Here is a 72,089-nt window from a genome sequence, read left to right on the forward strand (position 1 = left end):
ATACAATGAATCATTGTAACTCTTTTTACGTTAAGATTGATCACAAAACTTGTTAAATGAGACAATCACTCATCTTAGCTAATTGATTTTTAGCTAAGACCCTAGCCTATAATCGTTAATCCTAAATGAGCGGGAGAGTTATGCATAGATCTATACGTGGTTGACACCCCCACCTACGATTGCTAGCTACTACCCTGGCATGCATAACTGTCTAAACTTACGACGTATGGTGAAGCATCATGCGGGGCAAATATCTAGTCAGAAGCTCGATTATGGGAACTCATTGAACTTGTTATTCATATCTTAAGTAAACAGTTATATAGTTTAAGATTGGACGGTATCCAGTTAACCTACATTAAGTATGGAAGTTCACTTTTGGTCAGTCTGTTCTTAAAGATTAGAAGTACCCCTTTTCTTAAGCACACTCTTGAGATAAAATACGCTACTATTTTAATAGTATATACGATGGATGCTAAAAGAAATACGAAAGCTATAGTACCTATGAATAGTAGAATACTATTTTCAAGTTAACGGTACCCTATCTTGTAACAACTCAAAAATCACAATGAATTTAAACTTTTAAAAACAACCCATAGTCATAAAATGTTTACAAAATCATTGTTTCCAAATTATTTATCTACATCAGAGCATCACAAAATCATAAAGACTTAAACAGAGGATGTGTACAGTCACACATTCACCTTCCTGCAATCATCAGAAGTACCTGAAACAATAAACTAAAAACCGTAAGCCAAAGCTTAGTGAGTTCCCCCAAAGTACCACCACATAGCACGAATAACATCAACGAACAAGCATGTTGGGTCCACTCAATCATCGGACTGGAATGCCCATGGGTTTACAACCATCAGTCTGGATTACCCCTTGCTCAATCAGTTATTGTACTGGAATGCCAATATACATTGGGTCCACTCAATCATCGTATATGGAATGCTCTCGAGCCCTCAGTATGATTCTGGCATGTCAAGCGGCCCTCAAATCATATATGTAATGCTATTGGGTTTGTTGGCTACAACACAAAGCAGTACAGCCTCAACCCAACACAATATGTAAACATATAACAAATAACAAACATAATCAATAGACAGATAATCATGCAGTCAAAAATTATGGGTAGTCCTACAGATCTACCGGTATACGCATATCAACAACTAGAATATAATCATACAGATCTATCCCATACTCAACATATCAATGTATAACAGGGTATCAATCCAATGGGCCAACCTTGGTGTCTTCGACCCATAAGTACAGTGAGGAAAACTCACCTCACAGCCTGACAAAAAACTGATCAATACTCTGATAATGAAATCCAGCTCCACCTAAGTCCTAAATGCCTAAATATTTCCCATTAATAAAATAATCACAATGTCCTAAATTACCGTTGGTCAAACTTGGTCATAACTAGCAAGTCAACTAAATCAACCCAGCCGAGTAGACACAGAACGCGTACACGGGACGTATTCTAGAGTTACGCAGGGTGTACCCTAGCTTGACTGTGATCGGGATGGTCAGCGGAGTATGCTCGGCGTACACATAGGTACGCACGACATACTCACATAACTTCTCTTTTCACATTCAGAGCTTAATGCATCTACTTAATGCGTCCAATTGCAGATCCAAGGCCAAAGTATCACTAAGAGTCATAAAGTTTCCAACTTTATGACTTTGCATGTCCAATAAGTGCTTAACTCAGCATCTTAATGCATTAAGACCTTCTAAAGAATGCATGGAGCAAAACCAACCATCAAAACTACATTTTTATGACTCGAGACCCTTCCTAAGGTCTAAAATGACGACTTAACGGGTCAAGAACATGCCATGCTCAAGAATCACCATTTTGGGACAAAAAGTGACTTAAAGGAGTGAAATGTCTAGATCTTCAAGATGGAGTGATCAAGATGCAAAATTTATACCTACTAGAGGTTGCCAACAAGAATGGAATCTCAGATCCAAACTTTATGCCTTCTATGGGCTGAAAAATGGACTATCCTCGCTTAGGGTGGCTTAAAGACGTTTTCATAAAGGGAGACTAGTGAGGATATGAAGCACGAAGTTATAATGGTGCTTATATATTTCCAAAACTCTAAAAATTAGGGTTTAGACATCCTGTGCGTACGCCATGCATATGAGATTTACGCCCAGAGTACTAGGGTTTGCCCTAGTACACTCAGCGTACACACCGTACGCCCAGCGTACAAACCTCCTGTCCAAAATTACCACAATGCCATTATGGGCCAATCTTGCAATATTTTCAAATTCAGGGGGGTCAAAATGCAATATTATTCAAATTTAGGGTCAAAAATAGAATTACCTCTTCATTGGGATGTTATAACTCTCCTCTACTTGAACTAGCTAATTTAGAAGTACCCCATCCACTTGGAGCCTCTTCGATGTTGCCAGTGAACATTTACAAAGGTATCTCCTTGTTGCACAAGACCTTCATCTTTTTTTCCAAAATAGCTACTGACCTCTCAATATAATTCAGGCGCTCATCGACTTGAATATCGTCCAAAGGAACCACTGCCTTGCTGTCCAACACACATTTCCACAACAGAGATCCATGGAAAGTGTTGTGGATTTGACTGAGCTCACTCGGAAAATCCAACCGGTAAGCCACCCTGCCTACCCTGGCGATCACACAAAAAGTTCCAATATGTCGAGAACCCAATTTCCCCCCTCTTCCTGAAGCATATCACACCCTTCCAGGGCGAGACCTTCAATAATACCATATCGCAGACCTGATATTCCAACTCTGATCGGCGTCGCTCGGCATAACTCTTCTGATGACTCTGGGTTGTATGCAGTCTCTGCCTGATCTGATGATAAAGATCCATGGTCTGAAGAACCACTTCGATCCTTCCAATGACCCTATGCCCAACCTTTCCCCAACATATTGGGGTACGATATCTCTGACCATACAAGAGCTCAAAAAGTGGGGCACCAATGTTGGAGTGATAGTTGCTGTTGTAGGAAAACTCTGCAAGAGGTTGGTAGGAATCCCAATTCCCACCAAAATCTATGACACAAGCCTACAACATATCCTTAAGGGTCTGGATGGTCAGCTCACTCTGACCGTCGGTCTGTGGATGATAAATAGTGCTGAAATGTAGTAGCGTGCCTAGTTCTCGTGGAAGTTCTTCCAGAAACAGGAAGTAGACTGAACATCTCATTCTGAAACGATGATACTGAAACCCCATGATGAGCAACAATCTCCCGAACATATACATCGGCAAAATTTTCGGCCGAAAAGCTCTCTCGGATGGCCAAAAAGTGGGCACTCTTGGTCAATCGATCCATGATGACCCATATAGCATCAAAACCCTTGGTAGTCTTTGGCAATTTGGTGATGAAATCCATGGTGGTCTGTTCCCACTTCCACATGGGAACCTCCAAAGGCTGCAGCTAGCCACGTGGCCTCTGATGCTCGGCCTTGACCATCCTATAGGTCAAGCACCTCTCAACGTACCAGGCTGTCTTCTTCTTTATACACGACCACCAATAACTCAAACTCAAATCTTGATACATCTTGGTGGCTCCCGGGTGTATAGAAAAGCGAGACTTATGAGCCTCCTCCAGTACTATCTGTCTGATCCCACCGGAAACTGGAACCCAAACCCGACCGAACCGGGTCAACAACCCCCGACTATCGGTGACAACCCTATCGATCTCGGCCCTGATCCTCTCTTGATTCCAGTTCTCCTTCCGAACTCCCTCTTCCCGAGCCTCTCTGATCAAACTCAAGAGCGAAGAATCAACGAATATCCTCATACACATCTCCCAAACTGAAGATCCAACCAACTTGCGGCTCAGTGCATCCGCTACAACATTCCCTTTACATGCATGGTAAAGGATCTCGCACTCATAATCCTTGACCACGTCCAACCACCAACGCTGCCTCATGTTCAGGTTCGGCTGATCCATAAGATATCTCAAACTCTTGTTATATGTGTATAAAGTACAACAAACCCCATAAAGATAATGTCTCCAAATCTTGAGAGCAAACACAACAACCCCCAACTCCATGTCATGAGTAGGATACCGTGCCTCATGTGGCTTCAGCTGATGCGAAGCATAAGCAATCACTCGTCTGTCACAACTAGCACTTTTGGCTAGGAAATTTTATCTATGTATGATCAACTCTTGATGTATCTTGTAACTCTAAGATTGATGTTATACATGTTATTCAGTTCAAAAAACAACTATTCGAATCAAAACTTACTCGCGAGCCCTTAACCTAATTTAATGCGGTGTATTCACTCTACTTTGGGTTGTAACCCGAACTTCCCGGTTCAAACCCTTATTGGGCCAGGAATCATTTATTCGGCCTAATGGACCAATAAACCCACAAAATGATTATTTTGGGTTAAGATACCTCATTTGGGCCTTAGTTGGACCCACATTCACTAAATAATAGCATTTTGGGCCATAAGACTCATCATGGGCCTTATTGGGTCGAAAACCACTTGTTTAATTTTAATGGGCCGAAAATCCATTTCGTTTGTCATGTTTAATTTTAATGGGTCGAAAAAAATTCTTATTGGGTTATGTGTTTTCGATGGCTATCAAGTTCAAGCCCAATGTTTATTCTTTTCTTCCACCCTTTTCTCCATTCTCGGTTTTCATTTAAAAAAAAAGAGAAAACCTAATTAAGTTAAACATTTAACACCTAAATGTTGCATGGTGGTATCCATGCACAATAACCACCATACAACAAGGCAATCCCATACTTATATGCAATACTTTTCTCACTCCCTGTCTTCTCTTTATATTCTCGGCCATAGGACCTCCCCACTACCATCCTCACTTCACCCATTTTTCAAACATTAAATCCTCTCTAAACTCCCAAGAAGTCTCTCACTTTTCCTCCTAAAAATCGTGAATTGTCGTGTGCTTTCAGGGGGTTCTTCAACAAAGATTCATCCTTTTGGTAAGTTCTCATCATACTCAAAATGATTTGTATCCTTTTTATGCTAAGAGCACTCCCTTACATGGCCTCATTTCGTGTTCTAGCTCTCTAGAGCCATCAAGATTCAAAAACCTCTTCAAGAGGTTAGCTAAGGCCAAAATCTCCTTCAAACTTCTCTTCAAAAATCGAATCCATCACCAATGTGAGTTCATACCCCCTTGTTTTTGGTTTTTACTATGTTTTGGGGGAGGATACAAGTTGCTTTGTGTTAGATCTATGTATTTATGCATGTATATGTGTGTTTTCATGTTATATGTTGTGATTATGTTATGAAAACATGATAAATCTTCACCAAACTCGAAATATCTACTAAACTTGGTGATGTTTGTAAACTAAACCATCTTATGTGACTTATTATGAAGTTGAATGGATTAAACATGCTAAGGATGTTTGAAAACTAAATAAAACCGTATAAGGGGCCATTTTTGACAAATAAACAAAAAAGTGAGGTCTTTATGACACTCACGGTTTTGGAGAGGACCAAAAGAGTCATTTTTAGATAAAAAAAAAATGAATCTTTATGATATTCATGGTTTTAAAGGGGCTAAAAGTGTTAATTTTCACAAAATGGGCTTCTATTTGGGCCTTCACAGTTTTAATGGGCTAAATTTGGCAATTTTCACAAAAATGGATCTTATTTAGAAACTCACGGTTTCATGGGCCTAAACAGTTAATAGTTGACTTTTTATGGATTAAATTGTTATTTTAAACAAACATGGGCCAAAAATGTAAATTTTTGGTTAAATGGGCTGAAAATGTCATTTCCATAAAATTTGGGCCAACAATGTTATTTCTATCAAAAGTGGGTTGACAATGTCATTTTATACAAAATAAGCCCTTAAAAGTAAACTTTCAGCTTGATGAGTCAAGATTGTCATTTTTACAAAAAGTGAGCCTTTTATGTCATTTTGGTAAATAATTGAGCTAAAACAAGCAATATAAAACAAATGGGCTAATTACATCGTTCTCACTTTTATTGGGCCTTGCTTTCCCATTTTCATATTATTAGGTCTTTGTTGTCCATTTATATGTTTATTAGGCCTAATACATTGATTACATGTTTATTGGGCCTTAATGACCCATTTACATGTTTATTGGGCCTGATACTTTCATTACATGTTATTGGGCCTTAGTGACCCATTTACATGCTTGATAGGTCCTGTATACTCCTTACATGTTTATTGGGCCTTGTTAACCCATCTACATGCTCGACGGACCTTGTATACTCATTTCATGCTTATTGGGCCTCATTTATTCATGTACATACACAGGTCCTTGTAACCTAAATACATACATGGAAACGTTATTTAAAACATTAGATAGTGTGTTACAATATCCGCGTAAGCATAGTTAAGGTTCTTGTGATACATTCTTTCATTCGTACCTACCTAGTGTACAACCTTCAGTCCTGTAGTTATAACCAGAGTCTCCTGAAGGGAGAGCAAGAGTTTGTATATAGATCCATATGGGGTTAACATCCCCGCACGTGAGTTGTTCGCTACAGCTAGACTAGGTCAATCTAGGGTGACAAATGTCTTACCTTAAGCAAGCGACGCCTGAAAAACGTCATGACGGGCAGATCAGTCATATCAAGCATGGTTATAACAACTCACATAGAAATTAACTCCACTGTAAAATTTACGGAATACATATACATTTCTACAATTACAATACTATAGAAACACCATTTTACGGTCTTAGGGATTAAGACCACAACACTTTTACAAGCAGAAAATATCGGATTTTCTGGGAAACTTACATTGTACATTACCTTCTACTTACAACAGAAAATATAGGATTTTCCTGGAATACTCTCTTTATACATTTTCAAAACATATACACACATGCTTTAATACAAGATTTGACACAAAACTTTCAAACCATTTTTACAGAAAATATCGGATTTTCTGGTGTTTACAAGTGATACAAAACTTTTCATACAAACATGCTTATGAACTCACCAACATTATATATGTTGACCGTTTTCAAAATAACTTGTATTCTCAAGAAATCGTTAAGTGGGTTGGTCACCAAGAACACATGGATTTTGTTGTATTTTTGTTATCATCATACACTTATTATTTTGGAATGTAATTTGTAATCCAAGACACTAATGTAAACAATGACGGTTGTATTATTGTGTGTGTGTGATGATGATGATGATGTTGTCTTGATTCAATTATTTACACTATGATGATATTACAAGATGAAGTCATCCAACCCCCGGACGTTTCCTCCGTTCCGGTTCGGGGGTTTGACATCGTCCCATATGCATAAGGACCACCCCCAAACCAGTGATGGATACATCACAAAATACCATAAAATCCTCGACACCCTCTGACATGGTAAATATTGGTGCCTCACATAACCTCCTCCGTAGAGTCTCAATTGTTGTCTGCTACTTAGGGCCCCATCGGAAATCCACTCCCTTCCTTGTCAGACGAGAGAGGGGTACCACGGTCTTAGAGAAATCCTAAATAGATCTCCGATAGTATCCTGCCAAACCCAAGAAACTCATGATCTATGAGGGAGATTTATTTACCTCCCACTGCATCACAACCTCAATCTTGGCCAGATTGACCAAAATCTCATCTTGGTTAACGAGATGTACCAGGAACTGGACATCTCGTAACCAAAACTCACACTTCGAGAACTTCTCATACAACCGTTCCTGCCTCAACACTCCCAGAATCTCTCGAAGGTGCTATTCATGCTGCTATTTGATCTTGGAATACACCAAGATATCATCAATGAGCATGATAACAGATCGATCGAGCATCGACATGCACACCCGATTCATCAAATCCATAAACACTCCAGGCACATTGATGAGCCCAAATGGCATCACCACAAACTCGTAATGCTCATAACGAGTCTAGAACACAGTCTTATCCACGTCATCCTCTATCACACTCACCCTAAGCAGTTATCGCGGTCCAAATTTCAATAGCGATCACATGCCGCTATTTGAAATCGCGGTTATCGTGGTGGTATAGCAGTGGTATAGCGGTTTTTTAATTTTATGTATAATTTATATTATATATTTATACAAAATTTATATATTAGATTATTATTACTATATGGAACTAATATCATAAAAAATCATATAAAAACATAACATAATCTATATATAATATTCTAATATAGTTATATGGAAACTAAAAAGTGTCAAAATGTCATTACAGCTCAAGTCGTTCGTGGTTTCTAAGTACTGAAACATACGAGAAAGGGAAATTTTCATTTGTTGATTTGTAGTTTGTAATTAATTATATTTATTATTTGGACTTATTAAGACAAAAAGTATAGTGGACAAGTTTAAAAAATAAAGATTTAATACTGAAATAACACACAATCGTTTTTTTCTTTGTCAAAGTAGCCCAATATGTACGAAATTGTAAAAGTGGGTGTAGCGTCGCTATAGCGCTGATGAGTTTCGTGGTAAATAGTGGTCAATAGCGCCGCTAATAGCGCCACCGCTATTTGTAAACGCTATTTCAAAATAGCGGTTCAGTAACACCGCAAAACGCTATAGCAGCGCTATAACTCGCTATTGATAGCATAGCCCTCACCTGATGATACCCTGACCTCAAGTCGATCTTGGAGAACCAAGATGTACCGTGCAACTAGTCAAAGAGATCATCAATCCGCGATAACATATTGCCTTCCGGCCCATAACATATTGCCTTCCGGCCCACATAACATACATAGCACACATATAACAATTAACTTACCTCATATAGCATACATAACACATATCATATCCGACCTTCCGGCCACACAGTCAAACCCTTCCGGGTACAGTATAGTGAGAAGACTCACCTCGCGGACACTGGAAGATAGCAACTCCTGAAATCTCTTGCACTTGATCCTCCGAGCTACAAGCTCCCTGTCTCATCATATATCTCTTTTTAATACTTCTATCTTCCACGTTAACTGACCCTAAAACGTTACACACAGGTCAACTCGGGTCAATGGCCATCTCGACTGGACTCGGCGAGTACCCTGGCGACTCGGCGAGTCTAGTCGTCCTCACCAATTCCTGCATGATCCCTTTCTACTCGTCGAGTATCCCTCTTGACTCGACGAGGTCCTCGTGGAAGAATCGCGGGGCCACCCCGACTCTACTCGCCGAGCCTGAAGAACAAACTCGGCGAGTCCCAGTAAATCTTCAAGCTACTCGCCGAGTCTGATCATCCGACTCGGCGAGTCTACGCCATGCAGTCGATCGAACTGCTTCCTGAGATACATATATTCTCGAATATACAAACATGGGACCTTCTGGACCTCTAAGGGTCCTAATACAAGGTTATAAACGTTGAATAACAACACAACAATCCATCTAGACTCCAAATGGGTTCCATAAACCCTAAATCTATATATATACATCAATCACAGGAGAATGCAATCCGAATTATTACCTGAATGATGTACCTTCCATGTCCCCAAACTTCAGAACTCGAACTCCCTGCAGTTCCTTTAGCTAAAACCCTTCTCCTCCTTGCACAACAATTCCTTCAAGGTCACCAATGGCCTTCAAGCTTGCTCTAGCCGCCCCAGTCGCCTAGGGTTCTTCCCAATCGATCAAAAGTCGTGAAATGACGGCATAATAACCCTTATATACGACCCAATACTGAACGGCTAGGGTTTCCGCTGAACAGCGTCGACTCGCCGAGTCCATATCTGGACTCGTCGAGTCCAGTCGTGAACCCGCGACCAAACCTGCGACCCTACTCGGCGAGTCTGGCTCCAACTCGTCGAGTCTCCCCTTTAAAACACCCCCAAAATGCAATTTAACAATACTTGAGATTTTGGGCTGTTACAATTCTCCCCCACTAGAATTAGACTTCGCCCTCGAAGTCTCACTCTGAAAATAGCTCTGGTTGCTGCTCCCGCATCTCACGTTTCGGCTTCCCTAGACACTACCGGTCTCTTCCGAGGCCGCCACTGAACCAATACCAGAGGTACCTCCTTGTTCCTCAGAACCTTGATCTTCCGATCTCCGACGGCCACTGGCCTCTCGGCGTAACACAGGCTCGCATCCACCTAATCGTTCTCTAGTAGAACCACTGCTGACTCATCTGCTATACACCTCTTCAATTGCGACACATACAAGTGTCATGGATCCGTCCCAATTCCGTTGGCAGCTCCAAACGGTAGGCCACCCTTCCTGCCTTCGCACCCTCACGAAAAGACCCAACATACCGGGGCCCCCCATTTACCCCTCTTCCTAAATCGAAACACCCCGTCAGAAATACGAAGTCGCCGACCTGAATCACATGCTCGTAACGGCGTCTGCCTGCATAACTTTCCTGTTAACTCTAGACGATCACTAACTCTCTTTAACCTGCTGAGTCTGCTCTGCCAACTAAAGCACGAACTCTGAACTGCTCATCACTCTCTGTAATCGGAAATTACCTAAGATGCACTCTGCTCCAAATCTCAACGATCACTCAACCCATAAGGGTTAGGGAACCCTGAACCATCGGATCCCCGATCCAAGGCCCACTTTGCCCATTCCGGACCGACTGAGAGATCCATTCTCCCTCTCAGATCAACTCTCACAAGTTCCCTCTTTCCATCACATACACATACTGAACTAGTCCCAACACTCGCAGGTTGAAAAACCCGATACACTGATGATATCCTCGAACATCTCCCAAGACGAACCACTAATATCCGTCCTATACCCTGATCAGAATCACACTGAGAATTCAAGATTCTCTATTCCCTTGCATCCTTTCTGAGTCTCGTCAGTCATCCCAACCCGGATGGGTTCCTACTTCACTGCCACAAACACGATGCTCGAAACCATACTTGAAATACTCTAACCATAACTCTGCTCTGCAGCTTTCACTTCCGTGAACTTGCACCCCTTCGGAGTTACACACCTTCCTCTTTTCCTTTTTCCAAGGAACCCTCTTGGCCATAATACCACTCCAACCGGTGCCAAGGTGCTCGCCCCAAGTGACACCACCCTTTTTGCGTAACCGCTATCCACATACTCTGGTTCTCATTGCAGGGGCTCTCATTCTCATGCACTCTCTCCACTCATCAAAATCACTGCCTCAGCTAAACAAGATCACCAATCCCGGGGCCCGACCTTCCAATGTAATCACACTGCACATACACCATCCGTAATCTCAAACTGATCCAGCAATACCAACAGAGTCTCCAGCATGTCTGGACCGACTCTCATAACACATACTAGCCACTCGAGGCTATATCTCTGTGGGTCCGTACACCCAACTCTGCGAACCCTCAGGTTCGAACTCTGGGAACCTTCCGGTTCCAACTCTAGAAACATGCACAACATAAATCCCGTGGGATTAACGCAGTACAACCCATCACGTACCTCAACATACCAATACTCTGATCGCATAACCCCGGTTACTTACTCAAGCTGGATCCCGGCCTTCTCTCAGGCCTCCACAGTCAAATGTCCTAGGTCTGTATCCCGCCCCGCATACCCGATACTCGCTCTCGTCGGCCTATACTCCGCGCTGACAAACACTGCTGAATCCCAACAGCTAAGCACCCTCACATACTCATCGATCTCCCGGAGAATTTTCTAATTCTCCCCCACTAAAGCACTGACTAACTGCCACCGATCGTCATTAACGACCTTACAGAACAATCCTGTACAAAGAGAACAATTACACACTGACTGCTTCCCACAAGCACAAGCAACCCTCAGCAAAACACACCTCCTCCCTGATCATCCCACTCACAAGAATCTAGTCCTTCAATCATCCACTCCACGACTGTAGATGCTACCCGACAATCAACCCAGTGCCGCATCTCCCCTAACAACCCCCACGAACGATAACCAAAGGAATCCTCGACAATAACCCATAACCAAACCCACAATCTGCCCAAAGGATGAACACCACATCGAAAACCGCACAAGACTACTGACACGAAAACACCAATTATAACCATACCCAACCATCAGGGAACAACGAATGCCAAAGCGAAAACCTGAAGCACCAATCCATAACCATGCCAGACCCGCGAACAACGAATACCGCACTGAATTCCATACAAGATACCAGCACAAACAATACGCCAAATCAATGCAAGACAATTAAGACATCATGAAAGCATCATACCCGAAGTTGCCTCCGGCACTGCTCCGTCTCCCTCTGTCGCACGCAGATAAACACGACCCTGAGCCCTCTGAGGCTCCGCTCCATCCTGTCCTCCTCAAATCCCGAACTGGCACTGACTGCCAACAATCCCGTGCACAGTGCCCCTCCTTTCCGCACTTGCGGCATGCACCACCGGACCCGCAAGCCCCGATGTAACCCCTTTTTACTCGATCATCGACACCTATGGTCTCATGATTTCCTACTGCATCTCTATACTCCACTTATTACTACTCTTGACAATTCTTGCTTTCTTACATACTGCACCCGGCTCTCCCCCACTAGGGTTCGAACCAACACCAATTAGTATACAAACAACCCACGACTATCTTTCACCAGCGAAATCGTACCTGCCCCAGAAAAGTGCTGTGCAACACCCGATAGTCCCTCCCCATATGAAGTCAATCAATCCCCTATACTCTGAACCTCTAGCTAACTCTCCAAGAACTTCTCATCACGGCTGCCTCTGTTCGTTCCAAATCCCATACTGATCTAATACTAAGCACCTGCACTGCTCGATAACATATCTGGCTCGCAGACTGCACCGCAGCATCATCGTTCCTCTCATCTCAGCTCATCAACCCGTATCCAACGCCGGATTTGTCCCAAGAACAGGGACTTACTCTCAACATAGACGACAACTCTCTGCACTGCAAAACTCGTCTGAACTCTTCACTGTTACCACTATAACCCAACCTGTTATTCTTAATTAGGTGTGGTGTGGTTCTCGACTACCTCAGCCCCAACTGACTGTCTGTTCACGGTAAATCTCTGTCTCGCGGTACACCCGCTACCTAATGCTCTGAGGGAAGTCATTATTGATAACTACCCGCAGGGTGTACTCCCAAATCCAGAACTGAAACACCAGACCTCTCGCGTCTTGCACACGAGCATGAATGACACTATCCACCCAAAAGGTGACCTCTCCTCTGTCGTCTGATTGCTCGACTCAACTGAAATTCTCCCCTGTCTTTGACTCTTACCAAAATACTCTGATAGGCACTTGCCTTTCCCCTCGAGGAACGCCTCTCCGTACTCAATCATGGTCTACAGGCCTGAAACCCATAGCGTCCAATCTCTACCTCATCGGTCATAACCGGATAACAAGATAGCCACAAGCATCATCCACTACGAACCATGGTATTCATCCCATGACATCCCTCCTCCACATGCTTCGGTGTATGGTACCTGAACCATAGCACCACTCCTCAATCTGCTCCAATGTATAGCACTCGGACCACAATATCTATCTCAATCTGTTCCGATGTATGGTGCCCGGACCATAACATCACTCTGTATCCGCTCCGATGTATGGTATCCGAACCATAACATCACCCCTCAATCGGTTCCTTAGGACCTTCAGAATGCCCCCTGTATCAAGTATGGGTCCTCTGCTTTCAGTAGTACGGGCCCATACTACCTGCCACATCTACCCATACTTTCCACACGGACCATCCCAGAGTTCCTAAGTAGCTGATAAACCTGCTCTTTCACCCATCTCATCGCGCGTGCTCGCTTTCCAGCGAAATCTTCTACTCTACCCGCGCACTCATCTGGCTAGGTTTACTCCCTAGTCCCTTCCGCTGTCCTCCCACTTCTTTGCTATCAGCTGCTGAAGAGTTCCTAATGATGCCAGCCCTCTACCTCCTGAGTATCGTCATACTCACTTAGTAGCTGACTCCCATCATCGATAACTCCACAAAGCACAAAGCAAGCAGCATTCGAGCATTGAAGCATACATAGGACTCCCCATCTGTGGTAGCTCCACCTTCTCAGCTCATCCTCGGAAGTACCTCTGTACCCCGTAGCTTTACCCCTTGTGCGTTCTAACTAGATACTCTCACTCATCACATACACACAAAAGCATAACGCACATATAACAGCAAACCCTAGACTAAGGCATCACAAATCAGGCCACTCTAGTCCTAAGATATGAAATACCCAGCCTGTCTCTAGCATGCAATAATATCTCATAAAGTGCATAATAGATATTTCATATTACAAAAGTAAGGGTATTTTGGGAAATCACCGTTTGGCTCTGGCTGATTGTACACACTGCTCTTTCTTGCTTTCTCTTTGAACTCTTATTCACTTTTAGAAAATTATTTATTTGAAAACCTTTTCTTAATTCCTCAGTTTGAGTCCAGACTCACCCGTAGGCGCGTCCGAATCCCTCAAACCAAGGCTCTGATACCAATTGTAACACCGTGATTTTGAAAGCAAAATTTTTCTTTTAAATAAACAATTTAATATTAAAATACTTGTTTAAAATCTTATTCATATTCGAATTACAAAACATAATTCCATTTTCATTTGAATAGACAACCAGGATCCTCCAAAAATACAACTCTTTCCTCGGTGTGTACAATCGAGCCGATGCCATTCCGCGTTACTGAAAGAACCTGAAACAACATAACATAAATACTGTAAGCACGAAGCTTAGTGAGTTCCCCAATATACACTTACGCACATACGCCTTTCCAGGCCCTGACCTTCCGGTCCTCAATACAACGCCTTCCGGCCCATAATATAATTGCCTTCCGGCCCATAACATATTGCCTTCCGGCCCATAACATATTGCCTTCCGGCCCACATAACATACATAGCACACATATAACAATTAACTTACCTCATATAGCATACATAACACATATCATATCCGACCTTCCGGCCACACAGTCAAACCCTTCCGGGTACAGTATAGTGAGAAGACTCACCTCGCGGACACTGGAAGATAGCAACTCCTGAAATCTCTTGCACTTGATCCTCCGAGCTACAAGCTCCCTGTCTCATCATATATCTCTTTTTAATACTTCTATCTTCCACGTTAACTGACCCTAAAACGTTACACACAGGTCAACTCGGGTCAATGGCCATCTCGACTGGACTCGGCGAGTACCCTGGCGACTCGGCGAGTCTAGTCGTCCTCACCAATTCCTGCATGATCCCTTTCTACTCGTCGAGTATCCCTCTTGACTCGACGAGGTCCTCGTGGAAGAATCGCGGGGCCACCCCGACTCTACTCGCCGAGCCTGAAGAACAAACTCGGCGAGTCCCAGTAAATCTTCAAGCTACTCGTCGAGTCTGATCATCCGACTCGGCGAGTCTACGCCATGCAGTCGATCGAACTGCTTCCTGAGATACATATATTCTCGAATATACAAACATGGGACCTTCTGGACCTCTAAGGGTCCTAATACAAGGTTATAAACGTTGAATAACAACACAACAATCCATCTAGACTCCAAATGGGTTCCATAAACCCTAAATCTATATATATACATCAATCACAGGAGAATGCAATCCGAATTATTACCTGAATGATGTACCTTCCATGTCCCCAAACTTCAGAACTCGAACTCCCTGCAGTTCCTTTAGCTAAAACCCTTCTCCTCCTTGCACAACAATTCCTTCAAGGTCACCAATGGCCTTCAAGCTTGCTCTAGCCGCCCCAGTCGCCTAGGGTTCTTCCCAATCGATCAAAAGTCGTGAAATGACGGCATAATAACCCTTATATACGACCCAATACTGAACGGCTAGGGTTTCCGCTGAACAGCGTCGACTCGCCGAGTCCATATCTGGACTCGTCGAGTCCAGTCGTGAACCCGCGACCAAACCTGCGACCCTACTCGGCGAGTCTGGCTCCAACTCGTCGAGTCTCCCCTTTAAAACACCCCCAAAATGCAATTTAACAATACTTGAGATTTTGGGCTGTTACACTACCACTCCCTGGCCCTCACAATCGATCATGGCAACAAAATTGCTCAGCCAATCCATCCCAACTATCACGCATACATCCTCCATAGGAATAGGGATCAAATCAATCAGATAGGGCACCCCGAAGATCTCCAATACGCAACCGTGATATATTCTGGATTGTAACATCCATAAAATCATGAAAAAATTAAACTTTTAGAAACCAACCCAAAACCACAAATGGTTTAAAACATAGTTTTCAAAACATGTTCTATATCATAGTTTCCCAAAAACATAAGTCCAAAACATGAGGATGTATACGGTCACGCCGTCACTTTTCCACGATCCTTTGAAGTAAACATAATCCAAAATTGTAAGACAACGCTTAGTGAGTTCTCCCAAAGTACCAACACATAAACAAATAAGACATATATACATGGTTGAAGAACTCGCTACTCGATACCTGTTCAGATGACTACCGAGTAGCGAGTACTCCGGGAGTACTCGGATTCGGTAATTCATGTATAAATATTTTTAATGAAATTATATATGTCAAAATCATAAGTTAAAACCATAAATTGATTGAAATATATAATGAAATTAGATATATGTCCTAATAATCACATGTATGTGTGCTAAACAATAAATCAATAAGTATATTATACATATTAATCACCGAGTTGACCGAGTTTTACAACACTGCTCACTTCAGTAAGGGGCCGATCGGGGAGTACTCGGATTTTGTAACTCACTTCGGTAAGGGGCTGAGTAGCGAGTACTCGGACGAGTAATCGGCCAACTCATAGAGTTTTACAGCAATGTATATATATAATAACAGCACGCAATGGGTCCACAACTATTAGACCAAATTACCCCTGAGCCCACAACATAAGTCTGGCTTGCCCTTGGGGCACACATCTTTTATCTGGCTTGCTCCCCGACCAGATCGGTCCTTGGAATGAATACCACCAAGCCCTCGATACGAGTCTGACATGCCCTACCCGTCCCTCAACTCGTATCTGGAATGCTCATGAGCCCTTAGTATGAGTCTGGCATGCCTTACCCGATGCTCAACTCGTATCTGGATTGCTCCAAGGTTTGTTGGCTACCACACAGAGCAATACAACCTCAACCCAACCCACACAATATGTCGATATATAACATATACTAACATATACAGATAATCATACAAACAATATCAAAGGTAGTCCTACCGATCTACCAGACTAGCATATCAAAACTAGCATGCATATCTATTTCATACCCAAAATATCAACGAATATCAGGTTATCAAACCAATAAGCCGGCCTTGGTGCCTTCGACCCGTAAATATAGTGAGGAAAACTCACCTCGCAAATCCATAAAAGATAGCATAAAAGAATATCACTCTGCGAGTCCACTCTACATATCACTTATACACAGGGAAAGACCCACCCTTAGGCTTCATAGCAAATACCCAAAATGCCCCTAGGGCCAAACTAGGTCAAAACTCAACGGAAGTCAACGTTCAACGAAAATTCAACCCAACTGAGTACGCCCAACGTACTTAGCCTCTACGCCCCGCGTCCTCCGCCCTTGACCAAAAACGGGCAGTTGACCACCTACGCCCAACGTACGCCATGGTACGCCCAACGTACTAGTGGCCATGCAAAACCACCATTAAGTGCTTAATTCAACAAGTCCAAACGTCCAAATCCATATCCAAGTCTAAAAATGTGCTCCTAACCGTAAGGTTTCCAACTTTATGTTTATACATGCCTTAATAAGTCCCACAACCAAAACCCTATTTTGTCTTAACCACTTAAGACCTCTATATCTTTCATTCAAGTACTAAATGAGCCAAGATAGCATTTTTACGGCTTAATGCATCTTAAATCTTCTGAAAGGACAGCTCCTTTGGTCTTAGAGTAGCTTTTACTCATTAATTCGAAGAAAAGGGACTAAAAACTCATAAAACTTCACATGGCTAGATCTTAAGGAAATACAAGTCAAGATCAAAGCTTTATACCTTCTAGAGCTTCCCAAAGAGACAAAGATCCCAGATCTACAAGGTTACTTCCACACCAAGCCTCCTCAATGAATCTTCTTTCTTCCTTCAACACACCAAGAACACACACTTAAGTTCAAAACACATACAATCAAGGGTTAGGGTTTGCAAAAACATCTCAAGGAGAGAGAGGTTGAATAGGTGAGGTAAATGAGGCTATAAGGATGATTATATAGGGGCTTAACACCAAAATTTAGGGTTTCTACACCTTGCAAGTATACCCCTTGTACGCTGATGTACGCACAACGTACTAGGGCGCGCCCTAGTACGCTAAGCGCACGTACGTACGCATGATGTTCTCCTATTCTTACAAATTTACAATTTTACCACTAGGGCCTCCAATGGACACATTCTTTTGGACTTAGGGACCAAAATGTCATAAACAAAAGTTATAGGAATGAATTTAGAAGTACCTTAACATCGGGATGTTACAATTCTCCCCACTTGATCTAGACTTTGTCCTCGAGGTCTGTTGTGGCGAATAACTCTGGATAATGTTCCCGCATCTCATCCTTCGGCTCTCAGGTCCACTTGGAGCCCCGATGATGCTGCCACTACACCCTAACCAAAGGTATTTCCTTGTTGTGCAAGACCTTCATCTTTCTTTCCACAATAGCCACTAGTCTCTCAACATAGTTCAGGATCTCATCGACTTAAATTTCATCCAAGGAAACCAATGCATCCTCATCTAATATGCACTTTCGCAGCTGCGAAACATGGAAAGTGTTGTGAATTTGACTAAGCTCCTCAAGTAGCTCCAACCTGTAAGCAACCTTGCCAACCCTAACAATCACCCAAAACGGCCCAATATACCGGGGACCCAAACTTCCCCCTGTTCCTGAAGCGTATCACACCTTTCCAAGGTGAGACCTTCAGTAATACCATATCGTCGACCTAAAATTCAAACTTGGGTCGGCGCCGGTCAGCAAAGCTCTTCTGCTGACTCTGAGCGGTCTGTAGTCTTTGCCTGATCTGTTGAATAAACTTCATGGTCTTAAGGACTACTTCGGTCCTTACCATAACCCTGTGACCAACCTAGACCCAACAAATCGGGGTGCGACATCTCCGTCCATACAAGAGCTCAAAAGGCATAACACCAATGCTAGAGTGATAACTGTTGTTGTAGGAGAACTCCGCGAGGTAGGTGTCTCAACTCCCACAAAAGTCGATAAAATTGGCCCGCAACATATCCTCAAGGGTATGTATCATCCGCTCACTCTGGGCATCAGTCTGTGGATGATAAGCAGTACTGAAGTGCAACCTCGTGCCCAGTTCCTCATGGAACTTCTGCGAAAAACAGGAGGTGAACCGAACATCACGGTCTGAAACAATGGAGATCGGAACCCCATGGCGAGAAACGATCTCATGAACATATACATCGACTAACTTCTCGACCGAAGAACTCTTCCGGATAGCCAAAAAGTGAGCACTCTTGGTCAATCGATCCATGATGACCTAGATAACATCAAAACCCTTTGCCGTCCTTGGAAACTTGGTGTTAAAATCCATTGAAATCTACTCTCATTTCTACATGGGAACCTCCAGAGGCTGCAGCTTTCCATGCAGCCTCTGATGCTCATCCTTGACGATCCTGCAGGTCATGCATCTCTTAACATACCATGCTATATCTCTCTACATATACGACCACCAATAGCTCAATCTCAAATCCCGATACATCTTGGCGGCCCCCGGATGAATACAAAAGTGCAAATTATGAGCCTCCTCTAACACAATCTGTTTGACCCCACCAGACATCGAAACTCATGCTCGACCACAGCGGGTCAAAATCCCTTGACTATCCGTGACAAATCTATCAATCTCACCTCTAATCCTCTCCTGCTTCTAGTTCTCCTTTCGAACTCCCTCGGCCCGAGCCTCCCTGATCAATCCCAAAAGCGGTGAAGCAATTGATATGCTTATACATATCTCCCTATCCAAAGATCCACCCGACTCGCAGCTCAAAGCATCCGCCACCACATTCTCTTTACCCGGATGGTAAAGGATCTTGCTATCATAATACTTGACTACATCCATCCACCTTCGCGTCATGTTCAGGTTCGACTGGATCAAGAATTTTAAGGCTATCAAATACTAATTATGTACAATTTTAGAGTATTCATTTAACAAATAGTTAACACTAGCATGAATTTCAAATAACACATAGCAAGCAAACTCTAAGGCAACAAGGCATATTAATTATCAGACAACTCTTGTCATGCAATTCCTGAAATATCCTCATCCTACGTAATATAAAGCATTTCTAACAAATCACATATTAATAGATATAACAAGTATGGGTATAGAGGGAACCACTTTCCTTTCTAAGCATCAACTGACTGTACGCATCATATTTTTCCTTCTTTTTATTAAATTCTTTTTCATGAAGCTTTGTAAAAAAATCAAATCCTATTTTGAGTTTGGAATCACATGAATGTTCATCCAAATCCATCAAGCTAGGGCTTTGATACCAACTTGTAACGTCCCGAATTTTCAAACCAAGATTTCCTTTTGAAAAACATAAGTAAAACATCCAAAACCATTTCCCATAAAACCAAAGTATCCATTTGTTTCAAAGTTATAGATTCAAGTAATGAATTGTACCAGAATAATAAAAACAATGGACGTCGAAATCATAGATAAACAATGATGCACGTGTGGTATAGTCAGGCTAGGCACTTCCCTCTAGCAACATAACCACCTGAAAACATTGAATCAACAACTTTACGTATAAATCTTAGTGAGTTTGCCAATATACCACACACCACAATACACACAATTCATACAAACATGTCTCTTAAATCTCATGTTGATCTACATGCAAACAAGTCTTCCAGCTCTCGTGTTGATCCTTATACAAGCAAGTCTCTCGGATCTCGTACTGATCCACCTAACGACAAATGGCTCTATTGTCATTCTAGTAACCAACTATGGGTATCTAGGCTTACAAATATCACGTTGTTCTACCATCAACCCTAAGTAATTTAGGCTCACAAGTTACACCTCTCATACTATTACACCATCAACCCCTTAACATAACATATAAACATATCATACAATCAAGCAAAGTAACATACATACCAAAGTTACTACTAATATTGAAAGATCGCCTTATGGATGCATAGTCATACGTAGTCGAGAAATAAGATAGACAGTCGAACATATGGTCTTACATGAGAGTAATCAATCAAAAAAGAACCATGTAATAAGGCTATATTAAGAGTTCTCAAGCTATCTAATTTAAACTATGTACAACCCTAAGGCATCCACTCAACGATCTACCAACATTAATAATACCCCAACCCATCAAACCTGTCAGTCATGCTAATACAAGACTATCCTTGTTTAGTATATAATCACATACTAACAAAACACTAGCATCCTACCGTACACTGGACTTATACCGTTATACATAGTATAGTGAGAAAACTCAATTGAATTGGTAGTTAACGAATCATAGCTACACTCATGAACTCATAAGAACCGATCTCATGAATCACCTAGATAACAAATAAAAGGTTAAACCTCTTCCTACAACTTAATCCCATAAAATATAACCGAAAGTTAAACTGGTCAAAAAACCAACAGTCAACCAGTCAAATTTAACGGCCGATTTATCCATTCTAATGGCTAGATCTTAGCAAATCTACATCTCTAACCTGATTACGTCCAATAAAGCTCATAAATTTGTGCATGGTTGAAAGAGGGCACATGCACACTTATCTTTCTTCTTCCTAAAGGTCAAAAATATGTCCATTTGCATGCTATAGCTCTGGAGATGCTCAAACTCCAAGAACATGAGATCAAAATGACCACAAGTGACAAAAAAACTCTCTTAAAACTTAGATCTATGCATGAAATCGAATAAACCAAGGACTTTTTAGACTTACAATGCAACAGAAGTGACAAGAAGGTGGATTCTTCACTGGAAAACTCTCCTCCAAGCTTTACAAACTTCATTTCTTCTTTAAACACCTCACTAACACTTCACAAATATCTTTAAAACATAAAAGGTGTTAGGGTTTCGTCTTAGATGAAGAAAGCTAAATAATAAGGGAACCCCTAAAGGTTAGCACCATTAAATAGAGCCCAAGGCCCGAGACCTAAGGTTTTGGGTCGTGGCAGCTTCGCGGTGTGACCAAACACATTTCGCGTTACTACTTATTGATGTGGCTCGCGTATTGACCCCTTAGAAGTAGTTACACACTAACTCCAAAAACCCTAAATCAACACTTAATCAATTCAACTCAAAACAGCCCGTATCTAGAAAACGGGTGTTACACAAGAATCATTACATAATAAAATTTCATATTGTTTTAGTTCATCAACATCAAATCTACTAAAATAATATCTCTTAAGCCAAGTCATTTGAAAATCTAATGTCAATAGACGTAGTGTCAAAATCATGCTTCGTCTGTAACGGTAGGTTGGCAAATGGATTAACCAAATTCCCTTCTGTTTCAGATCATTTGACTATAATGTCTATTTCTTCCATAACCTTTTGAATGTAATTGTAACATCCCAAGTTCCAAGTCCAAAAATTTCAATTTTGATATAACAATTTAGAAAACATCTCCCCTACTGCTACTAGCATATAACATCATATCATACTGGCACATAACATATCAGGTAGTAGCAAACCTAGATGGATATCATAAAGACAATCATCTAACATACGACTCCAACTGGTGGGCCGACATTGGTGCCTTAGACCCACTTCTACTGGAAGGTAACTCACCTTGTAAGGCTGACTGCTGAAAAGCTGATCGGCAGATGTCTGACTACTACTCCGGTGATCCTCCGACTATAAATCCATAAAACACTTAATCAAACACAGATAACTACTCTTAGGGTAAAATGACTATTTTACCCCTGACCAAGTCAAAGTCAAAGTCAAACTCAAAGTCAACTTCAAGTTGACTCGACTCGCCGAGTTAAGCTGCTAACTCGTCGAGTCCCTATCCCTTCATCTGTCCTTCTCCACACCTCTACTCGTGGAGTTTGGCAACGACTCGACGAGTTCTCCCTCTAAAACAACCCCAAATGAACCTTCATCCGACTTGCCGATTCGTATGAACAACTCGTTGAGTTCATCTCCATCCTATGGACAAGTCCTGCCCTTGACTCGCCGAGTTGTATGAACAACTCGTCGAGTTCATAGTCGAACGTTGGGAGATTGCCTTGGACTCGCTGAGTCTGATCATACACTCGCCGAGTCCTATGATTCCCAGGTCTATGGCTAAGTCCAATACGTTGGGTCATTCCCCCGGACCCCTCTAAGACCACTCTAACACTCACTGGGTTCCTTCGAACCATAACAGAAAAAGGGAAGTCAAGTCATGGACTCGCCGAGTCCCAAGAACGACTCACCGAGTTGAGAATGACCAAGTCTTATTTCTCGATTTCTGATGTACAACACTTGACCAAAAGATAGATCTAGGCTTCTAGGATCGATCTAGCATGTAAAGTTACAAACTTTACGTGCATGCATGGGACTATGAGCTCAAATGGCCCTAAATGAGACTCTTAAGATGCATGGGGCTCTCTAAGGCTCCAAAATCAGTCCTTTTCTGCCTTGTAACCCCTTAAAGACCTTGGATATGAAGTCTTAGCCCCCAACCATGCTTGCACTCATGATTGGTCACCAAGAATGGCTCCAAAAAGCCCTAAATCACCCCAAAAAGGGATCTAAAACATGAAAGATCAAGGTATCAGCTTTTTACCTTTAAAGAACTGCAGAGGGTGCACAAACTCGAACTCTTCTGGCCTCCTCTTGATTCCTCAAGCCTTTCTCTTCCTTCTTGTGTTCCAAAATAACCAAAACCTACCACAAAGGCCTTAGATCTTTACACAAACGATTAGGGTTTGATATTGTAACGACCCAAAAATCATGACTAAAAATTTCTTTTAAAACATTACTAAAAACCATATTTACAAAACTGTATCATAAGTCATAACATCATTTTTTTGAGTATTGATTCAAAACATAATCTCATTATCAGAGTCAAACGTCCCCAGGCTAATTGACCATGGTGTGTGCTCTGCAATCTCCCTGAGCTCCTCTTTTGAAAACCGAGTACCTGAAACCAAAACTGAAAACCGTAAGCACAAAGCTTAGTGAGCTCCCCCAATCTACCACATACCATACAATAACATATAAAGCACATACTGGGCCTTGCCCACTGCATCGGACCGAAGTCCGGACTAACTGGGACCTTGTCCCCTGCATCGGACCGAAGTCCGGCTAACTGGGGCCTTGCCCCCTGCATCGGACCGAAGTCCGGACTAACTAGGACCTTGTCCCCTGCATCGGACCGAAGTCCGGCTAACTGGGGCCTTGCCCCCTGCATCGGACCGAAGTCCGGCTAACTGGGGCCTTGCCCCCTGCATCGGACCGAAGTCCGGACTAACTGGGACCTTGTCCCCTGCATCGGACCGAAGTCCGGCTAACTGAACAGAACATAGCATAAACATATCAACTAGCATGAACACACATATATTGCATACTACATCGGGCCGTGGCCCGGAACACATAACACATACTTCCTGTCTGAGCCATGAAGGCATCAAACATACTAACCACTGCATCAGATCAAAATCCGAAAACTGCTACTAGCTAAACGGGTCGGCATTGTGGCCTTAGACCCGTTCCTACTAGAAGGAAACTCACCTGAACTGCTGAGCTCTGCTGATAAACCTCTGGCTGCTACTCGACAATCTCCTGAACCACTGCTCCTCTAGCTCTCCGAGCTATCAATATCCATATAACACTTAGTCCAATTGACCTCCAAAGGTCAACTAGGTCAACTCTGGTCAAGGTCAAAATCCTGGTCAAAGTCAACCTTCCAGGTCAACCCTACTCGCCGAGTCAGTCTATGACTCGCCGAGTCCAACTAGTTCCAAGTCCTGTCCTAACCAACTCGCTGAGTCACCACCCGACTCACTGATTCGAGTCTCAACTCGAAGGGTTTGGGGTTTCGCGACCTGACTCGCCGAGTCCACTAATAGACTCGCTGAGTCCAAGGCAATCTTCAACCAACTCGTCGAGTTGTTCTTCCAACTCGCCGAGTTCATGCTTAACTTCATCCGACTCGACGAGCTATTTATCCCACTCGTCGAGTTCCTCCTCATATTCAAGCTACTCGCCGAGTCCACTCGAAGGACTCGCCGAGTCCATTCAGATCTACATACATGCAGAGGACTTTTGAGTCATGCATGGGCTCCAAACTGTAGATCCACTCTTCTAAAGCCTATTCCTTACGTAAAGTGGCAAACTTTACGTGTAGCTAACGAGATCTTGGCTCAAATCACTATAAACTAGGGTTTGAGACAAAGGGGCTCAACAATCAACCCATAGACTGATGCTTTATGATTCTCTAGGCCAAGATACACATAGATCTGAAGTAGCAACTTCAGATCTGGGCTTCTAACTCGAAATGGTTCATGAACCTGTCCTAAAAGCCCCAAATCCCATGATAAAGGTTGATCTATATGCAAAAGAGGGAAGGTAACGACTCATTACCTTCAAATGCTCTGGAAGACCTCACAAACTTTGGATCTACTACCAATTCTTGAATCCCCAATGTGTGCCTTCTTCCTTCTTCCTTCAAATCACCCAAGAAGGCAATAAAGCTTGAATGAGCAACAATGGAGGCTTAGGGTTTCTGGTTCTGGACTATAGGGCCGCAACTGAGCCCTAGGAAAGAGAATAAGATGCTTAAATAGGGTACCAAGTCCCGAAATTAGGGTTTCCAAACCCAGACCTGACTCGCCGAGTCCACTTGCCAACTCGCCGAGTCAGTCAATTGCTTTACACCCGGATCCCGCTCCGACTCGTCGAGTTCCTCCCTAGAATCGACGAGTCAACCCTCTTCAACTTAGGGTTTTTCCTTTCCTTTCTTGACCTTTCTGATCTCGGGTGTTACAACTCTCCCCCACTTAAACTAAACTTCGTCCTCGAAGTTTGCTATGGCCAACTGTCCTGCGAATTGCCTCCAACTTTTTTTCTGGAAAAACTAACACCCTTTTGTCCATCACTCCAGCCACTCACAGTGCCGGTCACTACTGTTGGTACATACTGAATCCTTCTTTTTTTCTACAATTTCCTCTACGCTACTTTCTCCGACTGAAAATCCTGTTGCCTCTCATCCGCCTACCGGATGCACTGAGACTACCCATGTCTAACTAATCTACCGATATCTGGGTTACCGGACTCCCACCGGTCACTACATTCCATCGCAATCTCCTAGTCGCCTCCAACGACTTTTGTAGATACTTCGATTATATATAACTGGTCTATCCACTCTTCCGCTCATACTGAAACGAAGCTGCTGGAACCAGCTTGCTTATATCCCATCTGATTACTCAACTCCTAGTAACTCGAGCCTTCCATCCTGAAAGAAAAGCTACTTGCCTAGCTATCCTTACAGATCACTTATACTTGGCAGAAGGCTCGATTGATCCTGCTGAGAGGGACTTGCCATTTCCAAATCAACCAACTATACCGTCAGCACTTGCATTCCAACACAAATACTAATACTATCCAAAACTCTGAAACTTTCCAAACACTGAACTGCCTGCAATACTGAACATGCCTGAAACTCTAAACTGCCTGAAACGCTGAACCGATTGAAACGCTGAACGGCCTGAAACACTGAACTGACTGAAACACTGAGCTGCCTGAAACACTGAACTGACTGAAACACTGAGCTTCCTGAAACACTGATCTGACTGAAACACTGAGCTGCCTGAAACACTAAACTGACTGAAACACTGAGTTCCAACTCAACTGTGGAGTCAAAGGACTCCTCACTTAGTCGCTTCCACGACTTCTGAATGAAATCTTCCTCTGGAACTAGTTTCCACTAGTTATCCTGTCACTGTGGCTCTAACAATCTTCCGATCCAACCGATCGGGTCCATACGTCACATCCTGACATCATCAATTCCACGACTAACAACATGATGGCTCCCAGACTGACGGTAGCCCTTAACATACCTGAACCCCAACGATCCACTTCTACTCTGATCTCATAACTGATGTGACGATCTATAGCCAAAATTGCTGACTTAACCATAACTGAACCATTTGGGAAATCCAAAATCTAACCCGTGGATTCCCATATCCTCACTGCTGCACCCGAACTGGTGGGTACTACTGCTTTCCCGCGTCCAACACGCGCTCATGCTACCTACCAATCTGATAAAGGCTGCGACTACGCTCGCGTACTTACAACTCTCTAATACTATCTGGCTGCTAGTGAATGCTACGGCTACCCCCGCAGACTTACAACAGTACTACTACTATCTGACTGCTAGTGAATGCTACGACTACCCCCGCAGACTTACAACACTACTACTATTATCTGACTGCTAGTGAATGCTACGGCTACCCCTGCAGTCTTACAGCACTACTACTACTATCCCGAGGACATCCTGACTATCCCTAGTCCCGCTAGCGATTCCTCATCCTGATTTCTCAAAAACAGCCCTCAGTCTTTGAATACTGCATCATTCTCGACATCTTATATCCTTGATATACTTAGCGCTTCGTCGAGGAACTCTTCGGCTTGGTTCCCAAACCAACCGTCTACTAATTCGGATACAAGAAGCTATTGTTGGGAAGTTTCCAAACTCCTAACTCCTGAATCCACGCAATCCTGCATGCTGACTCTGCCACTGGCTACTAATACGAAGACATCTCTTGCTAACCGTTATCAGGATCCCCATTCCGACTCACTTGAGCCTCTACAAGTGGTCCTCCAATCCTGGATTCTCAACCAACTTCTAATCATCTCGATTACATGAACTAATTGATGGGAAGGTCCTCAAACTCCCAAATCTGAACTCCTCAATCTATTGATTACTATGCTACAATCCTTTCAGAGGCCGCGCAATCATTCTGAGTCTACGTGGCTCTTGTCCTTGTATACTTGGAAGGGTTCTCCCCCACTTGGATTCGACTAGATCCTTACTTCTCACTGGTCGAAAGGATTTCCAACTTTCCTTCCATTAAAAGGGCGATATGCTGACCGCCGACGTTTACCCTTGCTAGCGCTCCAACTAACTCTTACCAGGTCCGCACCCTTCTTGCTATCTGACTGGGCACCCTTCGATCCTTAACTGAATTGATTTAGGGACTACATCCCGAGAATCTGCGTTTGGGGTGCACATCCCCAACCCACTTCCTTACTGACCGCTAGCTACTCCACTAAAACTCTGGACTATCACTACTGAGAATATCATTGATCATTACCCAACTAACGCCTTCCGCAAGTAGTAAAGCACTACTGCATCTTACACATACATGCTACAGATATTGAATCCGAAGTAACCTGATCTAGAGGGAACGACCTCCAATTCACCATTCGAATTCCAAGGTATGCAGATGGCATAAAACTCAACCACAAGCAGGTAATATAATACCCCAACACTCAAGCTTACTGATAACAATGCAGCAACATAACAATAATATCACAATAATAGATGACAGAAAAGCAAAAGATACATACCTCCATCACTCAGTGCTGCTCGAATCCCTGCTGAAATCTACCGGAAAACTCGGCTCCGAGCCGTAGGTGCCCTTGCCCGACCCTGATGTCCGTTGGGCTCTCGAAGTCCCAAGGGCAGGAGCTAGCACCTGCCCTGCTGTATACAAACTCGGACAGTGGGCCTTCTTGTGGCCTCTCTGACCGCAATGGAAACATATCGGGTCAAGTCCCTGGGCAATGGTAGTAGTACAATCCCTGCTGATATGACCCATTCGACCGCATCTGAAACAGCCCAAATCATCACCACTTCTACGCCTGCACACACCCATGTGCGTCCTTCCGCACTTCCCGCATCGACTACGGTTCTGATAGTTCCTCGTCCTCAAATCCGAACCCTTGGGCCTCTTACCTGAACCTGAGGCTACCTGAGTCTCATCCGCTTTCCTCTTCCTTTCCGACTCCCTGCCCGCCGACTGAACAACAGCTGTCTGATCCTGGAGCCTCTCGATCAATCTATCAGTGATCCTCACGACCATGCGGGGCAGATCCTCGTGAATGGATCGCGAAACTTCCTCAACTATCCAATCATCCAAAGGTCTCTCTTGGAGACAGGATGCCCCACTCACTCCTGTCCCCTGCTGGCAAAAACTAGAAATGGGGTCTCCCTCCCTGATGGATCCCCGAACTCCATAAGAATCGGGATCTAGACGAGCCCCAGCCTGTCCTGAAACTATCCCGGCCTTAAAGTCCTCAAAATGACTGTCCATGAGCTCCACAATGGCCTCCCTAACCGAACTGAAAATCACTGGAGTCTGATCAATGATGTTACGCGTGATCTCTGCGGAAATGAAATCCCTCATCTGATCATCAAGCTGCCCGGCTCTAAAGCCCGAGCCAGATCCCTCCTCGACGCCTGAACTGCTAACTGGTAGCTCGCGCAATGTCACCATGCTGAAAATATAACAATTCCTGATCAATATACACACTACTGTTGAGGGATTTCTCACTCCACCAACTCTGGTTTCGTCTTGGCCCCTCTTGAATCGAGTACGAATCCTCTGCTTTCAGTAGTATGGGCCCCTACTACCTTCCACATCTATCCGTACTTTCCTCAAGAGTTACCTCAACTCCACCAACTCACTTCTACTAATACTGATCTCTGCTACTCTCATCCTAGGCTTGCCCTAGGGAACCTCTGATTCCACCCAAACCAATCCTCAGCTGCTGAAGGCCTCCTCGTAATGCCAATTAGCCACCACCTGAATACCATCACATGCACTGAGGCTCGGATAATCCTTCGAGTAAAAGTCTCGTCCCTACAACGGTTAGACTCAGACGAGAGCTGCGCAGTAGGGCCAAATCCAGCACTCTGAGATTATTCAACCCTGATCACATGTGATGTGACGTATTCACCTAATGGCTAACTCCCATCACTCAGAGTCCCACAAAGCACAAAGCAAGCAGCATTCGGATAAAGGAAACATACTCAGGCAAAACTACTCTCATAACAAGAAACTGTACTAGCATACAATGCTAAGTCATACTATCAAGCATAACCTACACAAGCTATCCTACTACTGGCTACTCATTACTAGCATGAAATTCTTATCAAGCTGAAACACATAAAGCAGGCACATAAGGCATCATCCTAGATCCTTAGTCCTATTCTAGCATGCTGTTCTACTGAAGCTGAAACTGAAACTGATACTGATAATCATAACATAACTTGTATGGGTAAATTGGGAGTACTTACTTGAGCTCAGCTGATTGCATGCACCACACCCTTTTCTCTTTTCAAAACTCTTTTTGCTTTTTCTAAAACTATTTTCCTTACACTTTTCTAAAATTGTTTTCTTTTTCTCAAAATCCTTTTGTAACTATGATTTTTCTTTTGAAAACTCTATACCACTTCCTTAGTTTGAGTTCAGACACACTCAGGAGTGCGCCCGAATCCCTCAAACCAAGGCTCTGGTACCAACTTGTAACGACCTAAAAATCACGACTAAAAATTTCTTTTAAAACATTACTAAAAACCATATTTACAAAACTGTATCATAAGTCATAACATCATTTTTTTGAGTATTGATTCAAAACATAATCTCATTATCAGAGTCAAACGTCCCCAGGCTAATTGACCATGGTGTGTGCTCTGCAATCTCCCCGAGCCCCTCTTTTGAAAACCGAGTACCTGAAACCAAAACTGAAAACCGTAAGCACGAAGCTTAGTGTACTAGGGTTTGAGACAAAGGGGCTCAACAATCAACCCATAGACTGATGCTTTATGATTCTCTAGGCCAAGATACACATAGATCTGAAGTAGCAACTTCAGATCTGGGCTTCTAACTCGAAATGGTTCATGAACTTGTCCTAAAAGCCCCAAATCCCATGATAAAGGTTGATCTATATGCAAAAGAGGGAAGGTAACGACTCATTACCTTCAAATGCTCTGGAAGACCTCACAAACTCTGGATCTACTGCCAATTCTTGAATCCCCAATGTGTGCCTTCTTCCTTCTTCCTTCAAATCACCCAAGAAGGCAAGAAAGCTTGAATGAGCAACAATGGAGGCTTAGGGTTTCTGGTTCTGGACTATAGGGCCGCAACTGAGCCCTAGGAAAGAGAATAAGATGCTTAAATAGGGTACCAAGTCCCGAAATTAGGGTTTCCAAACCCAGACCTGACTCGCCGAGTCCACTTGCCAACTCGCCGAGTCGGTCAATTGCTTTACACCCGGATCCCGCTCCGACTCGCCGAGTTCCTCCCTGGACTCGACGAGTCAACCCTCTTCAACTTAGGGTTTTTCCTTTCCTTTCTTGACCTTTCTGATCTCGGGTGTTACAGATATGGAGAGTTCTTAAGAGCAATAGGGATGAAGGGAGGCTGAATGAGATGCTTAAATAGGGTGCAATCCCTTAAATTAAGGATTTGTCCAGTCATGACCTACTCGTCGAGTATGGCTGCCGACTCGTCGAGTAGGTCATTAAACTCCCGGGTCCAATTCGCTCCTACTCGTCAAGTTGGGCATCAACTTGCCGAGTTCTAGGCCAAAAAATGAATAATACTTGGATGAAATTCATACAAGGAACCGGGTGCTACAGTAATGATATTTCCTGAGTATATGTCATGTGCATTTATATGACATGGGTTCTTTATCTAAAATGACTACACCCTCGTTATCATAGTAGATCTCTATGGGATCTTTAATGCTTGGAACCACACCAAGATCTCCAATGAACTTCTTCATCAACAACCATCCTTTGTGGCTTTGTTAGCAGTAATATACTCGGTCTCCATTGTTGAAAGGCCCGATATACCTGGGGCCTAGCTTGCCTCACTTCCAGAATCAGATGACGCCTTTCCAAGGCGACACCTTCAGGAGAACCATATCCCCGACCTAAAACTCCAGTTCGGAACGACGCTTGTCGGCGTAGCTTTTTTTTTTTTGTCGACTCTGTGCAGTCCGAAGCCTGCTCTTGACCTACTGAATTCTTTATGTCGTCTTGAGCACCACTTCGGTGCTCCCCATGACCCTCTGGCCAACCTCACCCCAACATATCAGGGTCCTGCACTTCGTCCCGTATAACATCTCAAAGGGAGGACGATCGATACTCGCGTGGTAGATGTTGTTGTAGGAGAATTCAACCAATGGGAGGTAAGTATCCCAGCTACCACCAAAATTTAGCACACACGCCCGCAACTTATCTTCCAAAGTCCGGATGGTCCGCTCGCTCTGACCATCCGTCTGCGGGTGAAATACGGTGCTAAAGTGCAGTCAAACAATGACATTGAACTCCGCTCAATGCTAAACCACATGCCACATAGATATAAACCCCTTCTTAGAGTCACACATCTTGAATTTTTTCAAGATATTATATATGTAGGTAGTTTGGCTTAACCCAGTAAGGCATCTAGATATACCTTTATAATTTTTGAAGCCTAGAATGTATGAGGAATACATCATTAACATATAAAACAAGGAATACTAGCACACTCCGACTAGAATAAAACAATGAATATTTGTAAATTTGTATATAGTTTTTTCCGTAAAGTTTATAATTTTAATTATTTTTTCAAAAAAGGAAAAAAAATCTTTTTATATTAGGCTTAACAGATAATTCCAATGATATAGACAAAACATAAAAAAAAGAACAATAATTAATTTTGAAACCATAAAAAGCCGTATGTTGAACCAAGGCTAACTAGAATACATATCACGGACACCTTCGTGGTCCACTTGACAACAACTACTATCTGTGAACGCCACCCCGTTGGTTAGTGGTCGTAGTGTTTTGGGGTGGGGAAGACAAATCATAACGACCAATTAGTTTCTATCTCTATATCTCTTTAACTCTCACTACCTCTTTACATTTTAAATAATTAGAAAATATATTTTTTTATTTGAAGAATCATAATGACATGGAGTGTTGAATATAACAACCTAAGCCTGTCCAGTATGGTGGACTAAAGGACATGTGACGTCCTACGTGGCTAGCCAACCAATTGGTTGTGACGTGGTACGAGAGACAAAGGAAGAGGACCAATTTGATTGGTTCTTTCTTCTTTGACCCACATTTTCTCTCTTTTTGCTTTTTTACTACCTCTCCACTAGTTAATATCATTTCCACAACCTAATGGATTAGTTGTAGAATAGTTAAATAATGATGTGACCTTATCTTCACTCACAAATCGTTGATAAGGATACCCCTCAACCTAATATAATTGTATTTGTGATGAGGCGACAACAATATAAATATATAACATCCATCATATTTATGATTACTGATATATATTCCAAAAAAAACCTACCAACAAGAATACTTTTATACTATGTAAATGAGGTTAGAAGAGATAGATGGTTGTTAGCCTCTCCCATTGAACTGAGACTTTCTATTTTCGTTGAACTATGCAGCAAACAAGTGCCCAAGGTAGGGGCCAAAACTGTAATTTACTCCATATTATGTATGCGAAAAAAGCGATGCGGAAATCGGTAGAGGCGCGTGGGTAAGTATACAGCCTAACAAGAAAAGTAAAAAAAATAGAAAAAGAAAAAGAAAAAGAAAAAGGAAAGGACGATGAAAAGGACGCGTGTCAATTAAAATAACCCGCAGGTGACGCTATCAGACAGCAGCATCAGTGCTTTACTTGTGCTGTATCCAGTGTGTCAGTGTGTATGTAATTCAGAAGACATACCCTCGTGCCTTTTCCTACCTTACCCCTCTCCATTTTCACACCCACAAAACCCCTTCACATTTTTTTTAATCTTTTTCACATACACATCTGTATATCCATCTGTCTGTATTCTCTCTCTCTCTAACCTACATTCATCTTGTATTTCATCTTTCTCTAGACGCTTTTCCGTTTCCTCTTTGAGATTTTGATGAATTGATTATCGAATGTTGAAGCGATCTTAGGGTTTTAGCATCTTTCAAGCTGTATACTGCTCTTCTTTGCTGATTTTGAAGGTAACCACTTAGATTGATGTTCTGATTTATCTTTTTTAATGATTTGAACTGTTCTATTGCTTGATTGCAAAGCTATCTGCTCTGATTTCGATTCTTTCTGCACTTTATTGGCTTGATTTTCGGTGATAACGATGAATTCGTTTGATTTATGCTAATTTAGCATGGGTCTTGAAAAAAACCTGCTTTTTAGGTTTAGTAATTGATGTGGTAAGCATTTTGTTAAATCTTCATCATCATCGCTGTTAAACTGATCAGTAATTTTAAATTTCTGAAACGGAGGAAGCAAACGAGAAGAGATATGGAGTAAAGATTATGTTATTTAGCTATGAAGTGATGATGAACTTATCGATGTCAAAACAGTAATCATACTTTATCAAAACGTTCTCATAGCTTTATCCTAAATCAATGGTTGTGGTGAACATATATTCATCGGCTTTTCTCTATAGATTATCTGATCATGTGTGTGGTCAAATTTTATCTGGCAAATTACTCGGATACAATTTTTTCTTCTGATATATTAAAAATTGCAAGTGATGAACTTTCTTTCTTGCTTCTTGTTTACCTCAGATACTATTAGAAATGGCAGCTGAACTTGTTAATGCAGCAACAAGTGAGAAACTATCAGAAATGGATTGGACCAAAAGCATTGAAATTTGTGAATTAGTTGCAAATGATCATAGGTAAAAACCCAATCTTATCTTTCTTTTTGTGCATATAAATTTACCTTGTTTCTTACTATGTAAAATAGCATTGAAACTTTCCTCTTTAATATTCCCCCAATAATCTTTCCATGTTTGTATCCATAATAATTGAAGAAAAGAATGGTCATAAATGTGTGCTTTCTTTTACTTAGGGAAACTATATATAAAAACCAAAGAAAGAACATTTATCAATACACCATTTACAACTTTCCACCTTATTTTTACTACTATTAATGAATTTAGGTTTTATATACTTTTCATTTTCATTTGTTGTAATTTACAGGCAAGCTAAAGATGTCATTAAAGCCATCAAAAAACGTTTGGGAAGCAAAAGCAAAGATACTCAACTATTTACTGTTATGGTAAGTTTAACTTTAACACATGTTTTTACCTTTTACACAATATAATCAACATTTTCACTTCTTTAGAGCAATTTTTTTATATCTTTATAATATTTTATTCCCAGTTGCTGGAGGTGTTGATGAATAATATTGGAGAACCAATTCATACACAAGTGATTGACACTGGCTTGCTACCTGTACTTGTTAAAATAGTCAAGAAAAAGGTATATCAAGTCTTTATAAATTATAAGTTATGTAACATTTTTCATTTTTCATATTTTAATAATTTTTTTTTCTCTTTTTTCAGTCAAACTCCAATCTACCTGTACGAGAGAAGATATTTCTTCTTCTAGATGCAACACAAACATCTCTTGGTGGAGCTTCCGGAAGGTTCCCTCAGTATTACTCTGCATACTATGATTTAGTGGTAAGTATATATATAAGACTATGTTGACTTTTGTCTTGACTTTTGACTTTTGACTTTTGACTTTTGACTTTTGACTTTTTGAATTTGTCAGAGTGCTGGAGTACAATTCTCTCAAACACCTGAAGTTCTTCCTAAAAACAATTCAACAGCTTCAGACAGCAGTAAAAGTAATTCAAGTAATGGTGAAGTTGTGATCAATGGACATGATAGGAGTGCTCCACCAACTGTCCCACAAGTTGTTCCTGATTCTAGGTATGTGTAGGGGTAAAATAGTAATTTTCTATGTCTGGAGAATTTTGTAGATTGTAATTGGTTTTAAAGGTTTATTTTTGTTATCGTTACTACCAATTTTTTTTTCTTGAAATAGTATTATTCAAAAAGCTGTTCCTGCTTCTAGGTATGTGTAGGGGTAAAATAGTAATTTTCAATGTCTGGAGAATTTTGTAGATTGTAATTGGTTTTAAAGGTTTATTTTTGTTATCGTTACTACCATTTTTTTTTTTCTTGAAATAGTATTATTCAAAAAGCTGTTCCTGATTCTGGGTATGTGTAGGGGTAAAATGGTAATTTTCTATGTATGGAGAATTTTGTAGATTGTAATTGGTTTTAAAGGTTTGTTTTTGTTATCGTTACTACCGTTTTTTTTCTTGAAATAGTATTATTCAAAAAGCTGTTCCTGATTCTAGGTATGTGTAGGGGTAAAATAGTAATTTTCTATGTATGGAGAATCTTTATTACCATTTTTTTTTCTTCTTCTTGAAATAGTATTATTCAAAAAGCTGGATCTGCACTAGAAGTGTTGAGAGATGTTCTTGATGCCATTGATACTAGACATCCAGAGGTATTTAAGTTCAATACTTGAATTATTATTTAATATTTGAATATTTTAATATTTAATTGTTACTTTAAATTTATTTTTTTAGCAAGCTAAGGATGAGTTCACTCTGGATCTTGTGGAACAATGTTCGTTTCATAAACAACGAGTTATGCATCTTGCAGTTACTTCTAGGTAAGATTTATGTTTCAATAAATATTTATATAATATATGTAAAAGAAATAAAATATGATTATGAAGATGCTAATTTATATTTTATTTTTCTTTTTTAGGGATGAAAAGACAATATCTCAAGCAATTGAATTAAATGATCAACTTCAAAAGGCACTTTCAAGACACGATAATCTTATTTCAGATACACCAACACCTGCAGTCAACCAAATTGACCATGAAGATCCAGAAGAAGAAGACCCTGAACAACTCTTCAGAAGGTATATTTGTAGAGTAAATTACTAAAATCGTCCCTATGGTTTGGTCAAAATTGCACGTGTGGTCCCTAACTTTATGTATGTAAGGGACGAAAAAGGCAACAAAATCAAACCACAGGGACGATCCAAGTGCAAAAAAAAAGTTAGGGACCAAATGTGTAATTTTGACCAAACCATAGGGACCATTTCAGTAATTTACTCATATTTATATTTCCAACTTATTTAATTTATACTTTTTAAAAAAGTTTAGGGTTTTTATCATAAAAGACCCTATACATTAGGTTTTTTCACGGATTAAACCTTAACTTTATTTTTTTTCCTGAAAATGTCCTTGCATTTTTTCATTTTTTATGGTTTGGCACTTTTAGAAGGCTTATGAGTAATCTTCCAATTTTATACTCTTTTTTTCTTTTGGAAAACACTTGACTTTTGTTTTTTTATGAAAAAATTGAGGGTTTTTTCTGAAAAAATAAAAAATTGAGGGTTTTTTTTTGGAAAAAAAGGGGTTAATCTCATAAAAGATGTTATATTTTGTGTTTTTTCCTAATTAAACCTCAAATTAATTTTTAGCCTGAAAAAAACCTTGTTTTTTTTTTTTTTTTTTTTTTCACTTTTTCCGATCTGGCCCTTTTAGTTATTTTTTTCCAAAAAAAATTTGTAAAATGTGAAGGTTTTTTCGAGAAAAACTAAAAAAGGTGAGGGCTTATTTGGAAGCAGTTATAGAATTTTGAGGGTTTTTTTTGGAAAAAAATACAAAGTTGAGGGCTTTTTGGAAAAAATGAAAAATACAAGGTGTTTTTCAGGCAAATTTTTTTTTGAGGTTTAATTTGGAAAAGCCACAAAATATAAGGTCTTTTATGAAATTAACCCTTCATTTTATTTGTCCATTTTAGCAAGTTTGCCAGTAATCTTATGGTTTTAGATTTTTTTTCCCGAAAAAACCCTCAACTTTTTTTTTTCGAAAAAAATTGTCAAATGCAAAGGAATTTTTGGAAAAAAATAAAAAATTGAGGTTTTTTTTTTTTTTTTTTTTTTTCTCTTGGAAAAACTGTTTAAAACTGGAAGATTATGGGTAAACCTACTAAAAGGGCCAAATCGGTAAAAATAGAAAAATTCAAGGTCTTTTTTAGGAAAAAGGTAAAGTTGGGATTAATTCGGAAAAAAAAACAATATATAGGTCTTTTATGATATTAACCCAAAGTTTTATAAAAACTAAGAAATTGCAAACTTAACAGGATGAGGAAAGGAAAAGCGCGCGTAAGACCCGAAGCTGAAAACCACCAAACAGATCGCCCATTAGGGGTATTAACGTCTTTTCCACCAGATAGGCTTAACAGACCACTCACTTTGGAGCCAAAACAAGAACCAACCACCACCACCACTACCGCCGCCACAACCCGCCCGTCTGCCGCCGTGACAATCCCACCGCCGCCTGCAAAACATGTTGAAAGGGAGAAATTCTTTCAAGAAAACAAAAATGACGGTTCTGCCCTTGGTGGACACATGAGGGGCCTCTCTTTACACAGCCGAAATGCTAGTAGCTCTCGCAGTGATAGTTTTGACTTGAGTGATTGATGGAAAGCGATGGTTTTTTTATATTATGGTGGGAGTATATATTATGTTGAATTTGGATTTGTTTTGTTTTTTTTTTTTTATTTTTTTTTTATTTTATTATTATTATACAAAATGGTGATATGTGAAAGATAGGAGATGGTGGTGAAGGAAAGAGGAGAGGGGAGGGGAGGGGATAGGACGTGTTTTATAAGTCGAATAGGAGATGTTAGAAGTGGTTAGTTCTTGTTTGTTTAATATGGGATTTGTTAAAATGTTGGATTATTTTATTTTGTGTGTTTTTTGTTTTTGTGTAAAACAGGAGGTGTTGTTTTATTAATTTTTATTTATATCTTGAAAAGATGGTGTTGGGTGATTGGGATGGGGAGTGTATTTGTTATAAGTTATAACCTAGAAATCATTTTTTAACCATTTATAATCAAATTACCTATCTTAAAAACATTGTAACTTAAGAAGAAAAAGTTCTTTGACCAAACTACCACTATTAAATATATTAAAGAAAAGGATTGACCAAATTGTCAGTAACCCTTGAATCCCATCACGTGAGCATATATACATGTTCCTAAACCTCCATTGATGTTTGCAAAAAGCATATAGCTCACTGTCGTTCACTTTCGATCAAACAATGAAGCATTTAATGTCGCACTTTCACTCACGAACAAGGCTCATTCCACCATTTTCCTAACCCACACTTGTTTAATTATAATTGCATGTTCAATTTCAATTTCGAAGAGGAAGAATTTAATTTCCACATTTGCAAATTAAGAAATCAAGAGGAGAGACTTTGATTCAAGGTTTTGTCTTCTACATTTCTGATGTGTGATCTTTTTTCCATCAGAATTTGGGTGTGATATAGTTCTTAAAACATCTCAACATCAAGGATCGCTGGGGCATTTGTACTCCCTGTTTGTTTTTAATGAAGTTCTCATACATAGTGAGCTTACAATCCATGTTACCATTTTCATGTTGCTACGGCTTCTTTACATAAGATTCTTGTCTGTAATCAATATAATAGTTGCAAAAAAAAAAAACATATTTTCACAAAAAAACGATCACTCAAAAGTGCATGTGTTAATGGGTTCACATTCACTAGTGAAGCCGAGGTTATTTGACCAGATGTTATTCTTTGTTGTCACATAAATAGTTAATTATTTCTTGTTTTCATACATAGTGAGCATAGCCATGAATTTCTCAGTGGAATCAAGCTCGATAAATGATTGGGATGTGCATACTTGTCAATATAGCAAATTAAAAAAATATGGCTTGCTCTTTCATGAATAACGCTTTATGACTTCTTCATTTAGTCGTCCGAAAATTGTATGACCATGTTTCTATGTAGATTTTTTTTGAGAGCCAAAGCAATAAATTTTTTTGCATGTCTTCTTTGATAACCGAAAGATACCCCATATTTCACTTTTATCTTGTACTTGGACGATGGTATAGTCGCAAAAATATAATCAAATGTTGGAGACTCAACCATGCTCTCCCATGTAGGTTTTGAGATTTCATCAAGCGTGTCTGCGTGTGACTACACAAAACCTTTAAATCAGTACAAATTCATGGAAGATAGATTGAGAATAAAGTATATGTACATGTTCCATGAAACTCATGATGTTGTTTTTATTAAGTTGTCATTCAAGATTTCGTCTATTAACTTGTTGGTATATCAGTTAGTCTTAACAACTATTTGTTAATAACTTCACGTGTTTATCACGTGATTGATAGTTGGTTAAGCTTCTATATCAAGTTTGTTAGTGATTAACTTGTATTAATGTTCTGCTTTACTTGTAAGATGCAATCAGTTAGTTAACAGAGAAATAATAAGAAAACAGATTCCATCTCTCTTCTTCTTCTTTCTCTCTCTACATTTCATGTTCATGTTCATACCAAAATCAACATGGTATCAGAGCTGAATCTAATTCATGCTCAAAGTTTGATTCAGCTTTTTCATTAAGATCTGTTTAATTCGTCTTCTTCATCTGTTGCTTCAATGGCGCCGACTGGAACAGTACCTGAAAGTTCTAATTCCGCTAGAACTCAAATTACTTCTTTAGATCCACTCTATCTTCATCCCTCAGATCATCCGGGTATGCAATTAGGTACCACACAATTTGATGGATCCAATTTTGGATCGTGGAAGAAGGCGATTACAATTGCACTATCAGCAAAGAACAAATTGGGATTTGTCAATGGTAAAGTAACTAAACCTTCCACTAATCACATCAATTTTGATCTCTGGCAACGATGCAATGACATGGTGATGCCATGGATTCTGAATGTCCTCTCTAGTGACATTGCTGAATCTGTTCTCTATTCATCCACTGCTGAAGAAGTTTGGAAAGATCTTAATGATCGTTTTAGTCAATCGAATGGTGCAAAACTGTATCAACTTCAAAAGGAAATTTCAGATCTCACTCAAGGAACTAGCGATTTGGCTAGTTATTTCACAAAATTGAAGAAATATTGGGATGAATTAAGTGCTCTTTCGATCATTCCCAACTGTACTTGCTCTGCAACTCATGAGATGCAAGAACTTCAACAAAATCAAAAGCTTATCAAGTTTCTAATGTGACTAAATGGAGATTACAGTGCTATTAGAGGAAGTATTCTGACGATGAATCCTCTTCCCACAATTACCAAGGCCTATTCTCTTCTCATTCAAGATGAGAAGCAACGTGAGGTACAATCTCCATCACATTTTTTTCCTGAATCTGCTTCAATGAATACAAGATCCAATGTTACAACAAACAATTTCAAATCCACAAATGAGAACAAGAAGAGTCTATCATGTTCTTTCTGTAAGAAAAGTGGTCATACAGCCAATAAATGTTATAGACTGATTGGATTCCCAATGGATTTTAAGTTCAACAAGAACAAGGTTGCTGCTAATGTTTCTGGTCAATTTACATCACAAGATGGTCCTAAAGAGTCTTCAACTTCGACTCATTCCATGCAAGAACTCTCCAATGATCAGTATCACCAATTGTGTTCTCTATTGAGCAAGCTTAATGGCAACAATGTTGGACAAGAATCTCCACAAGTCTTTGCAAATTTGGCTGGTAATGCTTTATTCTCCCAAGATATTTCCGATTATCCAATTAAATGTCATTGTCTTGAAACTAATACAATGACTTGGATAATAGATTCAGGGGCCAGTGATCATATGTGTTTCAATAAATCTGCTCTTATTAATATTCAAAAGCTCAAAAATCCTTATCGTATCACTTTACCAAATGGTCAACAAACTAATGCTCATGAGTTTGGGAGTGTTGTCTTAGCCGAATCTGTTATACTTCATCATGTTCTTTATGTCCCTTTATTCAAATTCAATCTTCTTTCCATAGCCAAATTGTGCAGACAATTAAGATCTTTAGTTGTTTTTTCAGAACATTCTTGTTTCTTGTTGCAGGGCCCTTCTCAGAAGAGGCCTCTGGTTCTTGGTAGACATCGTGCTGGGCTCTATTTTCTTCAATCAACTTCTAATAGCAATGAAGGAGTAGTACTTTCTGTTACTTCAACACCAAAATTTCATTCATCCGTTTTGTTTCCATCTTGTAATGTTGTTTCTAAAACAATTTCTGTATCTGTCTGGCATAAAAGACTTGGCCATCTTCCTATGTACAAGTTAAAAACTCTTGATTTGCTTAATAAATCACATTTCATTGATACTTCTTGTGATTCTTGTGAAGTTTGTTCTAAAGCTAGACAACACAAACTCCCATTTTCCATTAGTTCTATTCATACTTAACAATTTTTGAAATGATTCATGTTGATACATGGGGAACCTATCACACTAAAACTTATGATAATCATTCATACTTTTTGACCATTGTGGATGATTACTCAGGAGCTACATGGACTCATTTACTTAGTACAAAGAGCAATGCATTTGGGGAAATCAAAGGATTTATTGAAATGATTGAGACCCAATTTGGGAGAAAATTAAAGGTCTTAAGAACCGACAATGCTTTTGAATTGGGGTCAAGTAATGAAGGGATTTCTTTTCTACAACAAAAAGGTATCATTCATCAAACAAGTTGTAGATATACCCCTCAACAGAATGGAGTTGTTGAAAGAAAACACAAACACTTGTTAGAAACTTCCAGAGCTCTTCTTTTTCAGTCCAAATTACCCCTTAGATTTTGGGGAGATTGCGTTTTAACTGCTACTTTTCTTATAAATAGATTCCCTTCGAAAATCCTTCATGGTAAATCTCCATTCTCACTTCTCTATGGTACTCAACCTTCTTATGACCATTTGAGAACATTTGGATGTTTATGTTATGCTAGTACTTTACAACATAACAGGGATAAACTACAACCAAGATCAATACCTTGTATTTTTATTGGTTATCCATATGGAAAGAAAGCTTACAAATTGTATGATTTGGAAACCAAGAAGATTGTTATTTCCAGGGATGTAGTATTTCATGAAGATATTTTCCCTTTTCAACTTCACAATGACCATTCTACCCCTGTGTTTTCACCACAACCAAGTCTATCTCCTTTTGAAGATAGTATCAGTTCATCACCTGATCCATCCTCTTCTCCTTTACCAGTTCAAAATTCAACTAACAACTTTGTTCCTAGAAGATCTGAACGAGTTCCTATTACCCCTGCCCATTTAAAGGACTACATTTGTAACAATGCCTCTGTTACAAATTTAGATGATTTTTGTCCTCACTTTGCATCATGTATACACACTGTCACACACACTCATCAGCTCAAACATGTATGTTTCAGTTCTTTATCTAAACAGAGCCAACAATCTTTTCACAATATGTCTAAGATCATAGAACCATCTTCTTATGATGAAGCTGCATCAATCCCTGAATGGCAAGAAGCCATGAATAAGGAACTTGAAGCACTTGAAGCTAATAACACTTGGACTTTAGTTGATATTCCTAAAGGAAAGAAGCCCATCAGTTGCAAATGGGTTTACAAGGTTAAATACAAGGCTAATGGGGAAGTGGAAAGATATAAAGGAAGATTAGTTGTGAAAAAGGTTCACTCAAAAAGCTGGAATAGATTACAATGAAACTTTCTCTCCTGTAGTGAAAATGACAACAATCCGGGCATTAATTGCAACCGGTGTAAAGAAAGAATGGCCATTATATCAACTAGATGTGAATAATGCATTCCTTCATGGAGAATTGCATGAAGAAATTTACATGAAACCTCCTCCTGGTTTAAAACTTATTAATTCACATCAAGTTTGTCTTTTACAGAAATCCTTATATGGTCTTAAACAAGCATCTAGGCAATGGTATGAAAAGTTGACATTTGCTTTAAAGACTAAAGGATATCAGCATTCAAAGAATGATTATTCATTATTTTTCAAACATGATGACAAATATGTTACATTTGTTGCTGTTTACGTTGATGACATTATGGTGACGGGCAACAATGAAGAAGAAATTACAAGTTTAAAACAATTCCTTGATTCTACCTTCAAAATTAAAGATCTTGGTCATTTAAATTTTTTCCTTGGCATTGAAGTGTTATATTCTGATTTGGGGGTGATTCTTACACAAAGGAAATTTGCAAATGAAATTTTGAAAGAATTCGATTGCAATGGAACTGTTGCTTGTCCTCTTCCAACCAATTCCAAACCACTTTTAGGACAAGGGGAAGTTTTGGAAGAACCAGAACTTTACAGGAGACTTGTGGGCAAGCTTAATTTTTTAGTCTACACTAGACCCGATTTGGCTTTTGCTGTTCAACATCGAAGTCAATTTATGTCTGATCCAAGAAAGCCACACCTTGATGCTGCTAAACATGTTCTAAAATATATCAAAAATGATCCTAATCAAGGTTTATTGATGAACAAGTCCAATGATTATTCATTACAATCCTACTGTGATTCTGATTGGGCTTCATGTCCTCAATCTAGAAGAAGTGTGATAATACTTCTTGGAAACAGCCCCATTGCATGGAAGTCAAAGAAACAAATTACAGTTTCCTTATCCTCTACAGAAGCAGAATATCGTAGCATGCAAAGAGTGACAGTTGAATTGGCATGGTTGACTCGTTTATTGCATGAATTTACTGTCCCAAATGTTACTCCAGTCGAAGTCAAATGCGATAGTCAAGCTGCCGTTCACATTGCCAAGAACCCTGTATTTCACGAACGGACAAAGCATGTTGAGTTAGATTGCCATTTTGTCCGGGAAAAACTTCAAGATGGTTTAATATCCTTAAAACATGTCCCTACTAATCTTCAACTTGCAGATTTATTCACAAAATCATTACCAAGCAAGCAACATCATTTTCTATTAAACAAATTGGGAGCTCAACACTCTCCAATTTGAGGGGGGGGGGGGGTGTTGGTATATCAGTTAGTCTTAACAACTATTTGTTAATAACTTCACGTGTTTATCACGTGATTGATAGTTGGTTAAGCGTCTATATCAAGTTTGTTAGTGATTAACTTGTATTAATGTTTCTGCTTTACTTGTAAGATGCAATCAGTTAGTTAACAGAGAAATAATAAGAAAACAGATTCCATCTCTCTTCTTCTTCTTTCTCTCTCTACATTTCATGTTCATGTTCATACCAAAATCAACATAACTTGTCACCATTCAAATCGTCTTTTAGCGTGTTGTCATTCGATAAATCACTAGTCACATTAGATAACTCAATGAACGTTGTTAAAAATAGAAAATCATTTATCAACATAATAATTAAGCGAAAAATCAAAATTTAGAATTTGCAATCAAAATTAATTATTACAAGTTGAAAAACCAGAAATAGCTTATCGAGATCAATTGACATTGTGTAATCATGTGTTGGTATATACGACCAATGTTGATTTGATGTTACAATTGCATAGCGATGTACGACCCTTGCATATTTGAAGTGTGTATACATAATTAGGCTGATTGAATGTGTGATGATCTAACATGTGTGTAGACTGTGTGAATGTATCTACATTCGTGAACGTTAGTATGGATGAAAATAAGGAGGGGTTGACTATCCATGTACCCATCCCGAGTGTTTAACCTCATCCCCATTCCTGACAGATGCAGGGAATCAAATCCTCCCCTCCTTTAGATTTTGGGCTTTTCCCCGGCCCATCGCCGATCTATCAAAATAACAAACTCTACTTACGCAAAAAAAATAATTTCAAGTTTAATAAGCAATCAAAACCAAAGACCATAATCATATTGTGTTTATATCAATCATAAAGATTAACAAGCATCAAAACGAAAAATGACGATTTGGTATACGAACCGTTGAACGAAGTGACAATTGATGAACTTTTGAAATTGTGAAAGTAATTTGGCATGCGAACTATGTCTCTCTGATTGTCTAATACATATCAATTCATGCTAAGTGGACTTAATTCAAATTATATATATATATATATATATATATATATATATATATATATATATATATATATATATGAGCTTAGGGAATATGTGGCTGTCATGTATCTAAGCTTATATATAGAACCCTCCAAACAATGTAGTTTTGATCCATTTATATCCAAACTAATCATGATATCTTTTTTATTATTCTTCCTTAATCATGTGACTACTAAATCGATCAAATTTATGTTCTTTTTCTTCATTGTGTCTAAGAACATAAAGTATTAAAAGTCGTGACCATTTAATCAACCTTACTAAATTCTAAATGAAAACTAATAGAATAAAAGATAAAAGAAGAACATGTCATAACTCAATCAAGCTTTTCATAAAATCATTGGATATAGTTTTTCAATTGAAATACAAAACGTTTGAGTTATATTCGTTAAAAACTACTATTATTTTTTTTATAAACTTCAATAATTATTTGCAATAAAAATATATATATACTTGATTTTTTTCATACCATAATTGAATTTAATTCAATAGTATTCTATTAAAAAAAACTAAGATAAAATAAAATTGGGGATTGGTAGACCTGGCTCCGGTCCCATCCCCAATTTTAACTTCATGGGGATCCCCTTTACCATCCCCGATATCCGTTTTTGCAGGGAATACATGTCCTCGATTGGGGTAGATCAACCGGGTTCCCCATTGGATAGAGTAAAGTTTTCATGTCTAAACAATAAACATGAGCCGATTTTGTTCCAAAACGGTTAGAGGCAATGTTATCAGTTTAGTTTTTGTTAAAAAGGTTTTAATATCAAGGGAACAATATAGTTAATTTACTACCTTTCTTTAAATTATTAAGGTTAGATCATAATGTAAAAATTGATTATAATATATTTAAAAGATGTTAAAAAATTATTTAGACAAATACAATATTTTAAAGTTAAAAATGAAAAATATGATATTTTGTTTTTAAACCGGACACAAAAAATGATATTTTATTATTTAACAAGGATATATATGAAATTAGCCCCTCAACCCCTCAACTAAATGATTATTCTACTTTGACATCTATTTTAACCTGATATGGATTTCTTATAAAAGAAAAAAATGATTACTCTAAATCTGATGTGTTTGTTATACTTCTAGTAATTATGTGCATGAAACAACCAGTGTTAGGGTTTTTGAAAACAAAATTTAGGATTAAGAATTGTGGTAAAATGCAATACGTTCTAGGGATTGAAGTTTTGGAAAAATATACTGGAATTTATTTCTCTAAACAAAAGCATTGCTTCAGAAATTTTGGTTGGTGGGGTGCAAGTATATCAACACCCTAAATTTAGCCATAAGTAATCAATGAATTAATGATAATGATGTGCTGGACAATATCACGGAGTAGCGGCAACTTAATAGGAAACTGATTTATTTGACTATCACGAGGCATATCTCATGTTTTCCATACACAAAACACAATACTTGAGTTAATTCATTAAGTGTCACAAAAATCACATGTAAAGTTAGTCATTTGAGTATTAAGATTAAGATATATTAATATTCTTAGTCAAAATTATGTTTGTTATATTTGTATATTCTCGAACCACTTGTTTATTCTTTGCATTTAGCCAGTGTAACCTTATATAGTATTTCTAATTAGGTGTAAGACCCATGTATTACATGAGTTAATTAAAAAAAATTAAATATAAATATCTAAATATTTAAGAAATTTGAATTTATAAAAAAATAAGAAAAATAATGAATTACTAAAATTGATTTTTTTTATCTTTTAAATTTAAATAAATAAACAAAATAAAGTAATGAGCTTTAATTTGAGAATTTTGAAATAAAAAAGCAAGTCCATTAATGAAATTGATATTCATTTATTACTACATTTATTGTAATTATCACATTAAAGTATTATGTGAAATTTATTAAAATAGAAAAACTCATAAAATGTCATGTGGAAAATAAATTAATTCAAAATAACCATAAAATGACATTTGGCAAATTGAATAAGAGTGTGACAAGTGACAAAAAAACTCTTCATTTATTAGAGTAGAAGATGTGAAGATATCGATTATGAGAAAATTATTGTTAACATGAGAACCTTAATCCAATCCTTAGCCTTAATACAATCTTTTTCTATCTCTCTTTCCTTCTTCTCTCCCCTACATCGAACCCTAAAACAGTCGATGAATCCCCTTTGTCGTCGATGTTCTTCCTCCCTCTCAGTTTATTTTCTTGCTCATCACTATTTCTTTTGTAATGATGGTTGCCACCATTGAAAAACCTTATGGAATCACCAACATATGAACATACATTCCTCTTATTATTGACCTAAAAATTTTGAATTACTATGCATGACGTGAACTTTTTAAAACCCACAACAATGTTAGATATAGGGTTTCAGAATAACAATTAACACTTGGATAATTTATAGGATCGTATTTGCAACACTTTTTGAAATCGGTAATTTGTCCCTTACTTTATCTTATGCCATGTTGCATTGGTAGAAACCCCTTTCTTGGAATCATGCAACTTGAACTTCTTCAAGATTTTATCCAAGTATGTATTTTTGCTATGTCCTATTAGACGTTTTGATCTATCCTTATAAATCCTTATACCTAATTTATAAGGTGCATCTCCTCGGTCCTTCATAGCGAAACATTTCCTAAGCCAAGTCTTCACACTTTGAAACGTTAGGATATCGTTTCATATAAGGATTATATCATTGAAATACAAGACCAGGAAGACTATAATATTCCTACTAGATTTGACATACAAACGTGATTTCATCTTCACTTCTAGAAAATCAAACTCGCTGACCTTTTCATGAAAGCAAAGAATCCAAATGCGAGATACTTGTTTGAGTCAATAGATGGACCTTTCAAGCTTACATGCTCTATTTGGACCGAGAGCAAAGAGAACTCCTCTAGTCAAAAAGAAAGAATCACTCACCTCACGAGGCTGGGTGGATACTTAGGATCTATGAAACCCTCAGGTTGTGCCATATACAAATCCTGTGCGAGATTTCAGTTAAGGAAAGTGGTTTTCACATCTATTTGTCATACTTCATAGTGATAGAAGTTAGCTATGGAAAGTATTATACTAATAGACTTGATCTTGGCTATCGATTAGAAGGTCTCCTTATAATTAATTCCTTGAGTTTAAGTATAACCCTTCACAACCAACCTTGCCTTGAATGTGTGCACATTCCCATCCATGTCGATCTTCTTTTTGAAAATTCACTTATACTCAACGGTTTTAAGGCCAAGTGTCGGATCAACCAAATTATAAACTTGGGTATCATACATGGATTAAATTTCGCTCTCCATGCTCTCCTTCCATCGGGAAACCTCTGGGCTTGCCATCACTTCCTTTTAGTTGGATGGCTCATCCACACTAGACAATTGTAACACCCCATGATCCAGATTGGTTAAGCTTACTTATATCAAGAACAAAAAATAGAGTTTTGGAGGAAACTCTATGCCACGACGTGGCCAAGGAAGGCCACGACGTGACATTAATTATTTGACCACATGACTTTTGGACCGCCACGGCATGGCCAAGGAAGGACACTGTGTGACAACTGATCAATCCCAAGCCCATGACTCTTTTAGGGTTCCCTTCATATTTAAACCCCTCCAAGTCATTTTTAGGGTTCCTTATCAGCCTCCACCACCCTCAAGTTTCAGAAACCCTAACCCTAATTCCTCTTTGTGTGTGGTGAGTCTATTTTGGAGATTTTGGTTTCTTGTAAAGAAAGAGGAAGCATTAGAAAGGATTTGGGTGCTTCTTGGGTGAAGTAAAGATCTCTTTTGTGTACCTTTTAACCTTTTTAAGTGTCTAAGTTCCTTGCTTTATGACTTTTGGTGGTTAGATCTTGAATATTATTCCATGTTCCTCATGTTTGAGCAAGTTTGGAGGGAATGAACTCATAAAGTTGGCAAATTTATGACTCTCCCGAGTCCCAAGAGCATCAGGTGTTGTGCATCTAGTATTTGGTTTAATTTCTTTTTATTTGCTTAATTTTTGCTCTTTAGAGCTCAATTTTGACCTAAAATGGATCTTAGACATGTATTGGACATAGATGTCTATAAATCTTCCACCTTTATGATAGAAACCCTTTTAGAGTGGTTGGTTTAAGCATTTTTTTTTTTCAGATTTAAGGACTTAACGCTTAAGACATTATGGATTTTGGCTTTATTTGGAGTTAGGGTTTGAGATCATGATCTCTTTGGGTGTCTTAATGGATAAAGTTGGAAACTTTATCCATTTAGACCATAGTATAGACCAGATCTGAGCTTTACAGCTCTTGGAATCAAAGAAAGTAGCTTAATTGTAACATCCCAAAAATGCAACCCAAAATTTTTTGTTTTAACATTACTAAAACCACAACATCAAATGTTATATAATAAAACCATGCATCGCATGTCTCAAAATGCCATAATAAATGTATCAAATCAAACTGAAGTCAATATCATATCAAAATATTTGAATAAAACTCCCAGGATAAAACTGTAATTGTGGTGTGTGTCATGCTATCATCCCGAGCTCTTCCCCTTGCTAGCGGAAGTACCTGAAACCAAAACTGAAACTATAAGCACGAAGCTTAGTGAGCTCCCCCAAACTACCACATACCATACATTAACATATCTACTAACATAACACATAAACTGCATACTGCATCGGACCGAAGTCTTGAACACATAACACAAAGACATGCTTGAATCACAAAGACATCAAGCACACTGAACTACTGAATCGGACCGAATTCCGGAACTACTACTGACTAAACGGGATAACATTGTGGCCGTAGACCCGTTCCTACTGGAAGGAAAACTCACCTCGTAACGCTGGCTGCTGAGATGCTAAATCTGGAACTGGTTGACTGCTGCTCCGGAACTCCGCGACTACAATCCCATAAACACTAAATCAGATACTGATAACTGTTCTCATGGTAAAATGACTATTTTACCCCTGGTCAAAGTCAACTTCCTGGTCAAAGTCAACTTTTAGTTGACTGGACTCGCCGAGTTGGGCCGCCAACTCGCCGAGTCCCTTACACCTTTTCTAATCATCTACTCGCTTCAACTCGTCGAGTTTGGCAACAACTCGACGAGTTCTTCTTCCATACTAACGTCCAATCTAACTTCATCTGACTCGCCGAGTTGTATGAACAACTCATCGAGTTCTCCTTCATCTTATGAACACATCCAGTCTATGACTCGCCGAGTTGTATGAACAACTCGTCGAGTCTGTTCTTGAGGCAAGAAGATTGCCTTGGACTCGCTGAATCTCCTGCATGCCATTACTATACAGTCAATTCTAGTCAACTTCAGTGCATCCAATTCATAGATCTGGGCTTCTAAGGCTGGTTTTGCACGTAAAGTTTCCAACTTTACGTGCATGCACACGAGAATGGGGCTAAAACACCAAAATCATCCAACACTAAACACTTAGGGTTTGGAACAAGGCTATATTTGCATAAAGGTAGCTACATAGAGTTCCTAGAGCTCAATAACATCCAGATCTATGGTCTCCATCCTAAGGAGAGCTCAAATCTCGAGTTTAAAACATATAAAGCTCCAAAAGAGACATAAACAATCATAAAAGAGGGTTTAATGGAAGAATAAACAAGGTAATAACTTTATTACCAGAATATGAAGCAGATGGAAGCTAGCTCTTGGATCTCCTTTCTCTTCTATTGATATTTTTTCCTTCCTTCCCTTCTATAACTCCCACGCTATCACAAAACACTCAAGCTCAGCAATGGGGACTAGGTTTTTACAGAGAAATGCTCTAAAGGTGTTGGAGGCTAGGGTGGGAGGCTATAATGATGTTTAAATAGGGTACAGACCCTGGGATTTAGGGTTTCTTCCAGACAAGCGGACTCGCCGAGTCCGGAATATGGACTCGTCGAGTCGCCAACTAAAAAACGCGTTCAAATCCCGTCTCTACTCGACGAGTCGGGCTATTGACTCGTCGAGTTCATCTTAAGGAAGGAAAAAACTATATTTAAATCACATACCAGAAATGGGGCGTTACATTAATCAATTAAGTTGCTGGAAACCCAGTGCTCACGAAGTGGCTATAGGTCGCCACGGCGTGACGACTGGGAATTTCTCGTATGTTTGGCTGGGTGAAGGCCACGACATGGCAGTTAGCTAAAGTCAACTCTGTCTGTTGACTTGTAGCATAGGTTAACTTTTGTTCAATCTCTATTTTTAGAAGGTAGACTTAAGGTTTGCCTTATGTGGATTGTTAGTTGGTGTTTAGTATCCATCTTTAGGCAGTGAGAGTTGTTAGTTGTGATCGGTGTGGCGTTGCACGCGGTTTTAGTTAACATTGTGATTTCAGGTGAGTCTCCTTACTGTACATGGGGGTAGAAGGCACCAATGCCAGCCTACTGGTTTATATATATAGGAAGACCATGGGTGGCTCCTAAAATTTGTATGAAAGACCTAGAGGTGGCTCTCGACAAATTGTATGCAAGAACATGGACGGGACCTTGACAGTTATGTGTAGAATGCTAGTTGTCTTTATGATACTTGCATGGAAGACCAGGGAGGTGACTCTTGGCACTTGTTTGTAAGACCCGAGTTTTGGCCCTCGGACAGGCAAGGAAAGGCCATGATATAACTCATGGCATAATGGCAAGACTATGCTTGGCATATATGTATGTATGGTATGTAACACCTATTTCTTGAGGAAGGTTGGCTAAGACTTAAGGAATCAAATAAGGATTTTTGGAGCAAACCCTCAGCCACGACGTGGGCATGGATGCCCACGACGTTGCGTAAAAGCTAGTAAACATATGTTTTAGAGGGCCACCATGGAGTGACAATGGATAGTCATGGCGTGACAGTAGTAGCAGCCCAAGCCTATGTATTTTAGGGTTTATCCCATATTTAATCCCCTTAACTCCCATTCTAGGTCACCTCCTTCGGCCTCCATCTCCCCATTACGAAACCCTAGCCTCATTTCCTTGATTTTGAGCTTAGTGACTAGTATTTGAGGTATTTTTCTTTATTTGGTGGAACTTGGAGAAGAAGGTGGTTCATTTTGGTGCAAGGAAGAAAGTAGCAAGCTTGGATCCAAGATTTTCTTCACATTTCTGAGTTATTAGAGTGGATTCGTGGGAGCTAGCAGTGCAGAAAAGGAAACGCGTCTCAATGTTTTAGGGTCCTTCATTCATGTGAGTTTTTCCTCATTGTACCTGTGGGTCGAAGGCACCAATGTCGACCTACTATTTTTGGTTATTAATTAGTATATGGATGCCATAGGGACTGTATGTAGTCATGTAGGATAGAATGAGGACTCTTGATCTAGGTTTTCTTGCATGTTCCTTGTTTGGTTGTGGCTCTAGAGTATGATCACCCGCCCGGGTGTCTATCTCACCTTTGAGTATATATACAGTTATGCATTCCTTCGATTGTTGGTTATATATCATTATGTATAGTATGTTGTTGTGTTGTGGTGATTTGCTCGATCTATGTATATATCTTAGTATGGTAGCATGATGTAGTAGTGGTATGCTAGTTAAAATGCTTGTAGACTGGTTATCATCTAGTAGAATGCCCTAAGGGTTGTGTGTAGTCATGTAGGATAGCCTAAGAACTCTTGATCTAGGCTTTCTTTCATGTTCCTTGTTTGGTTGTTGCTTTAGAGTCTGATCATCTATTTGGGTGGCTATCTCACATATGGCTACTTGTAACATCCTGTTTCCTGTCATTTCTTATTTTAGGTTCGTGAGTTGGAAGTCAATTGTGTAAGGATTTGGGCCTTAAGGAGGCGAAGTTTAGTCCTTGTGGAAGGAGGTAATGATAATTAAGAGATTTAACCCTTGAATTGTGTTTTGGGCCGAAGGGTTAAAAGGGAAAAGTCCTAGGCCGGTTTTTTGCATGAAATATGGATTTTAGTTTGAGAAGTTTTTAATCCAAGATATTTAAATAATATTGTGGGGAACTTCAACACCTTTATGTGGTTATAAAGATCGTCGAAATCGGAGTTAGAACGAAGAAGTTATGATTATTCGAAGATAGGGAGGTTTGGGTTTAGTCTAATATGCTGGGAGTACTAGACCTAGCCAATCGAGAAGACCTAAACTAGTACGTTGGTCATAACAGGTGTACGTTGGGCGTACGCGATCAGATGCCGAACCCTAATTTGAGGGGTTTGAGTGCTAGTTAAGCTCCTTAACTCTCCCAAACCCTTTCCATTTTCAGCCTCCACCTTTCAACGTCCTCCCTTGAAACCCTAATGTAACGCCCTAAACCAGGTATGGATTAAACCTCAAAGAATTCCTATTTTGACATAATTGGTCCCTTGAGTACGTTGGGCGTACTTATAGTACGCTTAGTGTAGTCTGCATGAAGGATCGCGGAGGAGCCTTACGTACCCTGGGCGTACGTAAGGGTACACCGAGCATACGCAACAGAGGGCCAAAACCCTAAATCTCGGACTTGTCCCCTATTTAAACATATTTTTGCCTCTTGGACCAAACCCTATCAGTCTCTTTAGCCTCTTTTCGTCTGCCTTCAGCTGAGATATTGTGTGTGAGGGTTTTGAGCTTAAGGAGTAGGTTTTTGTGGCCATTTTAGAGTTCTTTCAAGAAGAGGAAGTGGTCAAGCAAGCTTGGGATGGTTTGGTGCTTCAAGAATCTGCATCTTGGTCATCTTGCAAAGCTTCTGGAGGTAAAAAGCTTGCACATTTCCATTTAAATCTCTAGATCTAGCTAGGGTTTTCTAGTTTTGTCCCTTTGGTTGATTTTGGACCTCCACTTGTGAGTTAAGAAACTCCAGAAGATGGGAATGACAGATTCAAGGTCCCTTGGTCCTTTAGTATCATAAAAATGGAGTCTTGATAGGAGTTTTGGCCTCATGCATGGGTTAAAGGCCTTGGAAATGTCTTAATGGAGGTGTTGGGTGTATATGAGGCATGCAAAGGAATAAAGTTTCCAACTTTACGCCTTAGGACGTCTTAACAAACTTAGATCTGGCTTTTGGATGTAAAGGAATCGAGTATTAAGCACTTAATGGAGAAAGTGCTTAACCTGGTAGTACGTTGGGAGTAACCCAGTGTACGTTGCGCGTGCCAGGATGGTATGCCAAGCGTACGCATCACAGTTGGGCCTAAATCTGTTTTGGGCCTTTGAGGTATTGGGCCTCATTTGGTTATTGGATATGGTTGTATTATGGGAATTATAGGTCATTTCATCTGTTATGGGCCATAGACATATTGATTGGTCCTTATTGGGCCAATAGGCCCATTAATGATCTTGGACTTGGACTTTGGGGCCCATTAACAAGGGAAGGATAATTGGGCCTCATGGAAGGGTTTGGAGTTTGGGTTTCCTTTGATTAATTAAAGTCCTAACATTGATTATTATTATTATTCAGCACGAGAGGTTACAAACTGTTAGGAGAGCAACTTTTGTATTTAGCTGACAGAGGTGAGTCTTTTCACCATACCCATGGGTCTAAGGCACCAAGGCCGGCCCATTATGTGATTATGGCATATGTGTTAGTCTTTATGTGATTTGATATGATATGTGATTGTGTGTTTCGCATGGAAGACCCCGAGGGGAGCCCGTGGCATTGGATGTAAGACCATGTGGGGTAATCCATGACATTCCTAGGTAAAGACCATGTGGGGTACCCCATGACATTGGATGTAAGACCATGTGGGGTAGCCCATGGCAGTCCTAGGTAAAGACCATGTGGGGTAGCCCATGGCATTCTTACAGGATTTATGTATGCATGGATTATGTGATATGTGTGTAGCTTTAATTAGCTAACAAGATATGTGTATGTGTATTGTGTGTGGTGTGCTCTGGGGAACTCACTAAGCATTTTGCTTACTGGTTTTTGATTTGTTTTAGGTACATCTGAGCCTAAGGGCAAGGGCAAGGTGTGATGGCGCGACGTGTACTCTATTTCTCTTTCACTGATATGTTTTGGGGACACTCTGATGAATTAAATAAACTTTTAATGAATGTTGATTTTGAAAACAATTCTGTTGGGATTCATGGTTCATGTAAATGTGTTTTATTAATTAAAAATAAAAAATTTCTTTGTAAAATTTGGGTCGTTATACCTAACCCTATTTTGAGCCTTGTGAGAAAAAAAGGTGTTTTTAAATGATTTGGAGTTTTCTTGGTGCATCTTAGATAAGAAGGAGCTAATTGGAGAAGTGTTTGTTGAATTAGAGCTTGTAGATCCATACCTTTTTCACCTTGATCTTTCTTCTAGAGGTATAAAGTTTTAATCTTGATGATGCATTTGTTAAATCTAGCTACTTTTAGGTGTTATGAGCTTTTGGTCACTTTAAGTGCATAAAGTCTAGATCTTGAAAGTTGGTGACCTTGTTATGGATAAAGTTGGAAACTTTATCCATCTAAACATCATATTAATTTAGATTTGAAGTTTGGAGACTTGTACTTAATGGATTAAGTTGAAAAAGATGCACTTTTGGTCCTTTTGAAACATAAAAGACTAGATCTTGGTTTCTTGGACCATTCTAATGGATAAAGTTGGAAACTTTATCCTTCAACTTTATCCATTATGGAGCTTTTAGGAACCCTAAAAATCTGATATTTGTCCTTCAATCCCTTCCATGAAAGATTTAAGATGTCTTAATGGATAAATAAGTTAGGGTTTTAGCTTTTGGACCTTTTCTAGCCATGGAAAGTCATAAAGGTGGAAACTTTATGACTTAATTCGATGTCGAGTCTAGATCTGAGCTCTGGAAAAAAGGTCTTAAGGGATTAAGCACTAAGGAAGGAATTATCTTGGACATATGTACGTCGGGCATACCTAAAATTATGCTCACATATTGGCCCTGAATCACGTACGTTGGGCATACGTGGAGTATGCTGGGCGTACTCAACTGCCTTGGACTTTGACTGTTGTTGAATTTCGTTAACCGTTGAATTTTGACCAAGTTTAACTTTGGGTAAAACTTGAGGATTTTGGACTATTTATTAAGATTTTATCCGGTTCTGGTGTTAGTGGATTCGCGGGTGCAGGCAGTGCATAAAAAGGATCATATCGCAGTGTTTCAGGGTTCTTCGATTCAGGTGAGTTTTCTTCACTGTACTTATGGGTCGAAGACACCAATATCAGACCACTAGATTATGTATTCTGGTATATAGGGTGTTGTTATGCAATAGTGATATGTTAGATTTTTATCCTGGTATATAAGATGTTGTTATACGGTAGTGATTTGTAGATTTGCCTGTTAGTTTGTTGACTAATTATATGATTATCTAGTATGGTTGGGTTGAGGCAATCCTACTCTGCGCGGAAGTCAACAAACCTGGGAACAATCCAGACCTAAGTTGTGGGCCAGTACGGCAAGCCAAACTTATGTTGTAGGCTACAAGCCTGACATAAGTTGTGGGCCAGTAAGGCAAGCTAGGCTTATGATGTGGGCTCGAGAGCAAGCCAGACATGAATTGTGGGCCGGAAGGCAAGTCATAATCATGTTGTGGGCTCAGAGGTAATCGAGTTTGTTAGTTGTGGACCCAATATGCATGCTCTTATATGTTTGTGTGGTGGTATTTATTGGGAAACTCACTAAGCTTCGTGCTTATAGTTTTAGTTTATTGTTTTTTTGAAAGAGAGTTTTAGTGTATTGTTTCATGTACTTCAGATGATCATGGCAATGCGAAGGAACGATCGTGCATATCCATTGGATTTTATATTATTGGATTTTGGAATACTCTGATTTATGAAATATACTTTTGAAACAATGTTTTTGTAAACAATTATTGTCTTGGGGTTGTTTTGGAAAAATGAAAATTTTAACATGATTTTTGGGATGTTATTCTATTTATGGTTACGCATTTCATGGAGGTTAGCTGGTAGTGAAGTGATGTGTAGTGAGAGATCTAGTAGGTGGTAGCGACCTGTATAATTGATAATTGTCTGTATTATGCGCCTACTTGATCCTTGTTTGTTATATGTTGACATATGGTGGTAGTGGGTTGAGGTGGTCCTGCTTTGTGCTATAGGCCAAGATACTTGGTGCGGGCCAACCTTAAGGTTTAGTCGTGGAGTCTTGGGAAGAGCGGTTGGGTTGAGGTGGTAGGCCAACAAACCCTGAGTATTCCAATCTAATGATTGATTGGACCCGTTGCATGTTGGCATTTTAGTCTGATGACTGATTGGGCCTGGGCAGTCCAATTCGATGATTGTGGGCCATTATGTATGCTTGCATGTTTATTGTATGTGATATTTTAGGGGAAAATCACTAAGCTTTGTGCTTACCCAGTTGTTTATGTTTCGGGTTCTATCAGTGATCGTATGAAGGCAAAGGCGGGACTGTACACATGCATCAGTAACATTGAGGATGTCGCGTTATTTATATTACTCTGATTTTTGATAAATGTAACTTGGAATAAATGATTTTCTTAAAATGGATTTATAATCGTAAAGTTTTACCTTAATAAAAATAAAAAATTTGGTTGTGAAAATTGGGATGTTACATGGTATGTGGTATTTTGGGGAACTCACTAAGCTTTGTGCTTACAGTTTTATGTTCATGGTTTCAGGTACTTTCGGTTCGGAAGGGAAGGACCCGCCATGACTACACAACATCCCCTATTTTTTTTTTTGCAATGGCAACTTATGATCTTTACTTTGATTTTTAGATTAATACATTCACTTTGACCAATTTTGGAACAACTCATTTGTATGGTTTATTGTTTAAAAACAAAAAATTTTCTATGAATTTTTGGAACGTTACACCAATATATGATCACAGATCAATACATCTCCTTATGTGATAATATAAAACCATATAACTTAGGAGGAAAATGAACAATACTGGACATGCGAAGAAGAGGAGTAGGAGATATGTTAGTTTTTTTAACAGGTTGTTCTACCTCAGGTTGAGTGTTAGTGTTAACTATAGGTTCTTCTATGACATCCCCAATTTCACGGCCAGAAAAGACAGATTTGTTTATGCTTTGTTTTTAAAATCAGAGTAATCGTTTAAAGAAAACTGTTGCAGAATTTGTTCCCAAAACAAAATATGATAAGAATTTATCAAAGCATTTCTTAAAGAAATGTATTTTCATTATATAACAAAATCTCGGGATGTCATGTTCCGATACAGACACATAAGCATAAACAGAACTTACATTTATTTACACTAATGATTTACATCTCCTTTAATCTCGCAGTGAAATATATCTTCGTATTGATACCTGCGATACAAAGAAAACTGAGTGGGTCAGGCTTGGGAGCCTGGTGAGCATATAGTGTTTTCAACCCACAATAATATAATTATTATATTTAATCATCAAACAATCAACTCAATTACCCATCCCCATTATCTTCGTTTAATCTTCCCTAAAGATATTATCCTAAGGGTCATCTCATATATCATATTTACCTCTCATCTCCTTACATCTTATTTCCTTATATGTTTGTTCCTAATAACTTTTCCTAAGGATCATCGCCTACATCGCATAGACAATACTAATTCGGGGATCACTCCCTCAATATGTGTCTAGTAAGGGTTAGGGTATCATCGCATGATTACGCAGCCACAACATCGCCTGGACTCATAAATCATAATAAGGGTTAGACTATCATCGCATGAATACGCAGCCACAACATCGCATGGATTCATAAATCATAATAAGGGTTAGACTATCATCGCATGAATACGCAGCCACAACATCGCCTGGACTCGTAAATTATAATAAGGGTTAGACTATCATCGCATGAATACACAGCCACAACATCGTCTGGACTCGTAAATCATAATAAGGGTTAGACTATCATCGCATGAATACGCAGCCATAACATCACCTATCTATCATCACCTAATTATCATCACCATTATATCCTTACCTATCTCTTATCTCATTATTTCATCACACACCAACTATTTCATCTACCCATGTTCTACCCAACATATTTGTAGATATAAATTACATATACAGTTTAAAACCATTTAAAAACTCATATAAAACATTCATTCAGCATCCATCTCAAGTAAACAAACAACGTATAAACACATAGCACGTATTTCATAGCAAATACTTCATATCTATGTGTTAGAAGAAAGTAACTACATACTCGCACATATAAACAACAATATACTTAATACATTCAAACAATACTTGTATTATTATCGTGTTTATGGAAGGGACTATACACTCACTTGATCAGAAGATGATCGGACAACACTACGGCTCTAAGAGTAGTACTTCTTCGGTGAAACCGGGATCACTTCGCACATCGGGCTTCTCGCGGTCAGAGCTTTGGCTCGGAAACTCTTTTCTTCTCGGGAACTTCGGGCTTCGGGACTTGATTTGTGTCTCTAGATGATACCGGGGCTCTGGGGGGGTTAAAATAGGGCTTAGAGAGTGTATCGGGAGTGGGAGAGAAGAGATTGAGCAACCAAACTCGGCTGCCCCTTGAATTCTATTTATAGGGCCAGTTTTCTGGATTCACGTCGTGAATCTCAAATATTCACGTCATGAGTTCAATAGTCATCAGGTGCGTCATCGCAACTTGCGTCTGGCAGGCTCCAGAAGTCATAAATACTGAGTTCACGTCGTGAACACTGTATTCACGTCGTGAACTCTGACAATTTTGGGGTTTCATGCCCCGAACTTCAGAAATTCATAACTTTCGCATACGAACTCCGTTTTCGACGTTCTTTATATCCACGCATAGGTGAGATTATGCTCTACAACTCTTGTTTAGACTTCGTCGGCTAATTTTAACTTTATTTTTATTATTTTTTTATTATATTATTTTTAGTAGGCCGGGACAGGAAAACTCCGTTAGAAATCCATAACTTCTTTGTCTGACGTCCATTTTCGTCTATCTTTTTACTGTTGGACTACTATTAATGAGATCTTCGATTCTCGTTTAGATCTTTTCCGCTAGAAATCACTCGGTCTCATATTCGAACTTCGGGCTGCATACTGCTAATGCTGAAACTTCGAAAAATCATAACTTCCCATACGAACTCAGATTTAGACAATCTTTTTATGCACGCTCTCGGTTTAACGTATTGTATGACTTTTATTTAGATCGCTAAGGCCAAATATCGCTCTAACGTAAATTCACTATTTACATCGCGTTGTGTCGTGCCGGTTCTGTCGCGATACTTCGACGTGTCATAACTTCTTCGTTATAACTCGGATTTTAGTGTTCTTTATATGTACGAAATCCTTGTAACATATAGTATAACCTAGTTAAGATTAATCCTTCTAAATAATATTCCATCAAAAAGTCATTTTTGATGCTTATCGTCTCTAAATTGACTAGCCCGGATCTACGGGCTTACAATTCTCTCCCCCTTAGGATGATTACGTCGTGGAATCATCAACGAAATAGGACTTGCATAATTATTCCATACGTTATCTCTTCATCCTAGGTAATAACTGTAAGTTCTATGTTTCCTTGAAAGAGTATCTAACTCTTGGACTTCTCGATAGCAGGTAGTGCTCAATCCTGCATCTGCTCTTCGTACTATCTTGGACTTTCAATCGTAACCTTTGAGTTACAAAATAAATCCTTAATGAGGACTCCTTCTTCTTCTTAGAATACATACTTTCCTTTATCTATTGTAACAGACCGATGGGACGTGTTCTAACGATCTCTCATCGTATGATGCAACGCTTAGACTCAAGTCTCTTAGAGTCAAATTACAGAATGGAATATACCTTCCTTCATATTCTAATGTGATATAATCACATTTTTACATGTAGCATTTCTAGCTACAAGCTTCCTTAACAACGAGCGCGATGCTATCAATCGCATTGATTTCAATCTTCTGACTTGAGTCAAATGCTACCTCGAACTTGGTTCTATGAACCACGTAACAAACTCATCATAGTCGGACTCAATTTGAAATGACCGCTAGTGTCAGAATATCAATCATCTTTTTAGTCATAACCGAAACAATGGTAACGACATACTTGAATAAAAACGAACTCAATTACAAGCTTCTTGGTAACCTTGTGACTTTCCCTGATCCAAGCGTGAGTCTTGTGCTTCCAGTAGTATAGATCTCTACTACTATTCACACCTACTCATACTCGTCCCAAGTATTATCTCGCAATTAACCGAGTCACCCTACAAAAATCACACAATCATTTAACCATCAGATAACAAAACCAGGGTTTATATTATATCTTGAAACGATTACACAAAAGTTCAAGTTCACCCTATACTATGCCTCTAATAGGCTACATCATAAGTTACTATTCACACTGCTACTTCATAACTTGATCCTTGGATATAAAATCCTCATCCTTGATTCGCTTCGTCAAGGATCATGTGGAATGCCCTTGGCTGTGGCAGTGCGTTTTTCTTTGCAGCTTCGTCCTTCTTTGGGCATTTCTTTGAAATATGCCCACCATCTCCACATTCGTAACACTTCCTATTGTCGAATGTACAATCTCTGGAATAGTGACCGATCCTACCACACTTATAGCAGGTCACTTCTCCATCGCATCTTCCGAAGTGCTTCTTCTTGCACTTCTCACACCATTTTGCTTCACTTCCTCTTTCTCCTCCTGAATTTAGAAATTTGATCTCCTTGTTGGATCTTGAAGATCCTTCAAACTTTCTTTTCTCGCCCACTTCAACCTTCTCCAGATTCTTTTCCTTTATCTGGGTCTCAACATTCTTAGCATCCCAGATGGCAGCTTTCAGAGTGGTCGCTTGCTTGACTATCGGACCAAAGTCCGCCAGTAGTCCATTGGAAAAATTGTTGACCTTGGAAAGTTCAGTTGGAATTAGGTATGGAATAAGCTTCATCTTCTCCGTAAAGCTTGTAGCGTATTAAGTGACGCTCAATCTTCCCTTCTTCAGATTCTGGAACTCGTTGTTGATTTCCAGAAGATCCTGCTCAGAGCAGTATTGCATTTTTAATTGCACTACGAACTCTTCCCAAGACATCTTGCTAGCTTCCCCCTTGGGCATTGAACCAGCCAGTAACTTCCACCAGCTCAGTACTCCAGATTTTAACAGAGGAATTACAAGAGCGGTCTTCTGTCTGTTGCTACACTCTCAACTTTCAAACATTGTCTCCTTCTCAGAGATCCAGTCCATGACTTGCACCGGTGTCGGGCTCCCAGAAAGACACGGTGGTTTGGATGCCATGAAATCCTTGTACTTGCATCCCCGTCTGTCATTTCCTCCATCCTGATTGTTTCATCTATCTATCGGTAGGTTGGCTTGACCAACGGTCCCACTATAGTTCCCTCCTTCTGACTGCCCATCATTCAGCTCAGGCTGTTCAAATGGTATTGAGGGTTCACTCCTGTTGTTCAGCAACAATTGTCTCATTTCCTCCTTTTGTTCAGCCATCATGGCTTGAATCATGTTTCGCACTCCAGCCATTGTGATTGGTTCAGGTGTTGCTACTACAACAACCACTCGCTCAACCACAGGTGGGTGATTCCTGTTTTCGTTCACGTTTCCAGCTCCACTCCTGGTTCTTGCCATTTTTGATCTATACACCGAATAAGGTGATTTTAGATCTTCATTCACAGTAGATATTCAAATCAACCTTATCACTCTGAAATGTTTACATGCCAGTTCTAATATCGTAGAAGCACGCTTAGAATCCTAAACACATAAGGTTTCCCGATCCGGTCGGCAACAGACCATAGATCCGAACAAATAATATCATATATGGCAACATATAACATTTAGCACATAAAAGAATTTTAGGCAACTTTCCTAAAATAAACTAGTGCTCATGTCTAAAATATAACAGACACACGTCTCACAATCTTCACTTAGCATTCTAAGTTTAAGTCCAGAAATCCTACAATTTCCTAGTTCGCTTAAATTAATGCTCTGATACCAACTATGAAATCCCCAATTTCACGGCCAGAAAAGACAGATTTGTTTATGCTTTGTTTTTAAAATCAGAGTAACCGTTTAAAGAAAACTGTTGCAGAATTTGTTCCCAAAAAGAAATATGATAAGAATTTATCAAATCATTTTTTAAAGAAATGTATTTTCATTATATAACAAAATCTCGGGATGTCATGTTTCGATACAGACACATAAGCATAAACAGAACTTACATTTATTTACACTAATGATTTACATCTCCTTTAATCTCGCAGTGAAATATGTCTTCATATTGATACCTATGATACAAAGAAAACTGAGTGGGTCAGGCTTGGGAGCCTGGTGAGCATATAGTGTTTTCAACCCACAATAATATAATTATTATATTTAATCATCAAACAATCAACTCAATTACCCATCCACATTATCTTCGTTTAATCTTCCCTAAAGATATTATCCTAAGGGTCATCTTATATATCATATTTACCTCTCATCTCCTTACATCTTATTTCCTTATATGTTTGTTCCTAAGAACTTTTCCTAAGGATCATCGCCTACATCGCATAGACAATACTAATTCAGGGATCACTCCCTCAATATGTGTCTAGTAAGGGTTAGGGTATCATCGCATGATTACGCAGCCACAACATCGCCTGGACTCGTAAATCATAATAAGGGTTAGACTATCATCGCATGAATACGCAGCCACAACATCACCTGGGTTCATAAATCATAATAAGGGTTAGACTATCATCGCATGAATACGCAACCACAACATCGCCTGGACTCGTAAATCATAATAAGGGTTAGACTATCATCGCATGAATACGCAGCCACAACATTGTCTGGACTCGTAAATCATAAAAAGGGTTAGACTATCATCGCATGAATACGCAGCCACAACATCGTCTGGACTCGTAAATCATCACCTATCTATCATCACCTAATTATCATCACCATTATATCCTCACCTATCTCTTATCTCATTATTTCATCACACACCAACTATTTCATCTAACCATGTTCTACCCAACATATTTGTAGATATAAATTACATATACAGTTTAAAACCATTTAAAAACTCGTATAAAACATTCATTCAACATCCATCTCAATTAAACAAACAATGTATAAACACATAGCACGTATTTCATAGCAAATACTTCATATCTATGTGTTAGAAAAAAGATAACTACACACTCGCACATATAAACAACAATATACTTAATACATTCAAACAATACTTGTATTATTATCGTGTTTATGAAAGGGACTATACATTCACTTGATCAGAAGATGATCGGACAGCACTACGGCTCTAAGAGTAGTACTTCTTCGGTGAAACCGAGATCACTTCGCACACCGGGCTTCTCGCGGTCAGAGCTTTGGCTCGGAAACTCTTTTCTTCTCGGGATCTTCGGGCTTCGGGACTTGCTTTGTGTCTCGGGATGATACCGGGGCTTCGGGGGGTTAAAATAGGGCTTAGAGAGTGTATCGGGAGTGGGAGAGAAGAGATTGAGCAACCAAACTCGGCTGTCCCTTGAATTCTATTTATATGGCCATTTTTCTGGATTCACATCGTGAATCTCAAATATTCACGTCATGAGTTCAATAGTCATCAGGTGCGTCATCGCAACTTGCGTCTGGCAGGCTCCAGAAGTCATAAATATCGAGTTCACGTCGTGAACTCCGACAGTTTTGGGGTTTCACGCCCCGAACTTCAGAAATTCATAACTTTCGCATACGAACTCCGTTTTTGACGTTCTTTATATCCACACGTAGGTGAGATTATGATCTACAACTCTCGTTTAGACTTCGTCGACTAATTTTGAATTTATTTTTATTATATTATTTTTAGTAGGCCGTGACAGGAAAACTCCGTCAGAAATCCATAATTTCTTCGTCTGACATCCGTTTTCGTCTGTCTTTTTACCGTTGGACTACTATCGATGAGATCTTCGATTCTCGTATAGATCTTTTCTGCTAGAAATCACTCGATCTCATATTCGAACTTCGGGCTGCATACTACTAACGGTAAAACTTCGAAAAATCATAACCTCCTCATACGAACTCAAATTTAGACAATATTTTTATGCACGCTCTCGGTTTAACATATTCTATGACTTTTATTTAGATCGCAAAGACCAAATATCACTCTAACGTAAATTCACTATTTACGTCGCGCTGTGTCGTGTCGGTTCTTTCGTGAAACTTCGACATGTCATAACTTCTTCGTTATAACTCGGATTTTGGCCTTCTTTATATGTACAGAATCCTTGTAACAGGGTTTGACGCCTAACAACCTATTTATTGTCTCCAGTTGAATTTAAATCTTCAAGAATAATCGTTATCCTTATTTGGATTAGTCCACATTTTTTATCCTTAGATAAAATCAATCCCTTCTTTATTTTGGAAGGTTCTGTAATATTTCAATTAATTACAAATTAATTAATTAATATTCAACATATTTAATTAATTAAAACTATTTAATTAATTCCAAAATAATATCTAATTAGTTTATTAATTCATAATAAATTAATAACTCATTTCCTCTTATTCCTTATTGCTAAATTGGGTTATGAGGATAACCCAAAAGGACCCTACTATTATTAAAAATATTACTGGTTAGTTAATGACGATTGATACTCAATCTAACGGTTACATACTACTAAACTTAGTATACTTACATATTCATTGCAGATGATGAAACACTTAATAATCCAATGAACGAGAACGATATCAAGATTGATTACTGATAAGTGGTTAAATACTTCTGATGTGGCCCCTTTTGATATTATCAAAAGCTTCTAACAAACAAGACTAAAAGACTCGGTTTGCATAACAAAGACATCATACTTATTATATGTATGTATGTCAATATGTATGTGAATATCTTTTGTAAACCAAAAATTTAGTACCAATATATTACGTTTGTTGGATTAGTATCTAAGTCCATAACTATTTTGGTATGTACTTGACCCGATGGTGCATGGTCCTTTTGGGTTGCCTTCACCAAAGCAACTTGATAGGATGAATTATGGAGAGAAAGGATTAAATATGATTTATTAATATATTATGAGAATAATATATTAAAGGAGAAATCATATTGTTTAATTAATATTAGTCAATAATTAATTGGTAATTAGTTTTGTGACTAAAAGAGATTAATTAAACTTAAGGGACTGGAATTGTAATTATAAGATAATTGCAATTTGGGCCATGGATTGCCTTTTGTTATAAGGTGGACGAATTCTATGGGGGAAGCCCATATGAAATCGTCCAAGGCCTTAAGGAAAGGGCTCCATAGGTTGCTTAGGGCTTAAGCAACCAAATTAGGGTTTCCAAGTTAGATAACCCTAATTGCCTCACTATATATAGATCCCTTAAGGACTAAAAACGTGGCTAAGCTTCTTGCTAGGGTTTTCACATGGTTTTGGCAGGCTCCATCCTCTCTCCTCTTCATCCTCTTGCTTATGGTGTTTGTGAGCCATTAGAGGAGTGACACTTGTGACTCTAAGCCTTCCAAAGTCAATTCAAGGAGGAATTGGGATTGTTATTACTACATAACAATCAAGGTAACATCTTAAACCTAATTATATGTTAATATTGATTTCCATATGCTAGAATTAGGGTTTATAGCCTTGGATAACTTGCATGTACAATAGAGAAACCTAGATCCAAGCATTAGGGTTTGTATGAGCACATAGGATGTTCTTAGGACCAAAACCCATCAACGTTAACACTAGAGCATAAAGAAATTTGTGATAATTTAACAGCACCGTGCAACCGCCATAAAACATAAGAAAGCTAAAATCTCCTAAGCTTTCAAAAACTCGATGTCTAACATACCCACAATATATAAGTGTCTGTGGTGTTCAAAGAAGAATGCTTTAGTTTTTAGTTAGTAATTTTGAATTATTAAGTTTTTCTCTTTATTATTAGTATATGTTTTGGTCTCCTATTGTGAGTTCTTGTTAATATATGTTCTACATGTTTCAAAGAAGTGAAACTAAAGGGCTACATTGCTTTTTATTTCAAATAAAACAGTGCCTTAAAAATCAGGGTTCTAAAAGTTGTACCACATCGGTAAGACGTGAATATGCCATCTGAAAACCTTCATGGTTGTGATGTTAGGTATAACGTGTGTGTGTGTGTATGAAGATCAAGATCCATAATCAGGTATAATGGAAGTTTCTTTTCATTTTTCAAGGCAATTTTTGTTTCTTTTCTAATCGGCAAATGAAATTGAGTTCTTGTTTGTAACACCCAAAAAAAATTCAAGCCAATTTAAACTTTTAAAAACATTTCGAATCCAATAACCATTACGAACTTGTTTTCAAAATGTATCATATCAGAGTATCCCAGAAACAAAGTCATAAAAAGTGAGGAGTTGCATGATCACGCCTTTTCCTTGCCACGATCCCCTGAAGTACCTGAAACAATAAACTGAAACTGTAAGCCCGAAAGCTTAGTGAGCTACCCCCAAAATACCGATACAGTCCACATAACGATATCAACAATATCATAATATTACAAACTGAACATAACAGCATGCACTGGGTCCACAGCTCTTAAAGCTGGACTACCCCCTGGGCCCTCAGTATGAGTCTGGAATGCCTACCGGGCCCTCAGCTTGTTTCTGGAATGTCATCGAGCCCTTAGTACGAGTCTGGAATGCCTACCGGGCCCTCAGCTTGTATCTAGAATGCCATCGAGCCCTCAATACGAGTCTGGAATGCCTACCGGGACCTCAGCTCGTATCTGGAATGCCATCGAGCCCTCAGTACGAGTCTGGAATGCCTACCAGGCCCTCAGCTCGTATTTGGAATGCCATCAAGCCCTCAGTACGAGTCTGGAATGCCTACTGGGCCCTCAGCTCGTATCTGGAATGCCATCGAGCCCTCAGTACGAGTCTGGAATGCCTACCGGGCCCTCAGCTCATATCTGGAATGCTCTAGAGTCCTCAGTACGAGTATGGAATGCCTACCGGGCCCTCAAATCGTATCTGGAATACTCCAGAGTCCTCAATATGAGTTTGGAATGCCTACCGGGCCCTCAGCTCATATCTGGAATACTCTAGCGTTTGTTGGCTACCGCACAGAGCAGTACAACCTCAACCCATCCAACATAACATGTCGACATGTATCATGACCAATGCACATACAAATAATCATACAATATCACAGACAGTCCTACAGATCTACCCGACTAGCATATCAACTGGCATTCATCACTCACTCAACTCAACATATCAATAACTACTAGGATGTCAAATCCAATGGGTCAGCCTTGGTGCCTTAGACCCCTTAGTATAGTGAGGATAACTCACCTTGCAACTGTCGGACCAAATCACAAGAGCACAATCCCAAAGCACCGCCTCAAACTCCAACACCTATATCCATCAATAACCATTGACATAAATATCCAAATTACCATAATACCCCTAAAAGGTCAAAGTCAAAGTCCTCAGTCAAATTCAAACTTCCTGATTAACTCTACTTGTTGAGTTAACTCGTCGACTCGCCGAGTTGTCATATCCAGAAAACTCTCATAGAACGACTTAACTTGCCGAGTCGCCCCAAGACTCGTCGAGTCCAACGATCTCTGTGTTCCATCTTGACCAACTCACTGAGTCCCCAACCGAATCACTAATCCAAGGCTTTAACTGAAAGAGGTTAGAATCTGCGAGCAGACTCGCCGAGTTCACGACAATCTTCAGTAGACTCCTCGAGTTGTTCTTCCAACTCGTCAAGTCCAAGCTCATCATCATAAGACTCACCGAGTCGCCCATGCGACTCGTCGAGTTACTACACGAGTCAATGTCTGGTCTCTAGCCCGACTCGCCGAGTCATCTCCCAGACTCGCCGAGTCCATACGTGCATTCTCATAATCTCGAGTCACCGAGCTATTCCTTTGCTCCAAACAATAGATCTGGGTCTCTAGGGTCCATTAGCAACATAAATTTGCCACCTTTACGTGCTTCTTTCCCCAAAATACCAAAAACCAAGCTAGAAAGGTGTAAGGCCCGTAGATCCGTGCTAGTCAATTTAGAGACGATAAGCATCAAAAATGACTTTTTGATGGAAGATTATTTAGAAGTATTAATATTAACCAAGTTTTAGTATATGTCACAATGTTTCCGTGTATATAAATAATGCCAAAATCCGAGTTATAACGAAGAAGTTATGACCTGTCGAAGTTTCGCGACAGAACCGACACGACACAGCGCGACGTAAATAGTGAATTTACATTAGAGCGATATTTATCCAAAACAATATAAATGAGAATTGAATATCTCATCGATAGTAGTGCAACGATGGAAAGACGGACGAAAACGGACGTCAGACGAAGGAGTTATGAGTTTATAACGGAGTTTTCCTGTCCCGGCCTACTAAAAATAATATATAAGTAATATAATTATAATATATTAAAAATAAAGTCAAAATTAGCCAATAAAGTCTAAACGAGAGTTGTAGAGCATAATCTCACCTTCGCGTCAATATAAAGAACGTCGAAAACGGAGTTCGTATGCGAAAGTTATGAATTTCTGAAGTTCGGGGCGCGAAACCCCAAAACTGTCAGATACCATGACGTGGCAAGCAGTGCCACGACGTGGCCAGTCTTATGACACCTCCGGGAGTCCCCCATATGTAACTTGCGATGACGCATGAAGTGACGGCCATGCCCACGACGTGGAAAAAGGTGCCACGACGTGGCAATGGCCAATTTTGCCCTATAAACAGATTTGAAGGGCCAGCCAAGTTTGGTTGCTCATTCTCTCATCTCTCACCCATATTACCTCGATTTACATGTAAAGAAGTACCCCCGAAGCCCCGGTATCATCCCGAGACCCGAAGCAAGTCCTGAAGCCCGAAGATCCCGAGAAGTGCAATTCCCGAGCCGAAGCTCTGCCCGCGAGGAGCCCGGTTTTTGTGAAGATCTTCCAGATCTACCGAAGAATACTACTTCTGCAATTCGTAGTGCTGTCTGATCATCTTCTGATCAAGTGAGTGTATAGTCCCTTTCACAAACACGTTTTTAATACAAGTATTGTTTGAATGTATTAAGTATATGTTTTGTGTGAGTGTGTAGTTACTTTCTTCTAACTCATAGATATGAGTTATTCTCTATGAGATACATGTTATGTGTATGTGTCTCATCTATTATTTGGAATGTGTATTGGATGAACATGCTATACAGGTTTTAAACTATGTATAAAAGTGTATATTTATATCTACGAAAATGTTGGGTAGAACATGGGTAGATGGTATAGTTGGTGACTATGGAGTTAGCGCCTATTGTATAAACCTTGGTGACTATGGAGTTAGCGCCTATTGTATAAACCTTGGTGACTATGGAGTTAGCGCCTATTGTATAAGCCTTGGTGACTATGGAGTTAGCGCCTATTGTATAAGCCTTGGTGACTATGGAGTTAGCGCCTATTGTATAAGCCTTGGTGACTATGGAGTTAGCGCCTATTGTATAAGCCTTGGTGACTATGGAGTTAGCGTCTATTGTATAAACCTTGGTGACTATGGAGTTAGCGCCTATTGAGTAAACCCTGGCAACGATGTGACTTCGTGCCTATACCTCAGGTCAATCCTTAAGAATGAAGGATAGATGATTCTTAGGGTAGATCCTTAAGATAAATGGAGATAATGGGGATGGGTAATTGGGTTGATTGTTTGATGATTAAATATAATAAATATATTATTGTGGGTTGAAAACCCTATATGCTCACCAGGCTCCCAATCCTGACCCACTTAGTTTTCTTTGCATTACAGGTAATGGCACAAGAGTATAAGTTGGTGGACTTGACGAGAGATTTTGGATTATAGATAAGTAGTTATAAATAACTGTTGTAAGGTCTATTTTATACTGTTTATGCTTTTGGTCTGTATTGGAACATGACATCTCGAGATTTTGTTATTTAATGAAAATACCTTTCTTTAAAGAAATGCTTTGATAAATTCTTATCACATTTTGTTTTGGGAACAAATTCCGCAACCGTTTTCTTTAAACGCTTACTCTGATTTATAAAACAAAGCATAAACAAATCGGTCTTTTCTGGCCGTGAAATTGGGGATGTCACAAAATGGACTTAACTCTTGGGGAAGGGCTTTTCCATAACAACTAGAAAGGCTTTCTGCATCAATGATCCATATAGAGCTTAGATCTGGAGTTTCAACTCTAGATCTAACTCATGCTTCAAGATCTCATAAATATTTCTCCAACCAAACCCTAAAACTCCATGAAAATGGAACTAGAAAGGAGAAGGCCAAGGATAACGATTCCTTACCTCCAAAATGATTTCCCAATGAAGTATAATCTGGATCTCTTCAAGTCTCCTTGATCCAAGCTTCTTGATCTTCAAGATTCCTTCACAAATCACACCAATTTGCTTCCAAGTCTTCTCACAAATGAAATTAGGGTTTTTGGATCTCAAAAGGGTAGCAAAGAGGCTGAGGGTGGGTTATAATGTGCTTTATATAGGGCACAACCCCTCGGGATTAGGGTTTTCTCCCTTCAGCACCAACTCGTCGAGTACAAGCCACTGACTTGGCGAGTTGGCCACTTAAACCCGCGACAAATCCCACTCCGACTTGGCGAGTAAGCATGCCTACTCGTCGAGTCCCTTTCCTTAATTTACAATTTAAGCCCTTCAACAGCACCTCTGGAATTTGGGGTGTTATAACTCTCCCCCACTTAAATTAGGCTTCCTCCTCGAAGCCTACTGCATTATACACTTCAGATTAAATCCCTTGCACTGCAGACTCCGATTTCTCAATCAACTCATGCTCTTACAAA

At 39.5% G+C, this 72,089-nt stretch overlaps 2 protein-coding genes across 2 annotated transcripts; both read left to right on the top strand.

Moving 5' to 3' along the window:
- The first annotated feature begins 33,542 nt into the window (after nt 1–33,542).
- LOC111899420 (TOM1-like protein 5) lies at nt 33,543–38,466 on the top strand. Its single transcript, XM_023895273.3, has 10 exons — nt 33,543–33,822; nt 34,390–34,502; nt 34,807–34,885; nt 34,990–35,088; nt 35,172–35,291; nt 35,383–35,543; nt 36,057–36,132; nt 36,215–36,300; nt 36,399–36,557; nt 37,790–38,466. Exons 2-10 carry the CDS (start codon nt 34,402–34,404, stop codon nt 38,127–38,129), a joined length of 1,221 nt encoding a protein of 406 aa, XP_023751041.1. The 5' UTR covers nt 33,543–33,822; nt 34,390–34,401; the 3' UTR covers nt 38,130–38,466.
- A 1,650-nt stretch (nt 38,467–40,116) lies between these two features.
- LOC111899455 (uncharacterized) lies at nt 40,117–40,698 on the top strand. Its single transcript, XM_023895309.1, has one exon. The coding sequence runs from the start codon at nt 40,117–40,119 to the stop codon at nt 40,696–40,698; it is 582 nt and encodes a 193-aa protein (XP_023751077.1).
- Nucleotides 40,699–72,089: the final 31,391 nt, after the last annotated feature.

This window comes from Lactuca sativa, chromosome 1, assembly GCF_002870075.4.
Source record: "Lactuca sativa cultivar Salinas chromosome 1, Lsat_Salinas_v11, whole genome shotgun sequence".
In the NCBI taxonomy this organism is placed as follows: domain Eukaryota; kingdom Viridiplantae; phylum Streptophyta; class Magnoliopsida; order Asterales; family Asteraceae; genus Lactuca; species Lactuca sativa.

What these genes read in the sequence shown, in the direction of transcription:
- LOC111899420 (XM_023895273.3), top strand. Translation starts at nt 34,402, where the DNA reads ATGGCAGCTGAACTTGTTAATGCAGCAACAAGTGAGAAACTATCAGAA. An exon ending in TTAAAATAGTCAAGAAAAAG is followed by an intron (nt 35,089 to 35,171) that starts GTATATCAAGTC and finishes CTCTTTTTTCAG; the next exon opens with TCAAACTCCAATCTACCTGT. An exon ending in CATCTTGCAGTTACTTCTAG is followed by an intron (nt 36,301 to 36,398) that starts GTAAGATTTATG and finishes TTTCTTTTTTAG; the next exon opens with GGATGAAAAGACAATATCTC.
- LOC111899455 (XM_023895309.1), top strand. Translation starts at nt 40,117, where the DNA reads ATGGCGCCGACTGGAACAGTACCTGAAAGTTCTAATTCCGCTAGAACT.